Source organism: Limanda limanda, chromosome 16 (genome assembly GCF_963576545.1).
Source record: "Limanda limanda chromosome 16, fLimLim1.1, whole genome shotgun sequence".
NCBI classification, from domain to species: domain Eukaryota; kingdom Metazoa; phylum Chordata; class Actinopteri; order Pleuronectiformes; family Pleuronectidae; genus Limanda; species Limanda limanda.
This window is the reverse complement of record NC_083651.1, coordinates 13,362,956-13,433,853: the sequence shown is the minus strand read 5'-3', so window position 1 is coordinate 13,433,853 and position 70,898 is coordinate 13,362,956. Positions and strand designations below refer to the sequence as shown.

Genomic DNA, 70,898 nt, shown 5'->3' with positions numbered 1-70,898 from the left:
TTAACAGTGGTCTAGGCCAATACATTAATTAGTTCGAAGTCCTTTGTCATTTAATTCTCCATTGGCTGCAAAAAGAAAGAAAACATACCTGTTTAGATAGCTGTTCATAGCCTATAGATGTGATCTGACAGAGTGCTTTCATGCAATATAGGCTATAAACTATTGTGATGTCTATTTCCTACTTACTTGGTTTTTGGGGACATTAGGGGACAACAACTCCAACACTAACATACCTTTAGGCTCTGTTGGCTACAGTTGAAAACATCAACACTTTCATTCCTCTCTACTATCCATGTCCACAATACATTAGGTAGCCCAGAGCTTTGGCCTGTACCCCCAAACTATGGCACAACAACCAGATGATCACTTGATTAAAGTCATGTAATTTCAATTTAGTTAATCCCTGTCTCTCAGGGAACATTTGTATTGAATGGGTTTTCTGTAGAAAATAGTGATTTTCCAGTTCAACCTAGATGAATTTGAATTCGATGTAATGAAATCCATGGGAATATCTGTGATTATTGTTGATAAATACCCTTTGTACAGGAATTCTGACCAAAATATGTGAGACATTAGCGAGTATTTGTGGGTGAGAAATCTGTGAGACCTCTTCAGTGGAATTGTTTGTTTGGGGAGGGCTGGTGCTGGCCCTCCTGGATGATAGCTTGACGCACAGACTCACGAGGACAGCCCTGCCTGCCAAAGTCAACAAGCACAGACAGACCAGCGTTAATTACTGAGAAAGAATAGCTCTCCTGTCCTCCGCAACGCACAATGACACCGAATGATCAGACAAAGACGCTTTTCACAGACTGTCGGGCCATAAAACCAAGGAGTAAGATAAATGGTTAAATGGAGGGTGATCAGAAAGTGATCAGCCCAGGTCTGTCAGTGATGTGTATGTACATATGCTTTTAAATCATCAGAAGCTGCCTTATGTTTCACAAATATACATCTAAATTAAACTTGAATATAGATTTTCTTTCTATGTTTAATGAGAAAGTCTCATGCAAGTCACACAGGCAAAACAGGAAGCATCCATGACCTCACAGCAGACCTGAACTGAGAGCTGCTGTAGTTGCTAATGATGTGAGTATGCCTGTACTGTATCAGCTGATGGGTGTTGCTGTGGGGATTATGCTATAGATGGCATGGATGCAACAGATCCTCCAATCTCAACACCTATGGGTCGTTTGGCCGTCCCCTCTCATACAACCCATGTGGGTATTTCCTGAAATAGAATGCCAAAGGCAACAAGCATACCAGAACTTCTTCATCATGGTAACAATAATAAACACACTGTTAAGCTAGTGGAACGATCAAAGCTTGGTTGCGTGAAGGCACACCTTGGTTGACATTAGGAGTCAGTGATGAATATGGGTTTCAAACATGAAACAAAGAGCGGTTTTCTGGTTCAAGGGTGTATTTTGTTAACCCTTCCATCCCAAACCTTCTCCTAACATGGACAACATGTTCTACAGCGATGTCACCTCAGGTCATTGTTTTTGTTCCTCTCATAATTTCTCTGGTCATTAGAACTGGGCCAACAATAAAAAGCAAGTATCGGTTACAGCAAGTTGCTGTTACAGGTGACTTTTAGTTTTTACAGGACGGATGTATGGCAATCTTGGAGTATGAAATTCATCCAGACTCAAAATATCTCAGGAACAATTGAATGGGTGTCTATGAAATTTGGCAATGAGGTTGTTTCTTAATGATTTTGATGCTCCCCTGACTTGTTCTCTAGTGTCATTGTGAGGTTGATGTAAGCGATTGTGAGCTTCTCAATAACTACTAGATCACTTGATTTGACATTTGTTCCCCACAGGATTTGAATGAAATGGTTCGTTGGTGTACTTGTGTGTCACTAACCGACCGACCTGCCTGCACACATCCTGCCCGTGCTCGCACTGTACAAGAACAAAGTCTTTATAAGCCTGGGAGGCGGAGAGGCATACACCACTGAAGCAATGACAAAAGCCAAAAGTTAGTAAGTGACTCACGAAGAAGTCGGCGTCGAGCAGATGTCAGGCAGCGCTTGTTCATATGGGTGTAGCTTTGACGAGAGGGCAGATGAAAGATGGGGGGATGTGCATGATGTTATTCTGAAAGGGTAGCCTGCGTTTGTTAGCTTTTCCATTGTTACCAACCATGGCTTTAAGTTTTTTTCCAACTTCTCCTCTCACATCATCAGCAGGCCAAATTTGAACCTGTAAAATACTTTGGCTCGACTAACTACGTACGAATAAATCTAATAAATAGGGAGTTGCAAATATTAACCATGCGCTTCAAATGTAAATGAACATTATAAAATATGAGGGAGAGACAGCATGTGTGATCAGCCTGGATACAGTCACAGCTGATTCTTTATAGGACAAGTTGTACGGACGTTGAATTACACAGTATCACGCTTAGAGTCGGGCTGGTGACACAGTTGTCTCAACAGTGGTGAGAGGTCTCTGTGAGGACAGTCTTTGAAAAGCTTGTCCGGAAATTGAAGTCACACACAAGTAATGAACAGAAAAGCAGTGATTCCAAAGCTGAACAAACTGTGGATGGGAAAAACAACCTGTCAGCTATAGCTTCTATTACGCCAAATGAAGAATTATGTGTTGCCCCACTTAAAACATGGGATTTGTTCCTCTCCCACAGTGCCAGCTTTAATCTTGTTTGGTAGACACACATCTCACCATCAAAGGCTTTTCTGCCGTCTTGTGATCTTGAACTCCAAGTCCAGATTAACCCTGATATGTTTTGTCAGAAAAGTGCAGCCAGGGGACATTGGAATTCAATTAGATCTGGAAGATAGTCATAATTACATGACACCAGTTTACCAGACGTCGATGTTTGATCTCATCTCTGCTTCTCTTCAAACCCTGCATGCCTGCTGTTTATTGATATGTTCAGATATGTAGGAAGCGATTACTTCCAGTACTGGTGAAAGGTCCACAGGTAAAAAGTGTTACTCATATAATCCTGTAACACACTCATGTGTTTTTCCTAAAAGTATCTAGCTCCTTTAAAATTCAAATAAATGATACCAGGGACTGAAATACCCCTTGACTTGACCTTTGTGCGCCCACAGTAGACAACAAAGTACCAGAAACACTAAAAAGAGCAAACCCACGCATGGCTCTATCATTGTGGTAACAAACAGGCAGCGTGCAGGGAAATGTGTCAGATAAGTCACCTGTTTTCAGTCACAACTGATTATCTTTGATGACAAAACAATAGCTTGGTCAGTCACGTTGGTTTTTTTCATCGCAGAGAATCTACACATGATTAGTAGCGGCTGTATTTTATTTATTTTTTCAGGAAACTCTAACTGTGACTTGCATGCATGACTTCTGCAAACAATTAATATCACAAGTGTGTGTGTGTGTGCTATCAAGTCATTTCCAGTAAATAACAGTTGCTCCCGTGAAACTCGTTTTTGTCGAAAGAGGTTTGACTCAAATTCAACACATGTTTTTCAAGCATCCTGCTCACAAGACTGTTATTTATTTATTCAGGGGCAAAACAGATTATCTGCATGTGTTGTGATTTGGCATCACAAATTCCCTTCACAGCTTGACCCCACATGTGGGCCGTTAGCGGACGATGAATTCATTATTTCTTACTTTTTTAAAACCAGTAAGTTACATAGAAAAATAAGGGAAATTTCATTGCAAGTCTCTTAAAACAACTAATTGTCGTCACAGTATGTTTCGTAAAAGTTCTAAAGTTTAGTTTTTCAATCTCTAAATTGTTTGACAAACACAGACCCAGGTTGCTCGCAGATACGTGAGCTCATGCTGACATCTCATCACACAGTTTATATTACTGTGTCTGCCTTATCCACACGCAAGCAGTGCAACATATGCAGCGCGCATGTGAGGCTGATATCGAAACAGCATCTGGCCGAGACGTTCGGTTATGACAGCGAGATGAGGAGCAGAGTGGGCTGTGTGGTTTTGTTGTGAGTTTGCATCAAAATATTGCATGACCTTTCAACTGAAACATTTTGCATGTGGTTTGCATTTCTTTAACATTTCAGACTGAGGGAGCGGAGAGTCTGTCTCTGTGCTGAGGTGGATGTTTGGTGTCTGACTCTGAGCCTGTTATGAAATACTGCAGTTTGTCTGCCACCTGTTACGGGTTAAAGCCGTCATCTTTTATTTGGTTTTAACTTTGTCTCCGGTTGCAGACCAGACAGTGGCTTGGCAATTAGATGCAGCCTCATTTCTTGTTTCAAATACCAGTTCCATTGGATTTTTTTAATTCAGGATTACCCCCCATCTCGGAGCAGAAACACAGTGGTGGGTACAACCCTTGCTCTCTGATACTGCACCAGTGACCTATAGAGATTTGTCAAATTGGTCATAAAAATACCCTCAGCTGGTTCTCAATCTGAGAGAAGACATTGGAAGAGGGAAGCTCCACTGACAGTCAGCAGTAATTTAGATGTATCCTTACCAGCACAGCTGTGTGGACATCTGATAGTATAAACACGAAAAACCCAGATGCAGAACCTGATAATTACAATATGGAATTAACTTCTTAATGGTCACCTGCAGCACATTTATATATTAAAAAAACTCAACAAAGCATGGCATTGTGGTTTCACTTTGAGTTTTCTGCGTATTAGCATATGCCTTTATGTGTGTTTTTATGGCGGTTATGCACCTTGACATTGGTTGTCAACCACCAATAGACCACACTAAGAAGAAGAAGAAGAAGAAGAAGAAGAAGAAGAAGAAGAAGAAGAAGAAGAAGAAGAAGAAGAAGAAGAAGAAGAAGAAGAAGAAGAAGAAGAAGAAGAAGAAGAAGAAGAAGAAGAAGAAGAAGAATGTGCGTGTCTATTCTGTGTCATGTGTCATCTGGTTCCCATGCAACTCCTTTCCTGGTCCTTTGTAAACGCTCCCTCCCTCCCTCCCTCCCTGTCCTCCCTCCGTCCGTCTTTTCTGTCTCAAACTGCTTCGCTCTCTCTGTGTCATAGTGGATTCACCCTCTTCGTGTCTCACCTGCTTTGTGGCGAGAGCAGGGAGGGAGCTTTCTGTACTTTTCACAACATTCCTTTGACCTGATTTATTGCTGAGCCACTGAGTAAAGAGCAAATAAGCTTTACGGTGTTTAATGAACTCTACCAGCATCAGAATAGACACGAGTATCTGAAGAAAGCCTACAATTAAAGAGCCATTGTCTCCATAAACCTTTATTTATGGTCACATTTAGGTTCTTTTACATTTGGAGTTGTAGACACTATTTATAAATAGGTCCAGAAGTTATAGTTTGTATCATCAGTATTAATTATTGCTTAAAAGAAATGACCAGTATTTTAATTCAATATAATTTACTAGCACTAGTGTAACCCATCAACCAGACATGGTGTTTTATTACAAAGTAATATGAGAATATATTGTCAGTGCCTGACTAACATTTTTAATTGGATTATGGCCAAATATAAAGCACATTCAACCAAATACCTGTTCTTCTTCAAAGCATAAAACTAATCTATAAAGAATTAGTACATCATTTATTAGCCATTACTCAAGCCATGGGTTATTACCCATAAATCCGTCAGAAAGGGTGACCTATTAGAAATAGACTCCTATGATTTATTTTGACTATTAATTTTATGACTTTTACTTTAAAAGGCCCATACTTTGGCTATTGATCTATTCGAATAGATTAACATGCTTACATTTTCAACATAAACATTTTTTTTACTTCTCATTGCAGTGGTGAAGTATGAGAGCTTCACCCTTCGTCTGAAACACTCTGTGTTAGCTCTTGGTCCACCTTCGGAAAGGCGTCTGGTCAGCTGGCCCACTCCTGTGCGATTGCCCAAGGCTTCCTGATTAGCTGTTAATGCCACCAAAGCTTTTCGCAGAAAAAAAGTGTAAGAGGTAGAAGAAGTTATCTGATTTTGAAAAATGTTTGTAATGTTCCGATAATTGAGGTGCAATGATATATAAAGGTTTTAAAACTGATGTATAAAGTAAAAATGCATTAGTAACATACAGAACAGAGCATGCCTTTTGTTGATTTTTGTTAAAATAAAAAGAATACAGATTCATTAGTTAATGCTTTTCTGCACAAATTAATACTGTGTTTATTTTATTAAATAATAAATAATATTAGGGGGCAAAATACAGAAATTGTGGCATGTGCAAAAGTGTCGACACTTCTTTAACACCCTCTTGGCATACATCACATCCTGTCACCAGCAATGAGACTTTCAATTCATGCTTTAGGAATTTTCCTCCTCTCATCCTGCAGATCATCAGAGTTCAGAGATATTTTTAGGCCGTCCTCTCCACACAACATGTGTTGTCTACACATTACTTCATGGTGGATCTCTGTTTAGGATCATTGCCCGGGCCCTTCTTGAATGACTGCAGACATTTTCATCTAAATCTATTGACATTAAGCAGAATCCATTCTTCTCTCTGTCTGTGCAGAGTTTCCTGGGCCTCAGGCTGCCTCAAAATCCCAAAGCAGCTTATCAGCCTGTGCCCGAACTACAGTTAGCAAATGGGGGGTGGTCTAGTTCACATGAAGCACAAATCAACATTAACTTACTGTTTAATTATTCAATTTTTCAAGTTAATTAAAAGAGCAGAGCAGAGCACACAGACTAGAATAGATTAGAATAGGATAGACAGTGCGATGAGCTCAATAGAATAGAATAGGATATTGTATAAGACGTGGTGGGCAGAGCATAATAATAGAATAGAATAGAACAAAAAGTGTGATGAGCTTAGCATGAGTAGAATTCAATGTTATAAAGTAGATTAGAGTAGAATAGATCAAAAAGTAAGGTGATCTGAGCATGAGTATAGAATAGATTAGAATAGCATAGAATAGAGCAGAGTAGAATGGAATAGATCAGAGAGTGTGATGAGCATGATAGAATCGAATAGAATAGAATATGAGATGAGTAGAGTAGAATGTGTAGAGTAGAATCTGTAGAGTAGAATGTGTAGAGTAGAATCTGTAGAGTAGAAAGGTGAACTATCCAGTCACGGTGTCATATCATAAAGGTAGATCCAGTCTGACTGTGGATCACCAGTAGCTTGTGATGAGCTGAGCATGATAGAATCGAATAGAATAGAATATGAGATGAGTAGAGTAGAATCTGTAGAGTAGAAAGGTGAACTAACCACTCACAGTGTCATATCAGTAACCAGTGGATCCAGTCTGACTGTGGATCACCAGTAGCTTGTGATGAGCTGAGCATGATAGAATCGAATAGAATAGAATATGAGATGAGTAGAGTAGAATCTGTAGAGTAGAATCTGTAGAGTAGAACCTGTAGAGTAGAAAGGTGAACTAACCACTCACGGTGTCATATCAGTAACCAGTGGATCCAGTCTGACTGTGGATCACCAGTAGCTTGGCTCCTGTTAGAGTGCGCGTACCCGAGAGCCGCGGCCCCGGCAGAGGGAAACATCACGTGGTGACACATCTCCTCGACTGACGTCACCGTCCCCATCTCCAGAGCAACCCCACCATCAGCCCGCGCGTCACCGTGCGCCGAGCCGCGCGGTTGCCCGGCAACCCGTACCTTGCGCTCGGGCCCGGCCTTGCACCCAGCGCAGAGCTCTGACGCGGGCGTGACGTCAATAAGGTGGGTATCAATTTGTTCTGGTGGCGTGGGGGGGAGGGAGGAAGGGAGGGAGGGAGAGAGGGAGGGAGGAGGAGTTCCCCTTGTGACAGCAGAAGCCCTCAGCTCCACATTCCACCGGAGCGCACAGCTACACGCCGGCCGCAGCGCAGTCCCGGGCCCCGGACACAACAAGTCCAACCAGCCCGAGTGGAGACAAGGAGGAGGACAAGTTGTCTTCTGCTGTGGTTCCGCGCTCTGCTGGTGCCGGTGGACACTTGTCTCTGCTGTGGAATGGTAGCCGCTTCCTCTGAGATCCGTGTGAACTGCGAGAGAAGAAGCTCCATGTCCGCTGTTTGAGGTAAAACTGCACTTTTGAATTGTCACTTTTTACAGCTGGACTCGTTTCACTCAACTCAACTTCTTATCTATGGAACTTTGGGCTTTATTCTACCTCCTGCGCTTTTTTTATCAGCAGAAACTAACACATTAGGAAACATTTAACCATTTTTAGTTATTTGTTCACACTTAAAAACAAATCAAAAGAAATTAAAAATACACAACAATTGAAAAAAAAATCTAAAAAAAAATTCCTTTATTTTCACCAATACTGTTCAACTATAAAGAACATTTTAGCACCTTATTGACTCTACGCTTATTTTCCCCGCATGCACTGAACTCACCAATAATGCGAGAGAGTTCTCACACTTGTGCACCGCAGACGCACAAATACTGACTCTTATTTTTTTTGCAAACCCTGGATAAAAGCATTCGCCCAATAAATGTAAAACATTCATATCTGTTAATATTCAGAATCTACCAGATATACTTATTCTGCAACTCTGTCTCTGCAGGTTCGAGCCTAAATTCATTCCAACTGTGTACCGTCGGCCTGGCGCAGCATGGTGATCATGACGGAGAAGAGCCGGGGGACTCAGTCCAGCTCTGCCCAGGGAAGACCGCTGCAGGTCGGCTTCTACGAGATTATCCGCACGCTGGGAAAAGGCAACTTTGCAGTGGTGAAACTGGCCAGACACAAAGTCACCAAAACACAGGTCAGCGTCTCTTCTCCTTAGTGTCGGCCTGTGTGTATTTTAGATGTATAATCTTATATATTAAATGTTTCTGTGTTTTTCTTCTCAGGTGGCCATAAAGATTATTGATAAGACCAGGCTGAATCCCTCCAACCTGGAGAAGATTTACAGAGAAGTGCAGATCATGAAGCTGCTGAACCACCCCCATATCATCAAGCTTTACCAGGTGTGTATCAACTTTCACCTTCCTGCTGTGGGTCTGTTTCTCATGCATGTGTGTGTGTGTGCGCCCAACGCTGTGGGAGTTGAGCCGTGTGTTATTCAACTGGTATCACATAAGCAGTGTCTCCAAACCCCTGCAGCCTGGAAGGCTCTGTGTGCAAGGGAGTCAAGTGCAATGTGGCGGAGAGCTTCGAAAGTGGGAGACAAATGTGTTTTTCCCCCCAGTAACAATGTTGTGGTGCACAGCGTTGTGCCTCATTACTTTTGACATGTGGATGCAGCAGTGTCATTGTGTGTGGCACAAATAAGGGTCATTTGTTGTCCAGGTGGTTTGCACTGGCTTGTTTGGAGCTGCTGACTCTCAGAGCACATTGAATCATGAGGACAGCACAGCGGCATTAGTGCAATCCATTTGACCTCTCCCTGTGTGCATTGGTGTGCCTGACTCTGTGTGTTTGTGTCACAGTTAGAATTACCATGGGCACCAGGGAACAATGCATTTCTCAGATGTTTTCTTTTGTATAATGTCAGCGGTGACTGCAGAGATATGGGAAGCAGGGCGGTCAGAACAGACTGGTTAACGCTCTGACCACTGGTCTGAGCCTTAAGCCCACTTAGCATCTGTTCGAGCCAACTACAATGTGTCTGCTCTTCACGTGAAGTAGGACTCCCCACAGCGTCGCTTTACATTTAATTAAATTGAGGACTTAGTGGGAAGAATTCCCTTTTTCGCCCTGAGCCGACCTTGCGAGTGCAGTGCCACATGCCTGCTGGTAAACAAAAAACAAACTTAAGAAAATGAACATGCAAATCCTCTTTTTGTAATTCATTTTTGTTCTTCCTGCCCTTTGTTTAACTCTATAATTAATTCATATCTGAAGGTGAACAGTGCTCACTTATTTTTCATGCATAAAATAAGAGCTTCACAATATAAACCTTTATACGTAGTAGAAGCTGGGTGTAGATAATCCATTATCAGAACAATATAGAGCAGAAACAATTACTCATTAATGGTATTTTGATAATTCTTAATTACTAAATATTAAATATCATTGTGGTTTGTGTTTTTGATCAAACCAAACAAGAATTTTAAAGACATCTTTGGGCCTAAGGAAACCCCAAATCTGTTTTAATTATTTTCCAACATTTCATATATGAAATGATAAATTGACTTATCCCAAACAATATGAATGGATTAATCAATAATGAAACTGATAATTATATGTTAAAATGCCTCAACAGCATCATATTATTTACAGAAATAGTGCTTTCAAGAAATATGTCATGTAACGTATGGGTCAGTGATGTGACATTTCTTTTTTGTATATGTTGTTAAGAAGTCAGATAAGATAAAAAATATTAGATCAGTGAACCATAATATAATTGTAGGACCAGAAAATACATTAGTAAGATATATTACAAAGTGATGATACATTAAAATCTGTGTTTAATAATATACAATACAGCTCTCAGATGAGGGGACAAAGAGACGTTAACCAGCTGAGAGGTTTTAACTGCGTTTCCATTCAGGGATAATACAGTATAACAGCTGTTGGAATTCAGTGGCAGTGATGTTTAATGGCACAATGTGTGTGAAGCGTACAAAACTAATTTGTTGGAATTAAAAACCGAGTCAGAGGTCAAATGATCTTTGTTCGATAGAAGCCCATTTCCAAAAAACCAAACGCTATCAATGACCTATAGATCTCAACATGTGATCATATCAAGAGAATATGAACCGTTAGATTATATTTGTATACATTGGATCTATAAACCAACTTGGGTGAGCTCTGTCTGTCTGTGCCCTGTGTGTCCTGCGTCCCTGTGAATGTCTCCATGCCCTTGGGTGAGGTAATGTTAGTCAGATGCTTGGTACTTGGTGAGTAACAGGAACATCTTGTGATCCAAGCCTTGCTTCCTGTTTGCTGCAGTTTTTTGGGGAGCCGTCTGAGATCTCTGGTCCTGATGAATCAGCTGCTGTTTCCACTCTCCCACGTGGTCTCATGGGAACAAAATGGTTTTTTTCCCCTTTATTGTCAAGGATCATTGAAAAACTCCTTCCCTCTGTCTTTGTCTCATCCTCTATTTGACCTTGTATCAACGAGCAACCGCTCTGCTCTTTATCTTCTTTAATCCCCCGCTCCCACTCGGGGGTGGTCGGTAGAAATTTTGCTGAAATGCCATGGTTCACACATTTTTGCATACCTATAAAAAAATATTTTAAATTATAGTGGAGATCCCTGAGTTTACAAATGTAAAACATCTCCTTAAAGCTACTTAATGGCAAAGAAAATGGCAAAATCTGGATGATAAGGAGTTAATCCTGCTTCTGGAGGAAGTGGGTTGGGGGGTTGGGTGCTGATGGCCCTTGACGTGCTGTGCCTGTTCTTCAGAGCCATGACGTCACCCGCACCTCAAGGTGACAGCCCCAGAGAGCTGCCCTATCTCACAGATTAAGACTACTGGCCGCTCGGAGGCATCTGTGCGTTGAATCATTCTCTGCTCGGCTCTCTCAGGGGCCTGGTGGCTTGAAAAGAATCACGCTCCACCATTCAGTGGAATTTAGTGACATTTAATCTAGAGCTGGCTGGCAGCGTCGCCCAGACAGGGCTTTGTCATCTGCCGAAAAAATTGTTTTGTTGTGGAACCTTTTAAGCGGAACTGCTTGGATCCGGATGGCTCTCCCAGGAAATGGGAGGCTTCTATGAGCTCCTGAAAAGTATTGTTCACAGCGTGTCTTCCAGGCCCACGAAGTGCACTGCGCCATCGCACTGATGGTTTTTGTGATGCCTTCGACGGAACCCGTGTAAACAGCCTGTGTGCATTTATCTCTGTTTTCAAGATAATCATAATACAGGGGTAGCTTGAAATTCAGTTCCAAGCTTCTTACCAGTGTCAGGGAAACAGTTCTAACCATTTAATATATGTTTGTCTGAGTGTTACTGTTTGGGACTGAGTTTACGGGTATAAACAGGATTTTAACCAGACATTATAAAAAAGCACACAGAAAGCTGCTGGCGGCCTGCTTGTGCAACGGGACATATCATGGAAATCCAGGGTGATTTGTGTGAGTGGAACAACTCTATGGAGAAGTATGAGAAGGGGATTTCTCTGGGTATAAAATAAATGTCCCATTCAAAGAAATGCCTAGAGCAGGCTCAACGGAAAGGTCTTGGAACAAAACAAAAATTCTTCGTCACACCAGCTGCCCATGTCCCAGTTAAAATGAACCCTTTTCTTTTCATTTCCCCTTCTCTCAGGTCATGGAGACCAAAGACATGCTGTACATCGTGACGGAGTACGCAAGCAACGGAGAGATGTTCGGTGAGTTCAGCTCTCAAATTTGCAAATAAGAGAGTATTCTGGATCTGTTGATCCTGATACTTTGACAAATGGAGCACCCCAATATGCCTGACTCAGTTTTGGAACATTCTCTCCCCTGCAGACCACCTGACCTCAAATGGCCGCATGAGTGAAGATGAGGCACGAAATAAGTTTTGGCAGATTCTCACGGCGGTGGACTACTGCCATCGACACCACATCGTCCACCGCGACCTAAAAACCGAGAACCTGTTGCTGGACTCCAACATGAATATAAAACTGGCTGGTAGGTCTTTCATACACTGTTCACCTTTGCCATGGTAACAAGATGATTTATGATGGGAGTGTTGATTATTTTTTCTCCCCACAATATTTTTATTTACATTTTTAACATCATGACATAGAGCCTTTTAAATTGATATACTATATCACAGCATATACAGTTGTTCAATTATCAAAAAACAAAGAATAAAAGTGTCAACCAGACAAAACCAACTCAAACCAAAGATGCTTTTCCTCTGTTAATAACTGGTAATCTATACAAAATGTAATGCAAGTATGTTATTTGCAGCAGATGCAGTCTATAGAATATTTAGAGAAAAAAGCTTGTCCAAAGAGATTAGTCATTCACTTGATCATCTGGTAGAGTTGATTTTTATTAGAAAACCATTCCTTAATCTGATCTCACATCAGTATTCTGTTCAGTCCTCGCCCGGAGATAGTTTTATTCATGTGCTTTTAAACCATTGTCGTGCTACCTTTCTGCTAATTAAGTGCGAATAATTGACTCATTTAACCAAGACTAATGTTGAACAGTTGAAATGACTTTGAAGCACAAACAGACACTTTTGCATAAAGAAATATTCCTGCTCAACTCTCATTGCAGAGCCAGACAACTGATCTTTTGTGAGAAAGTATATGGGGATATGTTAAGATTAGCTTGATGTGGTCTAGGCTGTGAATACCTCATCATCAGAATGACAAATTACACAAAGACACTGTTGTGAAAGGAAGAAAACCCATATGTGTCCCAGTGCCCTAAGCAGCTGACACTGGAATGCAGAGAAAACAAACAAGTTTGAATAACACAACTGTGGTGTGTGTCCTCATGTGTCTTCTAGACTTTGGATTCGGAAACTTCTACAATGCAGGGGACCCTCTGTCTACATGGTGTGGCAGCCCACCTTACGCCGCCCCTGAGGTGTTTGAAGGAAAAGAGTATGAGGGGCCTCACCTTGACATTTGGGTAAGTTTGCATAAAGAGAATATAGACGTCATGAATCAATAAAAGATAACCATCAACATGTAAAACGCTAAACGTTTTCTTTTTCGCTATTTCTTAACAGAGCCTCGGTGTGGTACTTTACGTTCTTGTGTGCGGTTCTCTTCCGTTCGACGGACCCAGCCTTCCTGCGCTCAGACAGAGAGTCACAGAGGGACGATTCAGAATCCCCTTCTTCATGTCCCAAGGTAACCATCAGTCTGACATCTGACGAATACTGCCTATTACCAATTCTATCTAAATGCAAATTGCTCACAGCCATTTGTTTCTCCTGTCCCCCAGACTGTGAAAACCTCATCCGTAAGATGCTGGTGGTGGACCCGGCCAAGAGAATCAGCATTGCCCAGATCAAGCAGCACCGCTGGATGCTGGCGGACCCCACGGCCGCCCAAAAGACCCTCAGCCACTCGCTCACCGAGTACAACTCCAACCTGGGCGACTACAGTGAGCCCGTGCTGGGCATCATGAACACACTGGGCATCGACCGTCAGAGGACTATTGAGGTGACTGAACGAGAAATTAATTGCTGTTTTATTGTGAGAATTTTATAGTCGCATTACAAACAGAGAGTTCACAGTTTCAGGTGACTTCATGAAGTGAGGTCAGACTTGTGTGGCATCACATTAGGGGCCATCATATATCCCTGCATGCTTCATCACTCAGCTTTCTAGGACAGTTATCTTTCTATTTTCAATAGCAGAAACAACCTCTCATTTTGTTGTGACCAAACAGATTATTTTTACAGTCGTCCCAGACTTTCACCCAAAGACAAACACAGAGGTGGAGGGCAGAGGAAAGCTATTAAGAGACTAAGGGATGGATATAAACTCGGTTTAGGAGCGACAGAAAGTAAACAAAGTGGCCAAACCACTAATCTACTGTCTTCCATCCTTTTCCCCTCAGTCTCTGCAGAGCAGCAGCTACAATCACTTCTCGGCGATCTACTATCTGCTGCTGGAGAGAGTGAGAGAGCATCGCACCCAGCAGCTCAGCCGCCAGTGTGGAACCTGGAGCCAGAGACCCAGGAGCACCTCAGACTCCACTGGCCCAGAGGTGAGCACTCCAGCTGGGTGTACCGAGCTCAGACTAGTCCTGATCCAACCTGCAAAATGAACTCGAGATCTGAAACGCTGTGTGCTCTCTGTTTGCCCCCAGGTCATAATGGAGTCCACTGACAGCTTTAGGACCACAGCGTTTTCAATTCGGGCCAAAAGTACTCCCCCTCTGTACCCGGAGATGGAGTGTGATCAAGGGGGATTGTTCCAGGTAAACACATTCACTCAAACTTGACAGCATTGAGCAGCTCAGACGTCCCCCCCCCCTCAGTGGCTCACGGTCGTCCCGCCTCTGTTTCAGCGTGTGGTGTTTCCAGTGGAGGCCAGCTTTAACAGATTGCTCTGGAATCGCTCCATTTCACCCAACAGCCTGCTGGAGACGAGCATCAGCGAGGAGGTGCGACCCCGAGACCTGGAGGAGGAGGAGGCTTCGCAAGCTCTTGGGCCCCTGCTCCCTCCCACCACCACCTACCGCCGACACACTCTGGCTGAGGTGTCTTCCCGTTTCCACCAGTGCAGCCCTCCATGTGAGCATGACAGACATATATGACAAAGGCACATTTTAATCCTCGCTTTATCGGCACCACTTGATCTAATTCCTTCACTGTTCTTTTAAAATCTAGGTATCGTGGTCAGTCCCTCTGATGGTGCCTCCTCTGACAGCTGCCTGATGTCCTCATCCAGTCCCGCCCGTGCTTTACAGGCTGCTATGGGTGAGATGTCAACACATCCGGCCTCTGGGGCTGAAGGTGGAGCTCTGCTGCTAGCAGGAGCTCCTCTGAGCCTCTCCTCCCACCTCCTCCCCCCCGCCCAGGGCAGCCTGCCCGCCGCCAGCTTCCAGGAGGGTCGCCGAGCCTCGGACACCTCTCTCACACAAGGTACAGGATCGCGAACTTGAGCATCGACTGTTTAATCCGATTCAAGTTTTTTTCCTCACATCTACTGTGTCCCAGTGAAGGATCAGAGTAGTAGCATTGTGTAACCCTTTCCCACGCTCTTTCTGCAGGCCTCAAAGCTTTCCGCCAGCAGCTGAGGAAAAACACACGTACTAAAGGGCTTCTGGGATTAAATAAGATCAAGGGTCTGACGAGGCAGGTTGTCCCTCCCCTCTCCTTTAACCGCGGCAGCCGAGGTTCGATGGGTCCCGCCCTCTCTGAGCACCGCAGCATGCTGGAGGAGGTGCTGCACCAGCAAAGGTGAGCCATTGAAAAATTGGATCATGAAGCGCAGAAGGTGTCGAAAGTGTAAGGAAATCACCTGAGGAAAAAAATCATATTCTATATGCCCCAAAGCATTTTGGGAAGTACAGTTTCGAAACAGTCCTCCCCTATAATAGGTCCGATCTTCTGTCTCTGTTTTCCAGGATGCTGCAGATCCAACACCAGCCGCAGCCTCAGGTCCAAGCAGCTCAGACTGGACCTACCCAGAATCCCTTGCTTTTTCTGGCGCAGCACCAGTCGCCCTCTCCTCCGCCAACTACAGTGTTTGCTCCCTCCTCCATGTTTTACACCCCCACCACCTCCACCCTGCCTCCTCAACCACCTGCAGTGGGTGCACAGCAAAGCCCCTGGCAGCAAACCCTGGAGACTTCCTCCAGCGTCTGCTCCTCCTCCTCCTCGTCCTGCTACTCGTCCTCGCTGTCCCCCGTGGCCTCAGCTGCTTACCTTCTCGAGGCTCGCCTGCACATCAGCCAGCGACCCAGCCCTCCTCCCCACTCCAGCCTCCAGCAGCCGCCCCAGTCTGCAACGCAGGGCATCTCCCCCATCCTGTCCAGGCCGGTGGTGTGGAGCCCGGGTGGGGTCCCTGGCACAGATCCCGACCTGCAGGACCTGGGACTGGCCGGGCAGCAGCCGCTCAGTAGCTGTGTGATGGTGAAGTAGAACATCCGCCATGTTCGAGACCAACAACTGCTCTCTCTCTGTGGAGACTGCAAAAAAGACTTGATTTTGAGCACAGAAGAAGAAGAAGAGATAAAAGAACAAGAGGAAGGAAGGAAAGGAGAAAGAACAAATGCAACCGAAAAACGTACACTTTATTATCCATCACGGGCTACACATCTTGTACACATGGGTGTATGTTGTGTTTAAGCTTTTGATATCATATAAGCTAAAGACTAAGCAATAACCAAACTCTGGATGAGGTGTTCAATATGTATCGGGCAGCCAGAGAAGCAATAATAGACTGAAAGACTCTCATCCAGCCTCCTGACGGACTCACTTGAATGAAGTGAGAGCTGACTTTAGCCGATGTGTTATGTCTCACATATGTCGATGCTGTCTAAGTCTACTTTTTCATTTTCTGAAAAAAGAAAGGCTCCATCTTCCTCGTTCTTTTTTAAGTGTCATTTCCGGTTCTCGATGTTTTTTCACTTGACTGGACAGAAGACCAAAATTCTCTCTTTCCTTTTTGGTTTTTCATTTTTCCCACAATGTTCGCCTTTCTAAAGACACATCTCTCTGTAGCAGTGCAATGACCATGCATTATTGTGTCCTAAGCTTACATACATTCACTTATGGGGTCAATTTTGGTTTGTATTGAAACTGTGATTTCCTTTTATTTTCTGTGCAGGATTATTTTAGCTACGCAAATGCTGCTTTTACCTCAAGCTGCAAAAAGACTGCTGCATCCTCATCAGCCAAAACTAAAGGAAGAGAGAGTGTAGCTGATTGAGCAAAGCACAATAGGTACATCCGTCAGCTCGATAGCACCTTACGCACAGTATGTGGATTCTCCGATCCGTGTTCCCCTTATTCGAAAAGCACTTCTTGTTAGATGCTTGTACTACCACCTCAGGCAAGAATTTGGAAACAGAAAAATAACTTTAAACAACACGTTGATCCCAGAGTACCAGAGGAATGACATTTTTCATGTGGACAAGGCAAAGACTGTGGGAGCAGTGCAATATTTCAAATTGAAATACACAGGAAAGGCAAGACTCTACATAGGATGGTCAAAATGTAAATGCCTGAGGCTTGTTTGATTCTCAACTTGTCTGTTTGACCTCGCTGTGCTAGCTAGCTGACTACAAACGGTACGAGCTACGTTACTGATTAACTTGACACTGTAGAAAATTGAGAGGAAGAGACTAGAAGGCATTTCAAAAGGCTGATTCTGCACGCAGCATTCTTGGGTGTGTTTTTGTTTTTTTTTAACCAAAGTGTGAACCGCACAAGAGCTGGGTGATCTCTCACAGATACACTACTGACTTTTCACTTTGAATGCTGTCTGAACATGTAGCACGGTGGTTCGCTCGCATTTCCACATGTTCTCCTTAGCTTTTGCTGTGAGAAAGAAAACTCCCGTCGCCACCAAACCTTAACGCTACACATGTGAATATCTCCAGCTGTTACTGTCAGGACCGTGGTGGTATTCGTTTTTTGTACTTTTCTAGATATGCAGAGTGAAAACATAGCAATACCATGTTGTGCTGTAAGTGAAACTTTCTTCAGTTGTCCATTAAGTGGCTAGAAATTGGTACAAATGATGGATGTTTTTGTGCAGATGATGTGTTAGAAAGCTGCAGGAGACGTTTGATATCGGACGTTCAGCAAGTTCTCTCATATCTGTGAAACATCTTGTAGAGGAGTGAGAAGTGTTTTTTTCAAACCAAGCTCTTTGTTGGAAACATGCAGTATTGATATTTATACCCAACATTTTATTTGTGTTGAATGCACTCATAACCAACACATGTGCCTTTCTCTGAACAAACCCACAATCAGAGGTGTCCGTCTCTGATCACTACACTGAAGAAATTCAAATGATGCCTCCGTTATTGGCTGTTCACTCAGAAGTCCCCTTTTGACAGCTTCTTTGACCTTTGATCTCGCTGTGTAAACAGAAGCAAGAATTGCACTTTATTCATATTTCTTATTACCGATTTGTTTTTTCTCATGATGACGAAAACATTTAACAAAACTATTGAAACACTAAGACTCTTGATGCAAATCTGTAATATTACCCTTTTGATAAACTTTGGATAATAAGAAGTATTTCATGTTTTTTTTTTTCTTTGTTATTATTTTGTTATTTGTTACTTGACTGTGTGAGCATGTGCATGTCTGTGTGTGTCTGTGTGTGCATGTGTGGTTGTGTGGAGGGTGGGAAGAGAAACGAAAGGACAGAGAATGCTAGTTTGAGAAAGATTGTTTATTTATGTGGCTATTTATTTAAATAAACTTCACTTCCTAAACTTGCTGTGGTTTGAATGTTCTTTATAACATGGACATCTTCATGGATGGTTGCTGGTCTTTTATCAACTTTTCTAACTTTTCAAATGCACTATCAATCATGTTTAAATAAAAACATTATAAGAGAAGAGCTTTTTTGCTCAACTCTGACTTGTTTTCACCTTCAGGCTAATTAATTTTAATATTTATATTGCACATATTCTCTGCCTTTTAAATAGATTTTGTACTTCAGAATTTCATGATCCAAATACTAGAATATGTCAATTCACTAGTTTTAAAGGATATTTCACCCAAAAATGAAAATACACTCATTATCTACTCATCACTATGCTAATAGGGAGGGGTGGATGAAGTGTTTGAGTCCACAAATAACTTCAGGAGTCTCAGGGGTAAACAGTGTTGCAGCCAAACACAATTGACGTAACCGGTGACCATCATACCAAGCCTCCGTACTGCTCCTGTGGTGTCATCCATGCGTCCGTAAGCCCCGACCTTCACGACACTGCAGCTATTACGAGAACCTACGAGTATCGCAAGACGAGACCAGCTTGCGATAGCTAGCGTCACGTGCCCCTTGGCCGAGGGCATAGAGGCTAGAGTTTGTCAGGTGTGTGCGCGAGAACATGAACATGGCTCCAGGCTGAGAATAACAGCGGACATTTAGGCTAAAAACATGGTGTGAATAGGCTGCTGAGTCGAATTTGAATGTCGGGCTTACGGACGCTTGGATGACACCACAGCAGCAGTATGAAGTTATGTTGTATTTCTGTTCTTTTTTTACGGTTGAAGAATTTAAACCCCAGTTAATTCAACTATATTGGATTTTGCTGCAACTCTCTACCCCTGAGACTGTTTTGTGGACTCAAACACTTTCACCCACCCCATGTTCGGCATAGTTGTAATTAGAAAATGAGTGCATTTTCATTTTTGGGCAAACTATCCCTTTAAGAAAGTAATATATTTTGGTATAACTGGAAATTATCAGTAACTCATAAGGAAATAATGTTATTACTGTGTAACTCATGATAATGTGAATGTTGCTTAATTATGTTATTTTATCCATTTTATTTGATTAATATAAAACCAGCCAATCTTACTGTAAGTCAATAGAGGATCATAAAACACTGACCGTTAGTGACAGTATTTTACTGTAAAAAAAGTTTCTGTTGCTTCTACCAGTCACTGATGTTCAGGCACAGTGATGATGCACATCATCCTCTGCTATGATGCAGAGCGATGATGCATCAGACCCCCGCGACCCTCCTGCTGGTCGGCTATTCATGAAACTGAGAACGGACAGGTGTCTGACGTCTGAGCAGAATTTACCGGAGCCAACCATCCGAGAGCCAAGTGAACTCTGCTGCACTCGTCTTCTCTCCCTGCTCACTCATTATCTGCACTTATATTAGAGACTAAGACAGTGGTGAATCGCCTTTCTAATTTCTACTGGACCCAACAGGGTGCCGCCTGTTCCAAACTCAGCAATGCGTTGATTTGCTGTTCACTGCATGTACAGATTTACAGGGTGATGATCCACCACAAATCGTCAACTCAAAAATAGTCCCACACATTGTAACATATGGCTTGACATTTGGCATTTAACCTCAGGAATGTGCTCCTGGAGGCTCAGGATGAAAGGAGCACTGTGCATTAGATGTCCAGCCACCACAAGCATAACTGTCATCAGCTGCTGCCGAAGACTTGACCCTGTAGTAACCGACAAGCTCTTTGTAACAAGCTCTCAACAACACTGTCTGATTTATAGAAGTTTGCCATACATATACTGAGAGTTGTTGTTGAGGCATATTTAATGAATGGAATTCCGCTCAAACTGTTTATATTAAGTAGAAAACAAACAACTTAAAACAATTGAAAAGGCCGTACATATTTTGTAAGGAGGGAAACTTAATTTCCTTAATTTTAATGATTAAAACAATGCAAAAATGACAGAGAAAAGTTAAAAAGAAAATGTCAGAAGAGAAAGGGCAAATATAGGTTTTTGCCTAAAAACCATCACATGCTCAAACATTTTTTTAAATGGCCAATATGTTATATTTAGATATTTTAATACAAATACTGATATTGAAATTAGACTCAAAAATCATGTATGTGACTATCAGTCTATTGATTTGACATCAGGGCCAGTTGGCAAGTGCGTTTTCCACTTTTTACTTCTGCTCACAGAAAAAGGGGAAGTTGTTGTTCCACACACAAATAAATTCCGCCTTAGTGGTTTTATACATGTATTATCTAAAAGCTGAAGTTAGGATCAGTTCTATTTTTATTTCTTGCACACAGGAGGAAAAGTAGATCTGAGTCCAACACAGTAAAACACAATTCCCCCCAAGTGTTGGAGATACAGTCAATTAAAATGACTACAATTTTAAACTAGATATAAACTACATGCCATTTATTGAAAATCAATACTAAGCTTATGGATTCTAACATTAAAACTGTACCATAGAAAAAGTAGTAGACCTAGATTTTAGCCCTGTGGAACTCCACACGGAACATTTACTCCTACGAAGAACTCTGGACATAGAAATTGAACTGACAGGCTGAGGGATTCAGAGCTGTGACTGATTCACATTTTCAAATATTGGTTATGTGTTGAAACTTTCAGAGGCTGCTGTTAAGTCCAAACACTTACTGACACCTGATGTGTTGACATGATCACAGTTGGAACAAGTCGACATTCGGCTGCTTATGTAATCTTGCAAACACCATACTTGCTCTTGGGCCAAGGCCCAGCTGAATTGTTCTTGTCAGAGTCTGTGTGCTGAGTATTCAGTATCTGCCTCTGTGACAGATAAATGGAGGTGATCTGTTTTTAACTCTCTAAGGTTGGTTGTGTACATGTGCATGTAAACTGAGCTCCAGGGTCGGGACAGTTCAGTGGGGGTCAGCCAGAGTGAAGAAACCCGGGACTCAGTGTGACTTGTACAGTTTGTCCCTGAGCTCCCAGTGCTATATGACTTGGAGCCAAACAGGAGGAGGTGCAGAGAGAAGAGGACTTGGAGATGAGCGCTGACGGAGGAAGTAGATTCTGATTCTTCAGATTCTTTAATTACTTGAAAGTATCAACACTGCAAAAACAATATCAACCAAATTCATTTTAAAGTGTTGAAACTGAAATTTAAACATCATGCATAAAAAAGGCCTGGTGGTGTAGTGTATTTTGTTATGATATTTTTTTTCACAATGAATTGCTGTGTATATAGCATTTCAACCAACTCATACAATAAACCATTGCAGGTGATTATTTACTTTAATCCTCCCCATTTTACAAACTATAATGTTGTATAATGTTTTAGTGGTACTTAACGTACATATTCTCTCATGAAGACGTTTGCTGTTGTATCTGTTTATTGAACAGCCTCCAGTTCTTGAGGACCTCAGGAGGAGTTATAGCTGTTGACAGTCACGTTGATATCCACTTACAACCACATTTCACAGAGTAATAAACCACATGTCACGTGTTTATATATTTAACGCTCGATGAGGGTTATAAGGTTATAGGGTGAAGTGTTTTCAGGAACAGGAGTTTGGTTCCAGAGCTGATATATTTAGCTGTGTTAAATCTGAAACTGTAGAGTTACGACTATATATTGTCAGCTGTGGATGAATACATTTAGTGTGATTGGGAGTATTGGAGTGAAAATAAACTTCTATGTGTATGTATGAAAAAATGTCCCTTAACACATTGGTTTGGCTCATTGACATGTTTTTAATTTGTCAGTTGAACAATAATAGAGGAATAATCAGTGTCATGATCCCTGTTTTATTGTTGTTGTTTTGTGAACTTTGTATGAAATCTGTGAGAAAGTTTTTTGAACAGCGCTAGCCTTGAACTTGAAGTACAATACTTGGATGTTTGTACTTACAACAAAGTGGAAGAGAAAAGTTCTCGGCTGAGAGTAAAAAGGGACTTTCAAGGCATTTGGGGATTTGGCCTGGACTGTTACGCACTTGAGAGTGAGGCGTACTCAGATGGACCTCTCTCACTTCCTACTCTGTTCCATATACAAACACCCACACAAAATAATCCACGGTTCAACACACAGACAGCTCTACATTAAACATTCAGACGTTTTGAATAAGTAATTCACTTATCAAAAGTGAAAGGTCTATTGAGCAAAGAGGTTTCCCAGAATCATTTATGTGGGCAAAAGCAGAAGAGACAGAAGTTTAGGGGAAAAAGCAAACGCTGGAGAGAAGAAGTGCAACTGTGGAATGTAAAAACAAAAAAATCCAAGTGAACCTTTGATGACAAAAGGGAAATTCAGAGTCAAAATGCCAGTGATACTGTAACAGTCACAAGGACTGTTGCATAAGAAACTATGAAGTGCACCACTGGTCTGAATGTGCTGTGAAGCAGATTCAAAAAAACAATGGGGAAAATGTTCTCTACCAAGCCAATTTGGCGGCTTTTGAAGCTCTCCCCTCGCGGTGAGATTAGCACCCCGCTAATTGTGTGTACGTGAGCGACGAACTGTACACATGCGTCACTGCCAATAACCGAGCCCTCTGGCAGGATGAGTACGAATACCAGAGGATTTGTGGAACTCGTGGACGTTCACAGCAGAGTAAACAAACATGTTTCGGATGTGTACAGCGAAACCGTGCATTACAAAGTTAGCTCCACTCAGTTCACACACACGAAGAGGAAAACAGCCACAAAAAGCTTTGAGATTTTTGCTGTTAAAATGAGCAATGACCTTTGTTTTTTTGTACAAACTGTGCAGGACACATTAGCAGTAATGGACACAGCTGACAAAGAGACTACTCCAAACCGGCATAAAGGATTATTTCAGCCTTTGTTTTGTGAAATTCTGCTATGGAAATTCGAAAGTCACGATTTTTCTGTCTGCCCCTCCAGACTTATTTTCAAAGAAATCAAAGTTTTAGAGCTTTTGAAATGGTAAAAAAAGGGGAAATGTGCTGAATTGACCATTTGTGTAATTCTGTGTGGCTGAACATTTAAAAAGAGGGGGCGATGCCATTTCTCACAAGTATTCGGACATGTCAGAAATTCGTCCAACAGCCGGTGAGGAACACTGTCCACTCTGCGGCAAATGACGCAAACCAAAGCCGAAATTCGGTCCGACCGTAAAATGAGTGAAAGTCTGAGAAAATATATCGAACAGCATATATCCAATTTAATATGGTGCTACATTATCAGGGTCATGTCTATTTGTCGCACCCTAGGTTTTCTTCCTTTTGAGTCTGATCATTGATTTTAAAGTGGCTTTAATCAATAATAATGTTAAAACAATGTGAAAAGGTCATTTGTAAAGATTAATCTGCCTGCCTCAGAGCATTGTTTTGTCCAATAGAAAAAAACCGGAGAGCTAATTACTGATGAAGTGGATCATTAAGCAGCTAAAGAGCCTGATATTTCTCTCAGGAGTTGGTGGAGACCAGAATTAAAAAATAATTGTGTGAATAGACCTGGGAGACCATGTGAACATGTCATATTTAACTAATTATCTGGCAAAAATATCCCGCGATAATAGAACGTTGTTGACATTGTAATGCTGTCTGAGTACAATCAGTGATTCTGAGCATAAAAACTGAGCTGATAGGAAATCTGGTTGAAGTAAATAACAAAGGCCGGAAAACAATGACTGTTTAAACAACCTGGGCAGGTTGTTTTGCATTGCTCTACAGATCTTTTTTTAGCTTTGTCTGACACGTTAAGGTCACTAACAAGTGATACTGTACAGCAGGTACTGCGTCACCTGTTAATGAGAGCTATGTGCGTACACAGGTACTCGGTACGTGGTTTATATGAAGTTTAAGTTTCATGACCTTTAAACACACCCAGCAGCGGAATTAGCATTATCTCCTGTAGCTGGGTCACATTATGTTATTAGAGCTGGAACAAATAATTAGCAATGACTACAGGGAGTTTCCTTTCAGCAGAACCACGCCTCAAGAAGAATTTTCACTGGCAGCCGACCAAACTGTACCAATTTTCATGGTATTTAAAAAAAAGTTTAACTGAGTTTTCACATTTCATTCATCATTTGTTTCACTGCTCTGTTATGTTTCCTGAAAATGTTATCCTTCTACATTTCGGACAATTGCCGGCAACCTATCCTATGTGTACCCCACCTCTCGCCCAGTGTTTCCACTCTTTACATTGTAGAGATGTTGGTAGATGTACAGCTGTGTTTGGAATGGTTGAATGAGTTATGAAACTGTCACGGGTTTCTGTATCAGACGAAAGTAGAGAAAAAACGCTTTTGTCTCACAGAAATTGATTTGAAACACCTACTTCCTTTTCTGAAACGAAACAAACATGTTGTCCAGGAACATTTTGCTAATACATTCATGAGCATCATATTTACGACTCTTAAGATAACGAAAAAACAAATCTTTGCTCAAACTGTTAAAAGAAAATGTATCTGATCACGTTGACATTTTCTTAACATCATACTTTTTCATGCATATTAGTTTTATATAAATGTGATTTCCAGGAGACAGAATTCCAGCTTCATATGGATATTTATACACCTTATTTTAATGCCGGTACGATGTTTATGTATGGTGCAAAACTTTTATTTTGACACATTATCCCCTAAATACCTGACAACTTTAATGCTGACAGACAATGATGGGATGTCTCCCTATTTTTCACATGAAAAACAAAACAAATCCCCATCAGACGTAAACCAACATGAACTGAACGTTATATGAATGTATCTCCAGGAGATAGGATTCCAGATTCACACGGATGCTACACCACTGCTCAAAATGTCTAAACCAATGACTTGACTCTTGCTCTTCATCCTATAATAATATAGTATACTGTGGATTGACTGTAATTGTTATCATGATCATCATTATCCCGTCAAATTAAAACCAGCAGAAAGTTTTTATGTCTTCAAAACACCCTATAACTAATTGTCTCCACCCTCTGGTGCTGCAGTCAGAGCTGTAATCTTTGACGTAGCACTCGCCCTTAATATGAGGTGAATGTGCAGCGCTGCCATTGTTCCCGTCTCTATGGCGACACCACCCAGGGACTTGGATTTTGAGGCTCATACTTCACCACCACAAGACCGGTGTGGCACTACAGTAGAGAGAAAGATTAAAGGGACACACACACTTACACAAACCCACACACACACACACACACACACACATACATATACACACACAGTCAGCTGTGAGAGCTATGACGCACTTTGGACTCTGTTAATATTGTACAGCAGGCTTTGGCGACTGTGTGAGCATTCCATTACAGGCATCACATTCCATCACTGTCTCATACTGAGTTCATCAAGCAGCTGTGTGCTGAATTGGTCTCCCTCTAAACAGTCACACACACAAACGCACAAACCACAAACAAACCGTCGGTGTTGAGCCCCTCCACCTCCACCTCCACCTCCACTCTCACCTACCCACCAAGGTTCTATCAATTCTGGTGTTTTTAAAAATGTTATTTGCTGTTTTATGCCCGTTAAGAATGGACGATGTGGCTAGAAATAATATCAAGATTTTAAAACAGTTCATATGAGTCAATAATTTAGTAATAGGTTTAAAGACTAATATTTTCTCCTGGGTGAAGGCTGTGAAATACACGTGTCTTTAAAAAGAGCTATTGATCAAATTGATATTGTCGAAATTATGATAGTGTTTTTATTTCTGTTTACAAAGAAATATGTATCTTTCCATCTCACAAAGGAGTATTCTGTGTTTGAAATCACATGTCATCTCAGGAAGTTCTCTTTTAAATAAATAGGGGGGGGGGGGGGGCAATTCCTCGAAATGCATTCACCAGGTTTCTCAGAAATACACCCCCCGCCATGTTTATGGGTTGTTGTTGTTATCGAGAAACTCAAAAAAACAGACAGACAATCACACAGAGATTTCTGGTTTTCTCAGAAGGATTCAGAGACATGGAACTAGAACAGATCAACTCCACTCTGTCTTTTGGCCTTGTGTCATCTCTCACTTCAGCGCGTGGCAGAGATGATGGAGCCAAGGAGGAACGGCGATCACAGACGCAGTCGGAGCCCCTCGTCGCACCACTTGCTCGCACCATGACACAGGAGTGTCAGAAGTTGTGTCTCTGTGGAAACTTGGGAGGAGTTATCAGGTGACGGCTGCGTCACAAGGGCCTGACTCGTCGGCCTCCAGCTCCTGTTTCACTCGTGAACCCGGAGAGAACGCTGCTACTTTGTCGCTACATGACCACATGCTGCGGGAAGGTATCATGGGTATTAGTGCTGCCCAGACTCCTTCCTGCACCACAAAGAGACATGAGTTGTTTATCTCATCAATTATTGGAATGGAACATAAAGTGCAGACTTTCATGGTTCCCAGATGATGTATCTTAATGATTTATATGACCCTTCAATTGGTACCACACAAATGAATTAAGTTCTTCTAAATTAAAGTTAGAAATTGTATATGTGTGACTTGATACAATTAAGTTGAACACAATTATTTGGTGTTTTCCCCATTGAAGTCATGTGAAGCGAAGACTCTCAGCTATAGAGATTCCCTGATAGTTTGTTTTTTTGCCCAAAATTACTTTTTGAAACTTGAGACATCTATTGGTCCCTGCATATGTTTTTCAAGACACACTGTGTGGTTTCATCAATATTCCTGGATAGATCTTCCGAGAATCCAACCCACTGGGGCGCACATGTGCAGTCATCCTCATCCCCCTCATGACTGTGCAGTGACTATGCAGGAAGGAGGGCTGCAGCTGACTTGTGATGTAATGTTGCTTTCGAGCAACCCCGACCTACCCCATGGCCGTATGAACTGAACATTAATAAGAAGAAATTCATTTTTGTGTTTGAGATCCAATATAATCAGACACACACACATAAATTGCTGCTGGTTTTGGGGGGTTATCGGTCAGAGTGGCCTCCTCACACTCTCTCCTCTCAATGACTGGCTCTTTGTCTCAGCTCGGACTGGATGCAGCTTGTTTGTTTACCTCTGTCAACACTCGCCGCTGCAGTGGACACATGAGGCCATCGGCCAGAACTGGCCTCACAATGCAGCCGACAAGTCTGAGGAAAGCTAACAAGTCTGCCTTTCATTTCTCTGAGCTGTTTCTCAGAGCTGATTGTAGAGATATGTCTCTTTCTGTGTATGTGTGTATGTGTGTGTGTGTGTGTGTGTGTGTGCGTGCGTGTGTGTGTGTGTGTGTGTGTGTGTGTGTGTGTGTGTGTGTGTGTGTGTGTGTGTGTGTGTGTGTGTGTGTGTGTAAGCTTCTCTAAGTGGGTCATGAGCGTTTGTGCAGCCAGACGGAGGGCAGAGAAATGGGTCCAGTCAGGGGGCAAGGGTTGGCATTAGCAGAGCTGATTATTTGAGACAAGGAGCTATAGTTTGTTCCAGCCTGGCAGTCATAAGGCTCTGCAGAATTTTGTCGAGGTAATTAACAGTCTCGTCTGACAGATTTGCGCCTCCTGCTCCTCTTTTTGTCCCCTCATCCCCTTTGTCCGTTGCTTTATGTTCTGTCTGGTATACTCAAATCCTTCCGGGCGGTTCGTCTGTCACTCTGCGAGTCCTCCGCTCGGCCGTGTCTCTGTTCATTTACAAGGCTGGAGTCACTCTCTCCCCAGCTGCCCTGTCGAGTTACTTCCTCTCCGTCTTTTTGTTGCACAAAGTTACTGCACAACCACATGACTGCAAGTCAGATGACAGGAACGAGTGCCTCTGCTCAGAAGGAAGTGAGCGCACATCCTGTTGACGTCAGGATCTTATGTGGGTCTTGCCATTTCACTGAGGGGAAACAATTACAAATGAGTTTATTATTGCACTGCACAAAAAGCTGTTTGGAAAATGCCAGGGTGCGTAAACAAAAGAGATGAGGAAGTTGAGGGACCAGTGAGGAAGTTTATTCACTTTTTCCACTGAAGTATTCTCTCCAGCTTAAACGGAAAACTCATTGGCCCGTAAGACATACAGTGATGAAGCGAGCCTGGCAGCAGCTCTCAGGAGGCATCGAGCGGGAAAACCCTTTCACTCAGTGACGGTCTGGAGGCATTGACGTAGAAGATGTAAAAACAGATGGGGAGGACGGGGGCTCCCAAAACGGAAAACCTCCTCAGTCAGAACAACATCTCATCTGGCACAAATAAACACATGCGTCCACAAACACCTCCGCACGTGCACTGGAATATACACATCAGCGTTTAAACACACATGCTGTTTGTCTTCAACTCCTCTTACTGATATTTAAAAATGTGCTAAACTGAATCAAACGCACCCATCCCAAAATGTCCCACCTAGCTGCTGGAAACCTGTGTTGAATAGCAGGTGTGTGAGAGGTCGCTACGCAGCACACACACACACACACACACACACACACACACACACACACACACACACACACAAACAGCACACGGTGCGTTCAGACTTCTGTGTCGGAGCTCATGTTGCACGTCTGTGGAAACGGAGACTGCTGAGGTTACATAAGCCTGTGGTATGCAAGGTCACCGGCAGCGGAGACACTGAAGTTCATCAGGTGACACAGAAGTGACACATTTTAAGCGCCGCTGGAGCCATTAACAACGCGGCTGATACTTAAAATGTCAGTAGGCAGTTAATGGATTAAAGTCTAATGCAGTCAACAGCGAGCGTGATAAAAGGAAACGTCACACCTCCTAAAACTGTGCGTGGCAAACAAGGGACATTTTGTTATGTTCAAAAACTGCTAACTACCAGTTATTAGGACATTATCTTTTAATGGTAATAATAATGCCTTAATTTAAACTAATCAAACTAATAATAATAATATTTCACACACTCATAAATATCAGTTCCATAAATACACCTGATCGATTTCATCAGGGTCCATGAATTATTCTCACTCTATCTCAGAATGTTAAAGAAAGTGATGAATAATTCCTGGATCCGCCCCCAGGTCTGGGTCCACATCAAAATTGAATGGGGTCTTATATCGCATCCTTCTACCAAGTTTTGTGATAATTCGTCCAGTAGTTTCTATCGCAATCTTGCAAACAAACAAACAAACAAACCAACAATCAAATAGATAGTGATGAAAACATAACCACCTCTCTGGTGATAAAAACCAAATTCATTAACATATTTTAAATATATACATACGCATATTTCAAAGACAAAATTAATCCTAAAAATCTAACTTCTTTTTTCTTTTTTCTTCTCACAAAGACATCAGGAGCGATTCCTTTTGAGTTTATCTTTTTTATTTTCCCACAGAGAGAGATTCCAGTAATTCAGTCCACTTAACCCTGAAATTACAAATCTATGACAAACGCTCTCTTGAGTCTGTCACAACACAGTTTCTCCGCTGAGGTCACAACTGCTGCTTTCGGTTTCAGTCCAGGACACCTTGGGTTAACAGATAACTGTGAAGATTGATCTCTGATACTTTCTGAATGAATTAAACCAAACTTTGACAAAACTGTCATTATCACAGGATTCTCCATTAAACAACAACCGCCCAACCAGCTTTTTACTCAGGGTCAATGGCTGCAGCTTTGACCCCAGTTCAAACAAAGTTTTAAAAAGTTAGATTTCTCTTATTTATTGTGGCCTTAAAGTCAACATTTAACATTTGAGCAGGGATATGACCCCAGTTTCATTTTATTTCATATTGTGCAGACAGCTCAGAAAGGCTGTTTAAAAATGTAGGGAATTGTTGGAGAAACTGTGACTTTAAAAGTTCTTGCAGAACACTTTGAGAGCAAACAACAGCACAGAGCGTACGGCTCCTGTAGGACTTTGATCACTGTAACTGACCAAGTAAATGCATTTGACTACGAGCCGAAACAAAGATTAAAACGCTCTTTGTGGAAACATCCTGTCGTAAAAGCCCACATAAAATATCAAAGTGCTGGAGATAATCTGTTAATGGACGTGTGATTTTTAAAAACATTTTGCACTGGAGCCCTGTGACCCCCCAGCGCTGCCAACCAGGCTATGCAGGCAGCCCTTGCATGTCATGAAGAATTGAAGAGGTGCAGCAGCTCCTGGCCTGAGCTCTGGGTTTCGTAACAGAAAAGCCTCTCTGTCCCCCGAGAGACACCCACACAGAGCCTGGAGAGAGCAGTGTCTGTCTGGACGAGCTGACACGGCAGCACAATCTGACTCACAGCGGCTCCACACTCCAACTAATGCACCACCTCTGCCTTTCACTGCACATCAGCATCAAACTCTTCTCAGAGGCTCCACTGGGTCTGTGTGCTCGTGCACGTGGGGGTTCTCTGCCCCAGTTAGTTGTTCTTCACATGCACTCCTCACACTGTTGCATGGTCAGCAACAATTAAATGCTTTACATGCTTTCCACCCATCATTTTCATATTTCTAAATTCCTATCTGCTGAGCTGCTGCAGTGGGTGTGTGTTCAAAGTCGAAGAATGTGAAAGTACAGGTTGGTCTGTGCACTGTTGGGTTCTCCTCGCTACCGCCCAAATTTGAAATTTTAATTAAATGTAGCTACAAAACCACTGCACATATCCTCAGTATTTGAATTTGTATACGTACTGGGTCAGAGGTGTCATAAGTATCAATTGTTTAAAGTATATTTCAGGTCATTTCAGTCATGCAGAGGAAATAGTTTATAATTAGGGCCCCAGCACTGACAGGCACTGACAGGTGAGGCCCTATTGAAATTGTAAGGATTATTATTATTATTATTTATTATTATTATTATTATTATTATTATTATTATTATTATTATTATTATTATTATTATTATTATTATTACTATTAGTAGTAGTAGTAGTAGTATTATTATTAGTATTATTCAGGCAAATGAATTGGCTTTTTGAGGGCTTTACCATGCTCAAATTCTTATTATTAATGGGCGTCGCAAAATGGCTCAACGGTGCCCCCCGAGACCCCCGGAACAGGTTCACATTGACCGATCTTCACAAAAATCGATACACAGGTGTATCTTGTTCTGCTTGAGTTTATCCGATTTGTACAAATTTGTGGAGAAAATATGTGGAGCAAGTGGGACATGCAACAAACATACATTTATAATATATGATGTTATAAATACACACAATCTGTGCTAATATTCAATACCCATGGATTGTATATAAAGAAGTGCAACATGAGAGCTCCCCTAAAGGGAAGCAAAAGCATCTTGATCGCCCCCTGGTGGCCGGCTGCGGTATGTAACTCACAAATCCAACCTTGTCCATGTTGGTGGATTGGACTTGGACCAAACTAAAAAGTCAAAGTAAACTTTGAAATTTTTTTCTGAAATATATTTTTTTTGTCATTTTAGGTACTTCTTATCACACTGATGTTTGTTCAAGTGTTAATTTACCTGATAAGTTTGTTTTCAATTAGTTATTTTAAGCCATAAAAACCTTATGATAGACAGCTGAGTCTGACTCAAGTGCGTGTATCAGAAGGTTTTCTACTGCAGACCCCGGCTCCAAATGAGCAAGATGCCAGAGTTCGTATGCAGAATATTTTTGCTTTGTTTCTGGATAGTGGGAGGAAGTGGGGAGACATCATTCATCTTTATACAGCAGTCTGTTTTCGAGATCTTGCATGTTAGACCTCTGTAGTCAATATGTGGATCACGTTTCTGTTCCTCTATTGACTTTCAGTGATTCCCATCCATATAAAACAATTTATCCTGCTTCCATCTCTTCACTTTTCCTGCCCTCCTCCATGGCGAGAGGTCTGTGACACTGTGGTCGTAGAAATGTTGGATTTTAGCCTCTGTTGCGTTTGTGGTGCTCAATCTATGAACACAGATGATGAGAGGATTTTGTTATTTATCTCTTTCTGTCAGAATAAATGGAGGTCGCCACCAAAGACATCCATCGTCTGAGCACACAGTTCTAGACTCCACTAGATGAACTGTATAAAGGGTTTAAAAGTTGTAATAAATGGCTTCATTACTGGTTGATGGATCATTTATAAAAGATTTATATCCTAGGAACTTAGAGAGCTCTTCGTCGAGCCTAAAATCCATTTATAAACGGCTCATTTACGACAGCAGAATCCGTGCGTTGCTGAAGATATTTGTATTAACAATTAACAGTAATAAGAAATCAGAAAGTCTTAAAATTGTGTTCATGACTTCAATAACTTAGATTTAATTCCATGTGAATCTATAGCAAACTGTCGGGCTGGAAGAGGATTATCCACAACCTGCTAATCCAAGAGTTGTCATTACTAATGGCTTATAACTGACGAGCAGAACAATGGATTAACTGGCCAATCACAGCTTAAAAATGGATCCTTATTAGTAAAATGTCAGTAATCATAAGTTTACAGTAGCATGACTTTGTGGAGAATCAGCTTGACTTTTAAAAGAGGGAACGTTAACAAGACACGTCTTATTGACAGTTCTCCTTCAGGCTGAAACAACTCAGTGCGTCCTTGGCACAGGACGAGTTTAACACTTGGCTGACATCAGAGCAGCAGCACAGACGTGACCATTCGACATTCGCTTGCTCAGAAGGGACGCTCTAAGAAAATATGGGAAACAATAAACACATTTTGGCAACCAACGCCACTGTAAGCTGTGTCCTCGTGGCCCTGCCAATAAAGTTCAGGGGTTAGTTTCAAACTGCTGTGCTGCTCCTGAGGGGCCGGAGTGTGACGCACGAGAGAAATCAGAGCAAACAGCTGCTCTGCTCTGCGTCCATTTGACTTCTCTCCTCAGTATAAGTCGATCACCATCCGTCCGTCTGTCGGTGTGTATTCAAGCCATAACCCCCCGCTGTTAGAATCCCACGTCTTTCGTCTGTTTTGTTGTGTAAGTGCAGAGGAGCCGTATGGTAGAAAAAACCTGAGAGGACGTATAGCAGAGAGGGGATGAGACATGGCAGGGGGTTCTTTCATTTCATTGGATGACACACTTGTGATTTATACGTTTTGACGAGGGGATGACGCAAAATGAGAAAACTAAAACCAGGACGTGTTCACATCCTCAGCACTGTCCCCTACTCTCCTGTTCCCTACTCTCCTGTTCACAGCCTTAAATAAAAACCCTGTGATTCTTCACAATGTTCTCCATTGTGCTGTGTTCCTGTTGGCTTTAGAGGCATTTCCTATCAGGAATCAACCCCTAGATACCCAGGACTCCGCCTCCCAGAATAAACTGTGGGTTCTCCAGTGGAAAGTCATCTTGAGTGAGAATCAGGGTTGATCTGAGATAGCTCTGACTTCAACAGGGGAAATTACGCAGATAGAGTTATTCTCTGCATTTAAATGGTAAATATTCAAGTGCAATAAGTACAGGATTGTTACAGTGCTCTGTAAAAAATTGCTGTAAAAAATACAGGAAATGCTGTACAGTGCTGTACTCTGTTTCTTATTTACATCTGAATACTAGAAATGTTGATGCCTTCGATGAGGGAGATATTTACAGCAAGCTACTGTCCACAATTACAGTATAATAAAGTATTTATTTTTTAACCAATAATAATGGATTTGGACAACTGAGGCTGAATAATTCCCATTACTTCATTTAGCACAGTTGACGCATAGGAACAAAATGGGCATTCAATGATATAAGAGGAGGGATAGAAGAGGATGATTGCCACGATGACTGACAGCAAAGAATTGGTTACTAGGCCTGCTCCTTGGTTACTTAAGAGATGAAGTCCAAGTCCTGTGGATGGCACCTGACCCTCACGTTTACTTCAGTGCAGAAGTTTCAGGTTTATCTATTTTCATAGTTAAAGAAGACAATATCATGCAGATTGAGAGCCTGTTCAGCATGAGGGACGATGTTTTTTATGCATTAAATCGTTATTGAATATGTTTGATGCTTTGTCTTCAATAAAAACCTAAAGATTTAAGGCCATTTCTTGACTGAACCATTTTTATGCTTGCAGTTTCAAAGGTAATCATTGTGAATGGTAAAACTTTTAAACCATTAGCTTCTACCAATGTTATACTGTATAATCAGATTTCATAGTATTTTAATACATTATATGGCAATAAACCATAAATGAACAGTAGGAACAGTGAAAAACTGTATGATGGCAACAAAACATTATAGTATTATACTGTAAAAAATCTAAATACGCAGTATAGTACTGTACATTTTTTTTAGTGGTTATAAACTGATGTTTGTATGTATACTGTAGAGCAAGGGTCTTCAACGTTTTCAAGCCAAGGACCCCCAAACTGGTGGAGAGATGGAGCAGGGACCCCATACTATATATAGAGTATAAAATTGTGTTTTATATTGAATTGGGCCTAGTGTCATGTATAAACATAGCTACCCTGTTATTGTGCATTAAATACTAAACTATTCAAATATTACACAGTTTCATATATTCATGTTTTTAATTTAAACATGTGCAAGGTACAAGGTTGCCATGCCACTGCCTTTTATAAACATACATCTTGCATACAACACTGAGCTATTACAATAATTCTCAGATTCATGTTTTTTATTAACATATGTAGAAGAGACAGTGAATCCTCAAGCTATCTGTGGATGGCACAAATACTCCCACATTTTTGAGATGTCTGACCTTGATGGGTAGCACACGACGGATGGCAGTTGTTAGGCAGAGGGTCAAATCAGCCTCACAATATGTTGGATGCATGTTAATGTGTATTTTAAGACATTTAAATTTGTGGGGAAAAAATTGGCTGGAAAATAAATACAAATTTTTTACAAAAAATTGAAAATTGTCTCAACCAAAAATTTCGCGACCCCTATGGGGTATTTGTATTTATTTTATTTTCCAATAAATTAAATTAATAAATTATTTTCCATTGAAGACCTCTGCTGTAGAGTAAAAAAGTATCTTGCTGGTGACTATAGCTGCCAGTAGTTTTACCGGGTAGATTTCTTACAGTGTGTAATCAAGACTGAAAATGTGTAAATTCTGAATAAGAGGGAATTTCAGCAAGTTCATAAAGCTGAATGAGGAATGTTAAAACAGGACTCAGAGTTTACAGATATCTTATTATGTCTCTAGCAGCTTTCAGACATGCAACAAACTCTAGAGAGTTTCTCCAGAGTTTCTCTAAAGGACATGTATGTGTAAAGGCAAATGTAAGATCCTCCAGGCCTTTCTCCATCTGGCTCCCCCCTAGTAAGAAGAAGGTCGTAGAGAGTGAGAACACAGCAGGAGATCCTCTGCTGAATTCACTGCGAGTAAGTGGGGGGTTGATGACATTTCTAAAACACGACAGACGCAAAAATGAAAAGACGAAAAAAATGAAAACAAATCTCTCCAGTTGGTTTTGTTGTTGTCAGCTGAGCAGGAGTTCCCCCGATGGTCATGTCAGAAAACAGCTTTCCTTTTCCTTAACCATGTTCAAGACAAATAAATGATTTAAGACCACTCTTATATTTCTACAATATGAACCAGACAGTCATGTTGGTGTGTGGGGGGGCAACGGCAGTGTTCCCTGTAATAACAAACATGCGGTTAAGGTTACAAGTTGGTCACGGTTCGGCGAGGTTGTTAGAATAATCACTTAGTTAAAGATCTTTTAACCACGACTTTTGTGGTTACCATGATTAACATGATATGAATTCATTGGTGTGTCATTGAGTTCAATAAATGCAGCCTCTTGTAAACCTCTGTGTGGGTTCGGCCACATCATTTTTGTACTTTACGATGCCTCATGGCAGCTGCTTAAAGCGGAGAGTATTTATGGTTATGGTTTTTGAATCAGACCATTCTTCAGAATGAAAGGTGGGTATATATATATATATATATATATATATATATATATATATATATATATATAAAAGTTTCCCAGAAGTCTTTCATAAAACACAATTAAAGGATTCTATTCAAACACTTATCATTACATCTACATGTCCACAGGGTGCAACTCACAACCAGAGCTGCTTTTAGAAGAGCCGGTAACCAGCACGGGAGGCCCATGTCTTCTTTTCTTTAAGATTGTCATTTCACACAATTTGTTTACACAGTTGAGTTCTTGTTGAGGTTGTTTATGTGTAATGGAGCACAAACAAACCGGAGGGGATCTCAGCACAGACGTTTCTGGTTTAGCATGCAGGGGCCACAGCCGCTGTGGAGGGAGCATTCCTCATCGTTAAACACTGAACCAAGCTATTCTCATCCCTATTGATTTCCAACAGGCGAACGCTAATGGATCGACGCCCAACCATTTGGAGCACTGACGCAAGTGGGACTTTTCTAGGCGAGGGGTCGTGACTGACTGCGGCTGCCTTGACCCAGTGACTTCACTCCGGCTGGTTAGATAAGTGAGGCCTAGGGGGCGCGATGCTGGGCCGCGCCAGCAGGGCTGTTACTGACACTGGAGTCTGACTGGGTGACACAACCGCAGGCAGCAGCCCAGTGACAAGCGTCCTCCGTCATCGACTCAGAATCTGACGGCCTTCCATTTGTGCCACTCGGAGAGGGACATGTCATTCCCACCTCGCTGTGAGCCGCGTGCCTCGGGTGCATGTCGACAGGCACCAAGTGCGTACCAAGGACACTAACTGTTTTCTAGCAATTGCACCAACTTACATTACTTACATGTTTCATTTGTCCTAATATAAGTTTTTGTGCTGTCTAGAAAAAGGGACTTATTTTTTCTCTTTTCTTTTCAGAAACTATCCCAGAACATGCGTGTTTACATTCTGTGGTATACACCTCGTTCCAAAACGTGTGTCAAACCCGCGTGCAGTCTGTTTGAGCAGTGGCCACGTGTGCTTGTGAAGTGGCTGGCCTGAACTGAGGGTTGAAGAGAAAAGGTAGAAAAAGGAGAAAAGCGGAAAAAGAACTGTGATGGAATATAGAGAGCTCAAGATGCTGCTGTGCTGTGAAAGCTGTTGGGATGTTTCCTAAGATATGTTGGAGCTCGTGTAAAGGTCTGGTTCTGACATTTAAAAAAGACAAGATTGTGTTATTTTGTTCCTCAGAGAATACCCACTTTATCTGCACAGAGTGGCAACACATGATTGCATAGCTAAGAACCCACAGGAGCTGATGCACGCTTGGTTCTGTGTATCCATGTCCATGCCTGTTTTGTTTTGACACTCTGACTAATCATTCATAGATCGTTAAAAAATAAAGAATCAAATCACTCTTTTTTTTTTTTAACTTAACGATTTACCACATTAATACCGATCAATAGCCCCTTCTGAAATTGTTTTATTTGAAGTACAGCTGCTCTGTATTTCCTGATGAACAGAATCATTGAGTTGCCTGACCCCTTCAGAGAATCTCAGATTGACACCCACTGTAATAAAAAAAAACATTTCTTCATCACAAACTTGGAGCCGTGTTCAGACCTGGGCTCTGATTAAATGTCCAGAAAACTGGGTCTGCACAGTCTCCGCACTTTGGTTTTCACAGCAGGAGATGGTTGGGGTCAAAACAACAGGAACATTGGTGCAGAATTCAAGTGATGAGTGGTGGCGAGAGCAGCAAGAATCAGGACACGATGTGTAGATGACACTGACGTCAGCGTCGGCCCATGTGACCCAAAACACTCAGTTCTCATTGTCTTTCTAAGCTGAACATTTTGGTCGGCGCCCTCTATGTGTATTTCTCCTCTTTTTCATCCCGAGACATTTATATTCTATTTTTCTTCTGCCCATTGCTTGTTGGAAACATTTCACCTGGGGGACAGCTTTTCTGTAGAGGGTGGATCCCACAAAAATAAAGTGTCTGATCATCATATTAACTCAGGTTCAGCCTACAAGGTCATTTGAGGGTCTCTCTGTCTGCAATGTGAAATTAAACACTGGATGATTTAGAAACTCACGGCTCCCCCTTCCTGAAGCCCCAGAGAGGCAAATAATTAAACTCTAATTTTGTAATTACTCTCATCAGGCAAAAGGAAGCTTTGAGAGGCTGAACCGCACCTGTGTCATCGCATCATGTCGAAACACACCCGCTGTTTGTGGGGATCTCAAGTGACCTGTTGATTGTGAAAACAGTCTAACTTTCTAATTACGTCATGAAGCAGCCGAAGCTGAGCAGCTCTCCTTCCAAACTAAACTGACCCGATCACAGGCCACATTCACTCCCTCAGGAAAAGACACATTAACGTATTTACAAGGAGCAGAAACTCACTGGGACTTTGCAGATTAGAAGGATAGAAGGAAAACAGCACATTCATTTACAGCAGAGACGTTCAGACACTGTGAGCTGTTTAATATCATGAAGGCAGAACAAGAGAGGTCTAATCCCCGGTGAGGTCAAACTAATCAGTTTAAAACCTGAAGATGTGATAATCCAATTCACAGATTATCACTCTGCAGATTTATCTCTTGGGATCTGTACGTCTGAATATCTGATTCATATTAATTTTATTTTTTTTATTTTTTTTTATTTTTACCACACAAAATTATGATAAAGTGTTAAGGCAACATAAAGGGGGGGAAACATTCTCAGATTTTGAGAATATACGTAATATTACAAGAAAAATGTTGGAATTTTAGGCTAAAAAAAAGGGATTCTCAAAAAATACTAAAGATTTTGGACATAGACTGTTGAGTCTGAAGCCACCTTTTTACAAGACTGGTTTTTCATGTTGTTTTTAAGATGAATTGTTTTGAATATTTGCTCTGGTTCTTAGCCTCAGGATTCAACCCTGCAGACTGTGTTTGTTGTTCAAAATAAATAAACCAACATGAAACCCAGGGTGGTGCCTATTAGAGAAAAGCGAGTAATCTTAAAGATGAGAATAGAGGGAAGATTTTACAGAGGAATTGCTCAACAGCCATGATTGGAAATGAACAATTGTGATTGTATTGAAAAAGAAGGAAACTACAGTTGCACTGAGCCCCAGGTCAGAGCGGAAACAGGTCAACAGCAGTTGGTAACAGACGTGTTGTGAAGAGAGGGCCAAACACAGCAGACAGTGACATGTAGCAGAAAACATCACGTGGAGGCTTCACCACAGGACGCAGAACACTCGTCAGCAGGAAGAGATATCAGGCCAGAGAGGAATTTAGAAGTAAAAAGTAGAGAAATTAGCAGAAAGCGTGTAGAAACAAATGGTCTGCTGAGCATAGGAGTTCTGTGAAGCAGGGTGGAGGTGGTGTCAAGGCTGCTGCTGGAACAAGCTCAGACAGCTTTACTCATGAGGGCAGCAGCCGGATTCACTCAGAAACACTTTCACAGCCAATTTACAGTCACATGTTTCCCAACTGCTCAGGAGGAACTTCATCGTGCAGCGGGACAATGAAGCCAGAACACCCCCCCGCCCACACATCGCAGCAGTTTGTCGTCATCACTGGGTCACGTTCCTTCTTCTCCTCGCCACACTTTCCTCTTTCCATTGTTTTGACAGAGACTGATTTTTGTGTCATCAGACTATAGGACCTGGTGCCAGGTCTCTGCAGGTTCTCTTTCTGTTTTTATGAACTGAAACCCTTTGTGTATTTCAGGTTTACCAGGGGTTTGCATCTCGGGTTGACGCCTCTGAGGCTATGACGTCATGAAGTCTAACCTTGAATGTTCACCTCCATCCATCCATATATACTGATTATATATACTGGGGGGGTGGGGGGTTCACCCTTGAAAGGTCGGCAGCGTATCGGAGGGGCCAACACATGGAGACAAACCGCCATTCAACCTGGAGATCGTTTTAATCTCCCTTGCATCAACCTGCAACTGATTTTCTGGTCATCAATTAGACAATTTCTGTAGTTTAGCTTTTTTTAAATGCCTCAACTGTTTCCTTCTCATATCCTGACAAATAACTCATTCTTTCAATTCATACTATTGTCTTAATCCAGGTTAATATCAGAATATTGGTGTCAGCGTTTCTTCTGGCCGTTGGCGATAGATCAGATGACCTCACACACACACACACACATACACACACACACACACACACACACACACACACACACACACACACACACACACACACACATGCAGAACGTCCTTCAGTCAAGGACACAGTGATTGTCTGTGGTTTTCCATCTGCTGTTATATTTGTTGAGCTATGACTGGTTTGCCCCCCCTCACAGTGGGCCTGTTTAATAATGGAGTTGATGGTTACAGTTTCCAGTTGAGCAGTGAGTGTCACTTCCATGCGAAGTCAATATTCAGTGACATCGGAGCTGACAGGTCATTTGAAACGTTTTCCCTCCGCCCCTCCCCTTGTCAGGAATGACGGAGCAGTGAGAAACACATTCTTTCACAGAAGAGCCACAGGGCGTTTCTGATTGGCTGAAACAGACGAGGATGACGACATCAAACTGAACTGATGGAGAATCTCGCTTCTTCACTTTCAATGTGGCTTGTTGCATGTTTTAATGAATTAGGAGACTATGGAACAGTCCAAATAAATGGACCAGATGGAAGCGATAATAACAATCAATGACAATATTATTTCAGGTATTTCGTACACATTAAATATCATTCTGATTTGTTAGTTTCACAGCGGAAAGGTCTTAAATTCTCCAACTTAAGCTGGTTACTGGTTTATGTAAGCAGCTGGTTAGGTCAGCGGCTGAAGCAGAGACTTAGTGAAGTGTCCATTTAGTAAGTTATGCATTTAAATTTGTATAAAGATCAGGTTATTCTTTTCTTTTTCATAAAATCTCACTTTAAAATCTCAGACATGCCTGATTTCTCAGTGTCATGCCAATCCACAAAAATTCTGAAAGATGTAAACAGCTCAATGTAGAAGTAATTCATTAAAATCGAATAGGTAGAGACGTCTGTGGAGTAAAGGAGACTAAGGAGCTGATGTTCATGAAAACTCCGTTTTCAGTCTTTTCAGCCTTTTCAGACGAATTAGATGAAATTGGTGACGTGTCCTTTCGTGTCGAGGCTTCGATGCGTGTGTCGAGACTTGTGTTGATGACGTATGTGGTGACGATCAAAGTCTCGCGAGCCGGCCGCAATGGACCCCCCCCCCCCTCCCTCCCCCCTCACATTTTGTGGACTGGGAACTTTATTGCGCGTTGCAAAAAAAAGAAACTGCCTGAAACCCAGCAGTAAAAGCTATTTTTCTAAAAAAATTTTAAATTGAATAAAATGTTGTCCCCATTTTACGTGTTAGTGTTACATGTTGTCCCTACTCACAAGCACATTCACATCACAACCCTCTGCCCAATTTGTTTCCACTTTCCCTTTGACTCCGCCATTGTATCATACAGACAGACACCATATTGATAAATTCACAATTTATGTATTGGCGTCACAAACATCAATTTTTTAATTCAATTCAAAGCGTCACACACCAAAGCCATGGTGTAATTATCACTCTGCCTCATTGACGGTACATATAGAGCTCTGCCTGCCATTTGTCCACTTGATGGCGCAGTGGAGCAAATGAAGCTTCGGCCCATTAGTGAACCTATTGGATGGAAGGCTTCAATTAATTAAATTGTGAAGTGAAATGTGTTTCACTTTCACAATTTAAATATCACTTTATATCAGTATCATATATTTTATATTTATATCAGTTTTTTTTCCCCATGGCAGTGGGGCTCACAAACAAGCCCCCTGCATCTGACTTGTCTTAGATGATACATGTTTATGCTGTATTGTGACAGTGCAGCCTTATGCCGTTTTTCCATCACGTATTTGCACTCTTACACTAACGTAAAATGATTTTCCATAAAAAGAAATAATTAAAGTGACATATTTTACATTTAGGGAACAAACATTTGGAAATGTAGACTTAATTGTTTTTGCCCCTTTAATCAGTTTTCACATTACAATCTTCATAATTATATACTAAAAGGTTCTGTATAAATATTAGTATATGCTAAGATGTATAGTATTAAAGTAAGTGAATGTATAATAAATGTACTAAGTGACTGAGGGCAGCGTGGGATAACATCCTGTGACCAACTGAATATAAAACTGCGTTTCAGTATGTGTGTGTCACCTCTGCCTCCCTGTGGTCAACTGAGATATAAAAAAAAAAACCAGAGGACATTGGAGAAAGAACATTTGATGAGGTTCTTCTTCAGAAAATGAATTTCTGAGTAATGAGTAAATTACACTTTAGAGTTTAAGTCCAGGAAAAGGAGATAGCTATCTGATCATTTGTTTTGAACAGTGAGCTCTGAGCCGTGATATTAGTTAATAAACAGCGAATTAGGTTTAAAATATTTTTTGATAATTCAGTTCTTATTGCATTTCAATAAAGCTCATGCATGAGAAAAGCAACGACATGCTTCTGAGAGTAAAGTGATGTGATAACAAGAAATAATCATACGAGCCATAATAAGTAAAAATGTTCAATTTATTCAGGTGAAATCAAGAAAAAAACAAGGGTGTCAATGCTGTCACAGCTTCATGAGCGGGTACCTGTCTGTTAGTCCTAGAATACACCTTGGAGGGTACAAACTTAAAAAAAAGACTGATACGGAGAGGGAAGGACAAGTAGTCACGGCCGGAGGTTCAGAATCGCCCTGAACGCTCTCTGTCTCTGGAGCGGCGCCTATCGTGGTCACGGCCACCTCCTCCTCCTCCTCCACCACCTCCACCACCACCTCCTCCTCCTCCTCCTCCTCCACGACCACCACTTTCTGCTCCACCTCCCCGACCTCTGTCTCTCGAGCGAGATCGTCTCTCTCTTGATCGGGAACGAGACCGATGACGGCTGTAGAAGAGCAGAAGTGTAGATTATAAATACAATGACATTAGTTGAACAGAGTTTCCTCAGTGTCTCGGTGTAAAGGTAGTGAGTAAGTTTCTACCCCTTCCTCCGGCGTCCGTAGAGCTCTCGCCTCAGTTCACGTGAGATGGGCTTCAGGTGCATGAAGTTACAGAAGCCACCACGAGTACATTCCCTGGAGAGAGGAAAAATTCAAAAAGGACGACATGACATAAGATTCACGTTTTAGGTATAATAACGTCAACAGCAACCAAGTTATATACAGCAGCTCCAAGAGAAAACAAGCTTGTATATCCTGACATAGAGAAATTAAAAAGTAATCAACAATAGCTTATTGGCGAAAGATTAAACATGACTATGGGGGCTTTTCTACAGTCACTGCTCCCTTGAGCAGGACAAATTAAACAATACTGTACAAGCTATTAAACAATATTACACAATTACAAGACCTAATATTAGTCCCATTTCAATCACACAAAAGGAAACAGGGTGGGAGCAGTTGAAGTTTACTTCAACTGCGTTCGCTTAATAGCAAACCCGAGAGATCTACTGCAGTTCCCATGTAGTGATTGTAGTTTCATTACTGAGATACCCAAAATGAACAGAATCTAATCATTGTGTAAGAGTATCATATTTTCTCTTAACTAGTTTCCCACTCATGGTAATAACTACAAACTGTTATTAAGTCACTACTGGCAACAAAAATGTATGTGAAAGTTATCCCATCTTTAAATAAAAAATGCTCAGACTTCTCTTTGGATGTAGCACTGTAGGCTAAACGGTTCCTTGTTAAACAAACTTCTAAAACAGTCAATGACCTCGCCCTCAGCTCGGAGCACTCACCCCATTTCATACTGGCGACAGCAAGCTTCTCTGAAGTCTGTGACAGGAGAGAGCTCAGCATGGATGGGCTGACCGTTAAACCACCGGTTATTCAGGTCAATCACGGCCTTCTCCGCGTCCTCCTCATAACGGAACTAGAAATATAAATATACCAGTAAGACACATCAGTCTCTGCATACAAGATAAATACAGTAATGGTGACTTCATTTGCTTTTAGGCCCGATACTCACCTTTACGTACACATTTCCGACTAGGTGGTCCCCGAGGTTGTCACATACGTTCATCTCCTCCACTTCTCCATATTTTTCTTCCATCTCTGCGAAGACCTCCTGAAAAGGTGGAAGAGAGAAATTAAATAAAATGTTATGTGTTTCACTGCAATGAAGAGTTGGTCCATAAAAGGACCGGTTTGAAATTTTAGGAAATAATTCACAACTCTAATTTTGTTTATATTGCTGAAAGATTCTGCTTCTCTAAATCTTTTTAGGACTCAGTTAAAACAAAAATACACATGTTCACATTTGCAAAATGGCACTATTGTCCTTATATCTATGATTTTTTCGTAAAAACGTTTAAAGTGATGTGTTTATGGTTTGAGAAAGAGCGACACTACATGAAAACCTCCAGAATGATGTGAATTACCTCAAAAAACTCGTCATAGTGCTCCTGCATCTCCATGTCACTGATGGCACCTGGTGGTTACAGGAGAGAAAAATAAATAAACAGACATCATTTATATTTCTGCAACATATTAAATTCCAACGAAGGCTAGAAGTTAAGGTAGCGGTTTTGAGTGAGAAAACATAGGTTTATGATTAGAGAAAATTATATTTCTGTCACAAAGCTCCGTCATGGGTTGAAGCACTTACAGGTGAGTCCATCTGCAGACTGGGCACTGTTTTGGGGGTTCCGGTAAATGTTCAGGAGGGCAATTGTCTGTAACACAAAAATACACATTTTTTAGACTTAGATGCCTCGGACATAGGAAACTGTCAAAATACAATATTTAAATGAGACTTAGTAAAGAATTTAGTTGTAAGCGTAAATGCAAGCACGGAACAAGACATGATCGATGAATTTATGTCCAGGAGCATCATCATAGCCAACTGTGTTTATTAATGTATAAAGACAAAGCAATCTAAATTACATCACCACTGATATTACTTGTCCATTTCCATACTTCTTGTTCAAAAGGCTTACGGCTACAGAATCAATGTATCATCATTCAGTGTACAGCTTGGTAACCAAACCCTCTGTGTTTGTAAACGGAGCAAACATCCCCCAAGGAATAAGGGTTTTAGAGGGAAATCACCAGTTACTGAACACTTGGTCGGAATTTTACAGTTTTTTCCTTGTATGTACATTAACGTTGTTTACAATTATTATTATGAATATTGTTTTGCAAACAGTAACTGATAATAGTAAAAAACAAAGTCACAGTGATTATTTCTGTAAACATAGAAAGAAAGGATTCAAATTAACTGAGTGTTTTTAAAAACCCTTGCACTAAAAACTAAGTGGTAGATACACTGTCAGCCCTAAATTAAGCCATAAGTTCAATTAGATAGTAGAAAAATAAAGCTTAATTGATACCAAGTTGTTACTATTATATAGCAATGAAAACGTAGGGTTAAAGACAGAAGGACAATGTTACCTGGCTGAAAGTTGGCTTATTGTGCAATCTGGAGCAGCGGTCTCCATGTCGACAGGCACCAATTTTAAAATAAAAAGAGCAGTTGACCCTGGGGAAAGAGAAAATATGATGACAACAAGAAGGTAAACAAAACTGTTTTCATGGGACTTAAATCTACATCTTATGCCAGTGTTTACATGCAACTTCAATTTCCCCCCGACTAAACCTACAAGTGAAACAAACTGTGGAAAGTTAACTTTACACTATGGTCTCAACTGCAATGAGTTTTGGGAACTTGAATCCTTGGTCCTCCTCCAAACTCTGGCAGGTTAACAGACATTGTTCTATATTATAAACACCCATGTATATGAGCAAACTATATTTTCCTTATTATCAAGCTGTACACTTTCCTGGAATGCAGTGTGTATGCAGTCAAATTTTAGTCAAATTAAAATACATTCTAATGTAACCTGGTTAATTTCCACTCTTTGCTTTACATTAAAACTGATTTATTTAATGGTACAACCCGTGAGGTTCATCCCATCAGATTAGCATTCACCTAGTCTCATTCATACTGTTTCCACTGTGTACATGAAAACAAGTGTATTTAATGAAACGCTCATGGAATATAATGTGTAAACAAAAACCTTCATTAATCCAACAGTACAACGATAATATTTGAGTTTTATTTGTGAAAACCAGCCTGTGTCAATAATCCTCAAGGAATGATTAAAATCAGCCATAATTTTCAAATCAATTGTTTTCTGTGATCAACTAACAATGAATAAAAATGAAAACTGCATGAATAAGTAGTTATTGCTCCGAATTTTATCTTATTTAGCCTTCAAACATTTTGAATTACACTGAATGGATGAATGAATATATGGGGAAGACATGTTGGGAGGAGGAGACACTGAAATACTATAAGTTTAGTAGTAGTACTACGGCGTTGCAGGAAATTCCAAGCATTGGATTAACACCTGGTCTCACTTGTTACTTTAGGTTTAGTAAACTTAATGCAGCAGTTGTGATCAGGAACTAGTTTAATCTGAATAACGTGACGAAGTCGCCTGGTCCGTGTGTTTCCCAGTGGAACAAAGACGGGGATAGGGTTCAAAAAGTACCTAGCTTTAGCTTAGCCGGACTCAAAGGTCGATAGAAGTCACTGGGTCGCATTTAATTGAAGTTAACTGAGTACGTGAGACTATTCATTCAAAAAAAGCTAACTCGTCGCTAACAGCCCCCCAGATGTTACCGGAGCTAACGACGGCGGCGCGGTATTTTCCTGGGGTTAGCATGCTAGCACTGTTAGCTATAGCCAGCGTGTCGCTTCCAGCAATCGAAACGAAACACCAGACACAAATTAATGAAAGTCACAGTAGCCTTAATAAGAGAAACACATAAATATGTGAAGGAATCAATTAAAATCAGCGTTAATCACTTACTTATCTTTCTCTGTCCCAAAAATGGACGCCAGGTACTCTGCCATCTTGGCCGCCTGCGTTCACTCAGCGGCAGTAGCGACCCGACTTCCGGTTCAGCACCTTCAGAATAAACGCACGATCTTTACTTGCATGTTCAAATAAACTTTGCATTCTTGCACAAAACCTGCAACAATAATATTATCACTTAACAATTTGCTGTGTGATCAAATAACGACATGTGCATTGAATAATATGAACCTAAGGTTCAAACATTATTTGAGTTACTTAACATGTACAGGTACAATGTGTAGTACGTGCTGGTAACAGTTGTACTGGTCTATAGTATGCATGTGCTGCCTTGCAATATTACATAAATATTAATTGTTGAGCGTTATGTCTGCAGGTCACTTCATCCTTGTTTTAAGTAAAGTGATCCAAAAGATATTGTGCATCAGAAAAGTGAGGTATTTCTCCCCAAATGTTTAAATTATATCTGAAGTAAAAATTAATGTATTAATGCAACTTTTCTCCACTGGTTATTACACAATATACCCAATAATCCATCCATTAGCCTGTGTTGTCTTCATTTTAACTTACATTTTCTAAGAAAAGTGTTATTGTTTGAAACTTGTTTGCCAGATGACTTAAAGTTATAATTAAATCATTATGGTTTAAGAGAGAACGTGCTATTTGGACCATTCTCGATCTTGTATTAGCTGAAAATAAAGTACTTTTGTAAAACGTACTGATCTTTACTTTAACATTACTCTTAAAGCCGTAAAAAAAAATATTCTGAAGGTGAACCGGAAGTATTCTGAAATAACGTTTACTTCCGCTTCTAGTGAGACTTTCAAAACAAAAGCCGAACCCATGCTGTACATTTTGAAATGCCGTTTAGAATAATCTGTCCGTTTGGCGTCCTGAAATACCCAGAAAAAGAACACCTGGTTTAAGCATTCAGTAAATGCAGTTATTAATACATAATAGTTAAAATATTGTCGATTTTAACATGGATATTTAAACTTGTTCATGGTAAATTATAAGCTGCTACGATTCATATTCAATCATGTGTTATAGAGTATAGCTTTTTCTGGGCCCCTTTTATGGTCAAATACAAATCCTTGGGACCCCCAGGTGCAATATTTTGACCATGAAAATAAAAAAACAAATATTTTGTTCTAATCATAAATTTGCCACATAGTAGACCACTTTTTTTATTTTTTAGAAAAGATGTTTATTTCATAAACTTGATTCTTTCAAAATCATATATCAAAAGACAAATATAATAACAAAACAACAGCATTACATGAATAGCTACTGGAATTTTCATTTGATAACATTGGCTAGTAGAATAACAAATGTAACAGCAGATGATTCAGTGCATAAAAAAAACAACAGGAAACTGCATTTTTAGGTAGACAAGGAACTTGTTGGTTTAGTCTACGAGATGTAAAGTGACCAACCAGAATTGTGCTTTAATGTCCTTGATGGTGTTACCATCAAACAAATTTAACAAAAGTATTAGAAACCATGGGTGTTTTTCTTTTCCGTTTGTATACTAGCTTTTGGAGGGAAGGGGGCTATCTCCCTTTCCTTTGCATGTATTGTACTACAATCATACACATGTGTATATGGCTCTATATATATATATATATATACACACACATACACGCTTGTAGCTGCTGTTATTATCATGTCTAAATGTCACTATTTTTTATGTTGGTTTGGGGAAAAAAGAAACAATTTGAGAGACTTCTGTTTAAAATGTCTGTTAACATCAATAAAAAAAAAGTTTTGGGAAGAAAAGGAACCAGGGTTGGGTTGAAAACCAGATATCAGGCATTGCCAAGGGCCCTCAGCAGCCCCAGCTCCACTGGCCTGTGTGAGAGTTAGGGAGGCGGGGACCCTTGCCATTTTACCACATAATTTTGTAAAGGCCTGTGTGAAAATCCAGTTTTAATAAGTTGTAGGATGAGAAATCTCCCTCATACTGTTGTGAATATTTCAAACTGCTTGTATTTGACATGGAGGTTTATTATGGATTTAACATATAGTATTCTAAAGATAAAAAAAATCACTTAACGAAGTGCAGTTAACACAGCATGCCGGTAACCTGGTGGAATAGAATGGCATGTTTGTGTTTAGCTTAATGATAACTGAATTGTGGGTAATCAGTTTAAAATGGGGGACACAGAAGTGAAACCATGTTGAGCTACTTTATTAAAAACACAAAAAGTTGATCTACTGGACGCATGTTTGTACAAAGAAAGGGGGGAAATGTGTAAAAAACATTCAAAGTGCGAGTTGAAATAAAGATACAGTTCCCCAGAAAGATTGAGTGTTTTTTGTTTTAGTTTTAACTTGAGTGATGCCAGTTAGTCTCCGCCCTCCTCACTGTGTCTGTACTTCACCAAATAACTTGCATGATACGACTCGACTGTGAAATTTGGCTGCTTATCCACCACAGTTGAACTCTCTACATCTCGGAGGGCCTGGTTTTTAACAGGTATGAACACTTCCACAGACATGCGTGTTTGTTTGGAGAGAAACTACTGAATCGTGCTCATGTACGTGGTCGTGTTTGTCGTGCTCGGACTCTTCCCGCTGTTTTGTAGCTCGCATGCTACCTAGCTAGCTAGATGTTGTTGGTTCCTATTTAGCTTAGTGGGCTGAGGCCGCCTTTATACGAACCAGGAACAAAGCTAGGCTAACGCGGGCGCCTCTCGCAACACCTATGATACACTTCCCGTTATCTGAGAAGGGGAAGTTCCTTAAAAAAGTTAGTTACGGTACTTCGGCGCTAGCCAAACATGCTAACAGGAAGCTCCCGGGGCGCACACCGTCCAGCCACAAACAGCGCAGTTCACATCCGCAGACGATAAACTCCGCTTTGGATTCGAGTACATACTTCTGTTCAGTCCCTGGTGTTCGGCTGGAGGTCGGTCCGGTGAGTTAGAAACATCTCACTCGGGCTGCGGTGCTAGTTTCCCCCGCGTAAGTTGCCTGTTTGCCTCGGACGCGGCTGCTCTCGGAAGTCTTGCGGCGCTGTAAACCTTAGCCAGGATTTCCGGCTCCTTTCCATTTGCCCTATGCTGTTTTGTTTCCGTTTATTCTATTTCCGTTTCAAAACTTTTCTTCGCACAGAGTTAAATTGAGTCACATCGGACATTTGTTTGGATATGATTTCGCGGCGCGGTTATGGGAAATTTTTACCGGTGTTTAGCACGTCGGGAGCGGGGCTTGTGTAACACGGCTGCCTCGCCCCGGTGGAGCATTTGCTCGCTAAATATAAGCTAACTTGGTTCATCGCGGATCGGCTACACCGCGGTGACACGTGTCGCCCGGTGTGTCGATATCAGCTGGATGTGTTTCCTCAACATGTGCGTGTGATGTACATTCATGTGTGGGGATTGTTGTTGCTCACTAATGGCCTAGCGTCTGGCCTTTAGACGCTAGAGCCTCGCCCTCGAGTTGGCTAGCGTTAGCAGCCGCAGCAGCCAGTGAACTGTGCCTCACAGCCAATGAGGAGTCGAGGCTCATAGGCCTTATTATTACTACTATCACTACTAGTACCAACACTGCAGTGATTACACCGCTGTGTTGAGTTTTCACAACATAAACACTTCACTAGCTGTCACAAACTTCAATGCACAAGCCCCAATCTGTGTTTATTATTATATATTAAATTATCCGTTTAACTGGATTAAAGAAACTTTGTTGGTGTTTATCAGTTTTTTTTGCTGCTTAGACTTCCAAATAGACAGATAGATGTACGTTATGATCCAAAATTGGGAAATCAGTGTGACAGCAGCATGTCAAGGGCATTGTGCATAGAGCGAAGTAGGAATAATAGGATACGACGAATTAAAATAGTTAAAAATATAATGTTATAAACATAAAATGTACTAGACATTGTAAATACTCCCTAACCAAATGATACACAATAAAATACTAGAATACACAGTAAAGTACTAAATAGTACCATGAGTGTTGTTTTTATTTTAGTTACTCTAAATATAAAAACATATTTATGTATGGTGTTGTAACTGGCTACTGGAGGGAGGTTCAACAGATGTGCAATTCAGTTATGCTCTGTTTTAGGGTGAGGTAGAGTACAGAAATATATATATTATAATGTTATTCTCTAAGAGAATGATGACACTAATATCTGTATGGCATATATATTTTATTTTAATATTTCCCAATAGCAATACAACTGAAATTCAATATATATAATGCTTATGCATTCTGTAAACACAGTGATGAGGAATAACACATAATTGATCAACCTCTGATTTGTAAAACTACAATCTAAACACTCAAATTTAGAGCTATACAATTACTTGATTGATCAATTAGTATTAGATTGATTTACTCAGTGTGATTACTAACGTTTTCTGATTCTGTCACATATGAAGAATATTTTCTTTTCCTCATTTGAAGACTGTTGTTTTTAAGCCAATGTTTATGGTGTGACTGTTTTTTGTTAAGTGTTTTACAAAAATATCAAAACACAACTGTGTAATTCTTTGTGTTTGTCCTGACAAGTGGCAGTTAACCATCTATTTTAATACTTTCCAACAGCTTGGCTCTCTGCATAATTCAGAATGTCGAAAAGTGAAACAGAAGAGATGATAGAGATCGAGATCGATGAGCGGGAGAAACAGGCGTGTCTGGAGGAGGGGTAAGCATAATGATTTTTTGAGTTGCAGATTCTTGCACATACAGTAACTGCAAATTAACAGTTCGCTTTTATTCTGTAGTGTCGAGGAGCAAACGATCACTGCATCAGATTTGATTCAGCAAGACATTGACATCAATGAGCCCATCGGAAATTTGAAAAAGCTCCTGGAGCCACGCATCCAAATGTCACTGGATGCATATGAGATCTGCCTGCAGGATATTCAGGTAATGTGATGTGTGCTGCTTCGTCCATAATGTACATTTCAGAGACAATCAAGATCCCTTCATGATCTGATACATTTGTATCTGTTGACTGAAATGTATAATGCAGGTTGATAGTTGTCGCTTTCACTGCAGAGTATGCAGAGTCGTCTCTCTCTTGACTTCTTTTGTGTACTCTTTTTTTAGCTTCACCCGGATCACAGCCTCTTTGATCAGGGGGTAAAGACGGATGGAACCGTGCAGCTCAGTCTGCAGATTATAACCAAAGCAGGTACTCATCTCAACCACACTGACACAATTATAATGGAGCATTTCAGATATCAGCAAATATACAGGACCGTCTTGCTGCTTGTGTCCAAATGTTAATTCTTTGTGGTTTGTCTTTTCTCAGGTGAGGAGAAGCTGAACATCTTGGAAATTGTGAAGCCAGTAGAAACAGTAGAAGTGGTGATCGATCCAGATGCGGCAGGGGAGGAGAATTCTCTGGTCGAGGAGGGTCAGCTGATTGCTGTGGACAGGTCCGGCCTCTCTGATGAGACCTCAGAACAGGTGACACGCTGGGCGGCAGCACTTGAAGGCTACCGCAAAGAGCAGGTCCGCCTCGGCATACCATATGGTGAGGAAAGTCTTTCTTAAAACCTTTACTGTGATGAGAAACAGTTCTTAATGTAGTGAGTAATAGAGGTGGATGTTTCTAAATGAGGTGTCTCTGTCTCCCCACAGACCCCATGCTCTGGTCAGCTGACCAGGTGATCCACTGGGCTGTTTGGGTGATGAAGGAATTCAACATTGACGAGATGGAAATCGGCAGTATTCACATCCCAGGCAGAGACCTCTGCGGCTTCAGCCAAGAGGAGTTCCTTCAGAAAGTGCCTAATGGAGAGATACTGTGGAGTCACCTGGAGCTCCTACGCAAATGTAAGTCACATAGTGTGGTTGTCCTACTCTTGGACAGTGTGTTTAGAATTGAACAGAGATAATGCAAAGTACAAATATGATCTCATCTGTGCAGGAAAAGTCAAATTTAATTTGTACCTTGCTTATATTTCAGATGTGTTGGCGAGTCAGGATCAGTCTGGAGGAGACGCCACAGTCACAATTGATCAACGTAAGTGTACCTGTGAAAAATCTGCTGAAATGTATGAGTTTTACATTTGATATTGTCCTTTTAGACAGTCTCCTCTATGATCTGGAGATATCTTGGCTGATGAAAATCAGACTAAGTCTCTTTTTCTTGCCCACAGGGAAGCAAGGTGTTTCAAAAACTATAATATTTGAAGGAGGGACATATTTCCATTTTTTTCATTACCAATGCAAAACCAGACCTGATCAGTTAATCGAAAGAAAATAAACCAGCAACTATTTTGATAAAATCATTTAGTTATCTTTCAAGCTGTTATGCCAAATACTCTAGTCTCAGCTTCCCACATTATTTTAAAACAGATATGATGAGGAATTGCATAGTTATGTTTTTTGCATTATAGGCCAGACGAAATTATTCCCTGAAAATAGTGATGAGCATTTATGAAATGAAAATGTTGGGAGACTGAATTGGTAATGAAAATAGTATTTAGTTGCAGCTCTTATGAAAATGGATTAACTTTCCATTTCTAACTTTTGCCTTTGTCTCTCCAGCTGTGCAGATTATCCCGGCTCAGGTGAGCACACCCACGGCCATAAAGGTAATGAAGCAGGGTCGTGGTCCCAGAACTCCACGTATCTCAGGTGGAGAGGAACGCAGCTCACCTGGCAACCGTACAGGTAGTACACACAAATGACAAAATACTTAGTTAATTAGTTTTTCGAAATATTAGTTTGCTGCAACCAAATGCCACACTCTCCAGTTCAGTGTTTATTGATGGCAAATGCCTCTATAATTGTATGTGTATTTCAGTTTATCTTGAATTCTGCATTTGTCTGCTGCCAGGTAACAACGGTCAGATCCAGCTGTGGCAGTTCTTGCTGGAGCTGTTGACAGACAAAGATGCGAGAGATTGCATCTCCTGGGTGGGAGAGGAGGGGGAATTCAAACTCAACCAGCCTGAACTTGTGGCTCAGAAATGGGGCCAACGCAAGAACAAGCCAACGATGAACTACGAGAAACTCAGCCGAGCTCTCAGGTTTGTCTCTTCTTTTTATCTTTTATAGGGGTACTCGGTCTTCCATACAGTCAGTGGACTCAAATTCACAGCAGCAGAGGCTGAGAAATCTGGACCTTTAGTCACTAACACAGGTCAAGCTCCAAAAACAATGACTGCTACAATTAGTTTCAAACTACCTGTTTGTACACACAGCTGCACCTGGAGTTTGTAAACTCTGTAAAAATCTTTAGGACAGATATTTAAGATGATGCCAAAACACCTCACATGGAGAAGATACGATACAGCTGTTTCTGAGGAGTTATGTTAGACCTCTCACATAAGCAAATTAAAGGGAAACTCAAATACAAAACCCACAGCGCAACTGCAAAAGTCCCACAATGGAAAGGCAACCATAATGGAAATGAGCAACAACGGATGTTGACAATGAAACAAGCACACTTAAATACCGCAGTCAAGTCCATTTGAGGTGTTACGATATAGATGCAGTCTTCTTTTTTGGGCACTTCAAGCACCTGTACCGTAAAACCTGAAGTAGACAAGCATCAAATTCAAAGCGACATGTTGCTTGTCCAGGTTTTAACAAACTTCTATTGCATTATCACTTTGTTTGGGTTGTGGGGCTTTTGTTGTTGTGTTGTCACTTAAAAGTTTGTGTTGTGGAGTTGCATTTTGGTTTCTCATTGAGATTGTGTGAGACATTGTGGCAACGGTAGTTAACTGATATTCATGTCTGCTGGACTGTCCTTTAACTTTCTGTATGTGTGTGTAAATGGCTTGTTGAAAAAAGTCTTGAAAACATGACCTGGCTTGTTTAACTTGATGATGCCGTTATTGTGTGATTTTTTTATTCAGGTATTACTATGACGGGGACATGATCAGCAAAGTGCAGGGCAAGCGCTTCGTCTACAAGTTTGTGTGCGACCTGAGGACTCTGATTGGCTACAGCGCTTCTGAGCTCAACAGCCTGGTGACAGAGTGTGAACAAAAGAAACTGGCACGCATGCAGATGCACGGCATGGGGCAGCCCATCACTACAGTGACCTTGGCAACCACGACACTAGACAAGGACAGTTGAGGGAGGCCGCGTTACAGCGCCCTCTAGCTCCTCTGCTGATGGGAAATCAAATCCATTTTTTTTGACAGAGCTGTGTTCACTGAGCACAGAAATGCAAAGCTGATCCCTGTTCAGTGTGGATTAACAACTTTGATAATGTCTCTGCAGTTTAAGTCCAATTAGACTGGGGCAGGTAAAATGTTTTTTTGCTTTAATTCTAACCAAGAGATGCGTGTGCAGGTCAGGATGAAGTGCAGGATATGTGTGATTATTGAATGATGCTGTTGTGCATGTGACTGAATGTTTGAACATGTGACTGAAGAACCAGCTTTGTGTAATGTGTTCCTCGTCTATAGCTAAGAATTGCTCCAACTGTATATACTGGTACTTAATGTTTTTTGATAGCCCGAAGGGCAAGTGTATTTTCATATTTTCCATTTATAGAGGACCCGTTTTGTATTTTATTTAGTGGTTGTTCCCTAAACTGTTGGACCCTTTTTTGTCCACTAGGGGGAATAAAGCAGCAAGCATTTTTTCTTAACGACTTGGATTCAATCATTTCAGCACTCAACTTCATCAGTTCAAAATCATTGAGTCACGACATTGCACCTGGAAGTTTTATGTACATTCAAAACTTTATTCATGGTATAGTGAGTGTAGAAAGCCTCTTCTTACTCTAAGCAAACGGTTCATTTAACTACACACAGAGAAAGGTCACCGAATCAATTAGAAACAAAAGCATCTTATTTTTCATCACCATCCTTCAAAGACACCAAGAGTGAGCTTCAATACAAATTTCAAACATTCACCTGATTAAGACCATCAGTTAGTGTTTCTGTACATATGTGGAAATAGTGTGCAGAGGTGATATGTGTTGTATTTCTGTGGATTAAATGCACAATATGCAGGCCACATTCATGATGACTGCAGGTGGAGGCGTAAATAACTTAATTTAGGGGAGCGGGAAAGGTGCTGATGTGAGATGTGGTCATCCTCCCGTTGTTAATGGTATGTCTTCCACTCTGTGACGATTATTTAGAGACTTTACAACAGATGTGCAGATGACACTGTACATGTATACACAGGAAATGTAGAAAAATAGAATGTGCATGTGTGATTCGGTGAGGAACTGGAGAGGAGATTGGACCATCAAGAAAATTGCTCTGATCTTTGTAGAACTATCTAGTCCCATCCGTTCCCATCATCATATACTTGCGCAGACTTCAAAATGCAGCACTGTACAATATTGCTGACACAGCCATAAAGACAGGCTAAATATGAGAAATGTGGGAATAAGGGGAAAAGACCAAGCTTGATATTGAAACTGCATTAACGCGAACTGGATCTCCATCTTCCAAATACATACAATCAAGAGAGAAATTGGAATGAAAAAACAATCTGGAATGACACACTATCAGAGAAACCTTCTTCCTGGAGTTTAAACCATGATCCTCATTCTAATAAAAACCCAATGTGCAGCAACAGTGCGAACTGGCATCAGGGACTTAACAGCAATAATATTTGGTAATAATAATCAGACTTCCAAAATGACAGAGTGCATAGAACGCAAACAGTAACACGATCGTCTTCCTTTCGGATACTATTACACTTCATATATTACATATAGTATAGAGCGTTTTGCCCATGCAGCTAACACAACAGTGAAGCATGGAGGTGAGCATAAAGAGAAACGATTGAGTTAAAGCAAGTCTGTGTAAGCACGAAGCAGACCAGATTCTGAATACTCTTTTTCTTCTCCATATCACAAGATCACAAAGAAGACACTACAAATGTACATCCTGCTGAAATATCTATGAAGAGGACCTCAATATACAGTTAACTGTATCGGTCATCAATATTGCCATGCACTACATATACTTACAGCTAATCTCTGTCTTAATATAATACACATACAAAAAAAAATCTGAAAACAAACATTCAATGTTTTTTTTAGGTTTTACACATTTTGATAATGTATATTTTTTCAGACATTTTTTTAATCGTTTTTTTGAAAAAGAAACCTGACACACTTGGGCTTTAGTCGTGCGGAAAGGAGCTCTGAGAGCCCCGCCTCCCGGTGTTATGTCATCAAACAGCACAGCTGTCATCTGAGAGCAGGGGAACAGGGTCGTGTGGGACAGTTTGAGGAAACAAGGGAAGAAGAAAAAACAGCTGGACTAACGAAGGAGAGACATGGAATTAATTGGGGTTAACATATTTCTGCTCTCTGGTACTGCCCTGGCTATGTAAATAGTTAACAGGGTGGTGGCTGTTCAATACAAACACGTTTTTGTTCTCATTGGCTGAATCGGGTAGTTGAGACAGGGTACCCTTGTCTGAACAAATGCAGGTAAATGTAAGCTGTGTGTTCCTCTGTACAACCAAGGGATCAGGAATTTAGAAGATTTGTTCCATGTCAGTTTCCTTTAGCCCAAACCCCCCACTGAGATATAAACTGTATCCTTCACTAACTTTAAAACAAGATAAAAACCAGCCTGTGTCTTGTCTTCACATCTTCCCTCCCCCCCTCAACAAGGTGAGAAATGGAAGTTTGTCAGAGCTGAGGGCAAAAGACCTGAGTGGAACAGACCCTTCGAGTGGTGAGTGTGTGGTTGGGATATGCCTGAAGAATATGTTGAGCAGCTCTTTAATTCTGAATCTGCTCAAAGAACTTGTAGGTGGGGTTTTCGTAGCCGTTCTGCTGCATCTTAGCCAGATGACGCTCCTCCGGTGTCACTGCTGCATCCACCTGCAAACACAGAGAAAACAAAAAGACCAGTAAAACAAAAGAAGAGACTGCGAAATAGTCATTTCTGTGCTGCATGTTCATCCAGCTCTTTTCCTTACCTCGATTACGCCGTGGTGAATAGACGTATACTGTTTCTTCCTCAGCATCACCAAGGTAATGACAATGACAGTTGCTATGACAACCCCTCCAACCATAAGTCCAATAATGGCACCTTTATTGGACCCCACATCTTCAGCGAAAAACACCTACATTAGAAGGAAAAAAGAAAGAGTTATTAGAGTTAGTGCACAAAGCACAGGCCACTGCAGGACCAGAACAATGAGTCTGTTATGTCGAAATCAAGTGGTTTTCATCACCAGTTTCTGATGGTACACTTCATAACCAGCATTTTGCCTCTCTTCAGTCTCCATCCGCACTTTTGGCATCTCCTCTGGTTTCAGGGCAGACACTGACAGGACCAGAGCAAGCACAGACAAAGTGGGTTAAAAGAACAATCATGCACAAAGTCAAGTAGGTGTGCATCAGCGTTTCTTTGTCCTAAATACAAGATTATATTAGTTTTTGTGTTGTGTCCAATAACTAACGTGAACAAACACAAGGGAAAATAGGAAATTAAGATAAGGGCAAACTCAAGAATGCAGGAACTATTACAGACATGATGTAATTTTCAATTGGTCAATATGGGTTTTAGTTGTTCACATTTTACATGGATGCACATCATGTGAAATAAAGTTCTCTATACGATTTATTTTGATTTAGCTGGAAGAAGTTTTGGGACAAATATAAGTTTCTTACCCTCCAAAGTCCTTCTCCTCCCTACAGAACAACTTTGGCCTCTTTTTAAAGAAGTCAGTTCCTTCCTCTCTTGCAAAGACTACAAGGCCATACATGCATTTATATCATCATGTCTTAACGACTGTAAATCGCTGTATTCAAGGTCAAGTCACAGAACAACCCGACGCCTTCAGCTGGCCACCTTTACAGGGCACCAGTAAGTTTAAGATTTGATTAAGATTTAAATCACTTCATGGGTTAGGTCCCAGTTCTATTTCTGATTTACTGCTCCTCAATGAGCCTCACCCTCAAATCTTCAGATGCCATGTGTCTGTGGCTGGAACATGCAGAGACGTGAAGCTATGTAGCAAGAGAGGTGGTGACGAAGAGTATGAGTATCACTCACCAGGTCGTGTGGGTAGTCCTCTGTCTGGAATTGGACGAGCATCAACGGGCTCAACTGAAGAAAAAGTGAAAATGAAAAGAGAATAAAATGTGAAATCATCTAATCAATGACTCATTTTGTCAAATGGTATCTCATTTCTCTCACGATTTTGTGTTGTATTTAAACTCAGGTTAATTTATATGGAGAATATCTCATTTTGCAACTCATAAATGGATCTCTGTGTATTTCCATTTCAATGGTGTGTGTGTGTGTGTGTGTGTGTTACCGTGGTTCTCTGTGTTGGCCTGATTGAAACTCTCAGGGTGGATGAAGCCGAGTCCGTCCAGGCCAGGGTCCATGGGAGCTGAGCTGTAGGCCTGATCCGGCATCAGAGCGTCGTTACCGTAGCTCACCCTGCCGTCCACCTGCAAACACAACAGAGCATTGATATCAGGGAGGGTTTCTTTGAAAATGTAATCCAATCCTGATGATTATCCGCTCAAAACGGACATCTCTCATGCTTGCTGATGTATTGTGGCTAATACACTTGCAGCTTTAATCTGGTTTGCCCATCTGCTTAAATGTTTCTACTTCTATTCAATCGCTGTGCCAGATAACACTCACAACTATTTGTGATCAGGTGAAACAAACTCTGGGAAAACACCCTTTGTCTCTGCCCCCCTGGTGTTTCGTTGCTTTCTGCAGCTAGCTTCTCTGAGCATGACTGTGTTGACTTTGTCTTTTATCATTCGTAGAGGGTAGAGATGATTCTATTTATATATATACATGAGATGGAGGGTTTATACAGAACGGGCTCCATGCATATGAGAGTGGGTGCAGCTCGACTCACCCGCCCGTCGCTCTGCAGAGAAGAGAGTTGCTGAGACAGCTCCGACTGAACTCTCTGCATTATCACCGCTAAGAAGGAAAAACAGAAAGGGAGTGAGTGAGAGAGACTGTGATGATAGCTGGGGGAGAGAAAAAAGTGAGAGTGAGAGGGATTTAAAAAATGCATGCCATACAGCATCCTGATTATTAAAGACAGCCTGTAAAGATGCTGCGCTTTCAGCATGCCATTCATCACTGGACCCAGGGCACGCTGTAAAACTGGTTTTCATCCTCTCTCAGCACTACAGGAGGCTGCAGGATTACTTCATTAGTGCAGTATCGATTCTCCCAAAGCACATTTAAGGTGGCTTAATTGGAGCCCTTCCTTGGTAATGAGCGGATTGAGATTGATTTATAACATCTGCACGAGATTACAACAGTTTCATGAAAGGTCTCTGAAAGCACATTTTCAAAGCCGGCAGTAGTGAACTTAAATGAACAGATTGTTACTTTAGAAAATATGCTGATCTGTTGTCTTGCCCAGTGTTGAATATGCAGTTAACTTGGCTGGGGTCTGGGGTCTATGGGAAGTGTGCACAAGTTGCCATGGACCCCTTCGTAGAACAACATTTGTGGTTTTTGACCAGATAAAACAAACAGGATGTAAAGTAGTGATTGGTGCTGGTAGGTGAATTTTTAGATTGACTGCTTTTTGTCTTTATGATAAGCTAAGCTAACCACCTGCTGGATGTTAAAAGAACGGCATTGATCTTCATGGCTGAGAAGATGAAATATCAAAATGTCACCGTCTTCGGTAAGTTTTTTCAAGAAACCGAAAACAATCTGTCTGTCATCTTATTGTGCATAAAATATATATCATCCCATAAATCACTAAATGAAAGGATGAAGAACAACAATATAACCTTTTATCGAATGAGCACTCCTCCCGTACATGTAGATGTGTTGACACTGCTACATTAAAGAGAATTTAGATCCAAAGAAGTGAATCCTGCACGAGTCCATTAGGGATAAAGAATGAAGATGACACTTACCAACTTGGTTCTGGATCTCATTAGCCACAGCGGGCACTTTGTAGAGGACACTCAATGACTGATTCATCCTCTCATCTATCACACGGAGATGAGTCAAAACCTAAAGGTCGAAAGAAACTGAATTAGTTCCAGTACAAACACTAAAAATTGTTAAAAAATTGGTGATCTGCAAATTAATTAGACATAACCCTGTATGTGAAAATGTACTAAAGTGTATATCACTAATTTGCAGCCCTCTTTTCAAACATTTAAAATCTTTATGTCCTGTTCAAGTTTTACCGCAGTGACGCAAGTACCTGAGGTCGGATCTGCGCAGCCCTCTTGGGATCGACTGTGCGGACATGCTCGTAGTGTTTGAGCGTGTGCTGCCTGTCCTTCTGTTCAGCACGGACGTACTTCTTCAGCAGACTCAGCACCTGACGAGCCTGGTGGTGGAAGTGGTTTATGGTGTTAGTGTATAAATGAATTCCTAGGAACACACCCGTGGCCGCAGGTCATAAATACTGTCTTGATTGAGAAAGTGCTACGGTGTGTTTGTGGCCATGTGTAAACCTGCACCTTTACCCGTGGAGGGCTGGCCTGCAGGGCACTCAGGTAGTTTTCCAGAGCCTGGCGTCGGCGGCTGTTGAGCAGAGCTTCCACTCGGGCCATGTGGGTTTCAACCAGCTGCTGCCTCTCTCCTGCTGCCTCCTGCTCCAAAGCCTCCACCTTCTCCTGGAAGTGCTGCGGAGCAAAGATGGGGTTGAAAATGTATTTTTTTTCCTTTTCAAATTTTAATCTGGCATCTCGATAATAACCTTACTCGGAATATGATACATATTCCAAGTTCTAATCTTGTGTCCATGTGTCTAATACACGTCAAAAAATTAAATATTAAAACATTTCAATGACTCATATTAGAACCTCAGGGCATTATATATCTTAATGTGGTGAATACGACACTTGATCATTATGTTGTCATCAGTAGTATTTAATCAAGGAATAAGTTGACAAAAACAGCTGATGTATAGCTTGAGGGTCATGTTTCACATCAACTTTCATTCATAACATCTGCACGAGATTACAACACTTTCATGAAAGGTCTCTGAAAGCACATTTTCAAAGTCGGCAGACATTAACTTAAATGAACAGATTGATACTTTGGAAAATATGCTGATCATCTGTTTTGCCAAGTGTTATATAAGAAGATGAACCAGTCATACCAGCCCATTGAATATGCAGTTAACTTGGCTTGGGTGTGGGGTCCATGGGAAGTGCGCACGACTTCCCATGGACCCCTTCGTAGAACCACATCTCGACAATTGTGGTTTTTGAACAGATAACACAAACAAGATGTAAAGTAGTGATTGGTGAGGTTTAAAGGTGCTGGTAGGTGCATTTTTATTTTGACTGCTTCTAGCTTTTATGACAAGCTGAGCTAACCACCTGTTTGATGTTAAAAGAATGGCATTGATCCTCATGGCTGAGACGGTCAAACATCAAAATGTCACCGTCTTCCCTAAGTTTTTTCAAAAATCGGAACACAAATCTATGTAAACGATACATATTCCAAGTTCTATTCTTGTGTCCATGTGTCCAATACATGTCAAAACATGAAATATAAAAAAATGTCAATGACTCGTATTAGAACCTCAGGGCATATTATATGAAAACGACACTTGATCATTATGTTGTCATCGGTAGTAATTCATAAAGGAATAAACTAATTTGAAGCTTGAGGTCATGTTTAACATTGACTTTCATTTAACGCCAAGATTATGCAGCTCAAATGTTTTCATTCAAAATAGTAATTGACATTTATAAATGATGTTATAAAACAAACACAATAACAGTAGAGGTTGGCGTGTGTGTGCGTGTGTGTGTCCTACCTGGATAACAGCTTTCTTATCGGCACGCGGAAGGTTCTTCGCCTGTCTCTCTGCCTCTTCCCACTCCCTCATCACCTGGACAATGAGAGTCACGTCAGGCACAAAAACAACCTTTTCATGGCCTTGTCACATGACAGTGGTAAAAGTCATGTTGAGGATGTAAATGTCAACACACACACACACACACACACACCTGGGACATCTTTTCACGGTGTTTGGCCTCCAGGCTTTCCTTGGCTTTCTGGAAGTCAGAGTGTTCACTGTCGTCGCCAGGGGTTTCAAGGTACTGATCCACAGCGTCTGGAGGACTGGGGGCCATGGTGGGCACTGAGGGAGAACCAACAAGGCAGTGTCAAGTGCAGGGCAGTGGAGGAAACAGTCTGATGTAAGGCAGAGCGACTGGAACAGTAAGAACACGAGTAAAGAGGATGCAAGAACAGTAAATGCAGGAATAACACAGACCTCAGTCTAAAACACAGCATTCTATAAAAGGCAACATTAGTTTCAGTTCAAGACACATATACAAGACTTATGGCAGAATTTAAAAGGCAGTGAAATCTGCAATAAGTTTAAATGCATGTTAATAACATACAATATGTTAGATACACACAGAAAAATGCTAGTTTAAGAGAGATGCAGATTGTACGGGGAGTGAAGGTGATAGGTTTTCCGGTGTAAGTGTGTTTATATGTCCGCCTGTGCCTTTGTTTGACGTGGGAGCCTGGAGATAAGATGAAAAGTGTTGAGTCAGGATCAGGGCAGTCGCTGCACCACTGAGGAGTGTGGTGCTTCTCTGGGTGGCAACAGCAAATCTGCCCATTAATCTTTAACAACACTCTGTCCTATTCACAAGCACAGACACACTTAGCTGGTTAACACGTGTTGAGGACACTGTTACAGGCCGACAACTCACATGTTAGACTCCTGTACAACAGCAGCAGCAAACAAAAGACCTTGCAGCTGGAATGCATGCAAGCATACGTGTACATAGATGCATGTACACACACGATGACATATACGGATGAGTATTTATGCACCATGTCCACATGCTGTAAGAAGTATCCGTTAGTGTGACTGGTTAGAACATGATGAAAAAAATCATTAAATTATATGGAAGTGGATGACTGGCTTCATGTGTGAGTAACAGGTTGAGCATCTTGGCTGCTTTCCAACAGGAACACTCACTCTTTCCAATTGCCACTTTTAGTCCTTTCATTTCACCGCAGAGTACAAACAAACTTAATACCCTAGTATTGTCTGATTAAGTATTCAGCTTAGTCCACTGAACTGTTTCTACATTATGATCACAAGGGCACTGTAGTTAATATTTAAGTCAATCCCTCATACACCAATCTGCCACAAATACTAGAGAACAAAACTGTGTATTAATCAACGGCTGAAAGTAGTCCCCAACAGATTCTCTATTTACAACTCTTTTGGCAATGTTTGCTAAAACCTTAAGATTTAATAAGATAATAATATAGCCCCTTTAAAAATGTAAAGACTGGCTCAACATTGTGGGAGTTTGCTAAATATGAAACTACCGCTAGCAGCCAGTTAGCTTAGCTTAGAACAACGACAAATTTCTTGAGATTTTTTGAGAAATAGGAAACTATCCTGCAATGCTCAACACAGAACTAGAGGATGAGCAGCCGGATCCACGTGTTAGTGCTCTGTGTGGTTAAGAGCCATCAGACACTCGTGATAGAGAGAAACAGAGACAGCGAATGAGACACAGAGACGATCTGGAGAAGCCTGAGGACAGGAATCAGGCTCGTGGTGCAGACACTTCAGGGTTTAGAAGACTCCGGTCCTTGGACTTACACGAGCTGCTGCAGACAGCAAGGCAGTACTCCTCCGACTCAAAGTTATTCCTGTTGCCCCCACAGCCCCCAAACAAGAAGGGAGCACAGCGGCCCTTCGCCGGCACGAAGCACCAGCGCTCCAGCATGGCATGACAAGGGCCTGACTCAGCACGAGCCCAACAGACAGCTGAGGTATGTGCACACAGGCAAACGCAAATTAAAAATAAATGAAAAATTGTGGGCTTCTGAGTTTCACGGAAAACATAACAATGTGGCATGTTACGTGCCCAACAAACATTTTCCATAAAAAAACATCCACAGACTGAGCTCATGTAAACAACGGGTGTGTGATCGCTTGAGTTTTTACCTCGAACGACTTCTTCAACTGATTCCGTGGTTGTCGTGGTAGTGGTGGTCATGTCGATGTTGGCATTGCGCTCGTCGCTATCCCGTTCGTCGATCACATCGTCTTCGTCATCCTCGTCATCATCGTCTCCGTCCCTTTCATAGGTTTCCGCCTGTTCATCCTCGTCTTCGTCATCTTCTGTAGTGGCGGTCTCTGTGTCTGCTGGACGTGCCATGCTGGGAAGAGAGTGGCTGGTTCAGCATTTGTATCAACATGTGTGTGTATATGTGTGTGCACATGTGTTGCTGGTGATGATGATACCTGTTGTCAGAGTATTCGGCCTCGGCTCCGCCCCACCAGACGTCAGACTCCTCCCCGTCTACCTCAGTGCTTTCCGTCTCTCGTTCTGCCTCCGCCGGACAGCAGACAAACTCCACCCCTCGGAAACGGTCAATGCCACATGGCAACAGCATCCCGTAGTCATGGAGATTCATCGTGCGGTCTCCACAGGACTAATCGTAATAACAGACATTAATCAGGTTTTCTCAGCCTCAATTTCTCACATATGAACAACATCCAAAGAGAAACGCTGAAAACATTCAGTTACTTCAGTCCTCATACTGTAATTGGTTTTTCTGGGGGTGACTGCACATTGAAGTACCATCAGAAATAATAATAAAGAATAATAAATAAAGAATGAATGGAACACCATCAGAACAAAGTGGCAATGTGGTTTTACAGCAGATACGAGTGGTGGGAGGATGAAATTAAGGAGTGCTGAGTCACAGTGTGAGCCTACAGAGGACTAGAAGAAAAGGGACAAGTGGAATAAAAAAAGCCACCAGTTCATATAATGATACTGGGAGCATAAAAAACGACACAAAGTGCATGTGTTACGATGAAATGCTATCTTGTTTCTTCTCACCTCTTTGGCTACTGTGTGCCAGTGCAGGTGGCTCTCGCACTGGTCCATCCGCTCCTGGTGCAGGAACTTACACTTGTCCGGGACGAGTAGGGCATCGCTCACAAACTCCCCAACTGCAACGGGAACATGGATTTGTCGGTCACACGTAGTCAGTGCCCTCATTCACACATGCAATCCTGCACACAAACACGCCAAGTAACAGACACCTTTATAAGTAAAGCTGCTTACCCAGGCAGCGGTATGGCACCACAATGTGCGTGTGACTGCGGTACTGCTTGCGGCCTTTCTTGCTCCAGTTCTGGATGCTGACGGGCTGATTGGCCTCCACAACATTAGTGATCTGCAACTCTGGGTACACCTGGGGTCCAGGGAGAGATTGTTATCGTTATGACTGATTCTGTGCGTGTGTCCCTATCTCTATCCGTCTCTGCTTAAATACCTCTTGGCAGTACTGAAGGATTCCCTCCTTGGTACCAATGCAGCTCTTGGTGCCGGAAGGGTCAGACTCCCATTTGCCCGTCTGTACATCGATGTGCATGTTGAGCTTTCCACAGAACATGGCTACCTGGGGCTCAGTTAGCAAACCCAGGGAGTCATCCACGGGCACCTGGTCATACAAAGGGAAAGAAAAGACAACAATCAAGACCAATTGCACCAAACTGGCTTAAGTATCACTTCACCACAAACATCTCCTGAAGCAGCTTATGTATATTTAGATCCCCTCAGTTTATTCTACGTCCTTTCTCATACAGTCCTGGACATACATCTGTCTCTCTACATAGAACAAGAACAATCCTTATCAGAAGGATAAAGGCCTCCTTGAATCATTTCATAATACCACTGTACATCTAAGTTATTATATGATGAAACAAATAAAATCATTACTGGTTCAAGCCTAAGCAAGTCTAGGTACTAAGTTTTATCCCATTGAGCCCATAAGCCCGAGAGCTAAGTATTAAAGCTGCTGTGCAGCACATGTCCCCTTTGTTAGCTTGTCTTAAGAGGCTTAATCCATTCCCTATATGAAAGTGCAATGAGAGTGAAGTTAAGACAATACAGCAAAGGGTAGAAAACATATTCAACCACAACTATCAAACCCAGCTGTTGGCAACTTCTCTCATCTGTTCCACCTGTTCAACAGGACGTCTCTCTCTGCACTCACTCTTCTTCTTCATTCGGGTTTGGGAGAAATAGAAGTTACACTGTGTTTTACCTTTCAAATCCGTTTTTTTGCAAGCTAACAAAAGCCACCAAGCCCTCTTCTGTCAGTCTGTGAATTACTAATTCCAATTTGAGGCAATGTCTGCCAGTGAAGTCCTGCATAATATTAGCTTCCTGTGACTGGAATTGATTATAATTATGCATCTCTGTCAAAATGGATTTCTAAACCTTTATTGCATAATATTAACCATTTATTTATATAAATGTACGACTCCATTTTCTATTTGAACATCTTGGCATGTCCAATTCGCTCATGCTGTTTAAATAAATATGGAAAAACTGCAGCCGTAAGCAGTGAGAGCACGAACCAATGCTTGGTTGAGCACAAGGAGTGCTTTGTCAACATGTTACAGGCTACAGGAAATAAAACAAAATGAGGTTTAAGAACTCTGTGGTCCCAACTCAGAATGCTAGGGTTAACCTCCCAGAACCCAATCTTTTGTTCGGAATGCGTTGTAATTTCTCCGAGGTATTTGGGATAAGTAGGACTTTATAAGTATTAAAAACTAGTTTTGTCTCATATTTGAAACCCAAGTTAGTAAGTCACCAGTGTGTTACAAAACAACCTGGTTATTCCAATGCCTACTGTGCAAAAACAAAATGGCAAATAACACCACATTTATGCAACACCTATACATTTACCATTAGCTTTAAACCCCATAAATCTACATTTAAGTCCATTAGAGGATATTGAGCTAAACAGCCTTAACAGTTTTTAAGGAAAGTCTGATGTGTCCTGCATAATTGGTTCTGTGAACATTTTCCACTGCAGCACCCAGGGGTTCGGCTGAGGACTCTGCAGCTGCTGTGTCTGCTCTTCAGATAGAAACTCTCCCTCAATGACTTGCATCCACGAACGCAGCATGCATGTGGAAAATAAAACACACCGTGTGTCTAATAATTCGCCATGTCTGCCTCGGTCATCCCCTTTTCCAGCTGATCCTGAGCTGCATGTTTGTCCACGGTCCAGCAACATTAAGCTGCGGGCGCCATCTTGCTTGTGTCAAACTAAAAAAAGGCTGCAATCCTTTATTTTTCCATTTTCCTCAGATGTCTCACCACAGCTGCTCGACCCGCAGCAGAACCCACATCCAGCTCCACATCAGCACAACTGGAAAATATACAACCTCGCTGTGGGAGGGTGCTGGTTATGAATATGAAAGCTGAGGTTCTTAAATTGTATTCGACGTGGTTGTAGCTGCTGTATTTTCTACTTTCTCTAAACCCGAAAACATATTTCTACATGACTGACATGTTGGCAGAGAGCGGTTGCCATGCCAATCCGTGCCATTTTCCAGACAAAGCTAGCCGATGTTAGCTTCCTAGATCCTATTCCCAGCCCTGGCTATGGGATGGAACCCAGCTATTTGACCAGCTGCATAGGATACCAGTGGCTCGGTATCATAACAAAAGTGAGATTTAAAAAAATAAATATCATCCTGAGATAAACAAAAAACATGTCTGACAGGAGCCGGGCTGTCACTCACTGACATCTTACTAACAGGGCCTGGTAGCATCGCTTTGCTAATTCTGCGAAGCAAATACCTGAACCCGGAGAAACCCGGTGAAACCCGGGGAGTCAAGGCGTTAAACCCCGGTCAGCGGACCACCATGTACCGGGTCCAGGAGGTGCCTGGGGGTCGTGTCAGCGGGACGACGTGTTACACAACATTCCTGACGTGTTAGCACATCGCACTACAGAACAATAACTCCCGTTTTAACCGTTATTTCGAGTACACCATCGCCGGTGCGTCCACCTGGAGGCCGGGGCCGTGGCGTCACGCAGGCCCCGGCCTCCGAGGGGAGCTGGCGGGGGGACAGCTCAGCGACCCTTCCGCCCCCCGCCCCCCCCTCACGGTCCTCCGTCTGTACTCACCTCGGCTGAAAGCGTCAAGGTCGCCACCAGTAACAGCAAGAACGCCGTGTGCTCTCCCATGGCTTCCTCCTGCTGACCCCCGCTGTGTTCACGATGGCTGCGCTGGTGGACAGGTGTGGATCAATGCACAGACACGTAGAAGCGGACGGTCCTGTGTGTGTCTGTGTGTGTGTGTGTGTGTTTGTCGACGCGGCGGAAGTCCGAGTGTTCCGATCCCGATCCCGATGCTTCCTCCCGGTTGAGCTGCTGAGCTCCTGACGGTAGCGTGACGCTGCGTCCAGGGGGCGTGGGCGAGCTGGTTGGAGGGACACACATATCTGATCGATGAGGTAGATCTGTATGGAAGAGCATAACTGCCTAAAAACTAAATCAAAATTATGTGATGGGGAAAAAAACGAAATTATTAGATTAAAAATCAAACAAATTAAAAAATAATGCGTAGTGGAACGATACAATAGTAAGAGGAAATCAGGAATCAGTCATATTTATGAGCTTGTGAGTCGCCTTATTGTAAGATAGTAGGTTAGTAAAGTAAGTAAATCCTGACTATGAGATCCAATTAATTATAAAATAGCTTATTTAAATTATTTGTTAGTTTTTATTGTTAATGTTAGTCTTTTATTTGAGTTAGTAAGTCGTTATTTTGAGATAATAAGTCATTATTGACTTAGTAGGACAAGAATAATGTTAATATTTTTGATTTAGTGAGACATTGTTTTGGGATACTGCAGTTTATTTTGACTTAGTGGAACATTGTTTTGAAATACCAAGTAATTATGAGTTAGTCATTGTTTTCAGACACCTAGTCATTATTCTGAGACCATAATTTATTATTTTGAGTTACTTATTCATTATCATGAGGCTGAGAGTCATTACTTTTGTGATATTAAGTAATTATTTGAAGTTAGAAAGTCATAATTTCTTGAACAAAGTGGCAGAAATGATCCTGTTATAATCTACCTGTGTTGCATGATTTTGGTTCCTGCGATGCTCAAATTAACTTAGTTTAAAATATTTGTAAATCAGAAGAAGGCCTTTAATCCAAACTCTCAGCAGTTTGCCCTCACCAAACTTTATGGGTTCTGAGCGGAAACTCAAGACTCGCTTCTGTCGCAATAACGACTATCAATGGTTTCACTTTCTCCCACACCGCTCACAGAAGACGTGTGTGAACGGCTCGCTCCTGTTCCCTGAAGGCTGGAATGTTTGACCACTTACACAACTTTTTGACAGATCGTGACATTTAATCCAAGGAATCAAACAACACAGCACAGATTGAACTTGTTTCTACAGCCTCATCAGTGAACATGAGGAGCCTACTGGGAGTGTTAATGGTGTTAGCTGTGTCAGGTAAGTGTTCATGGTTCAAACTGCTCAGTAGAGTTGGACACTATCTTCCGCTGTGGAATGATTATATGCCTGGCTTGTAAATTATTATATGTCTTTAATGCATGTAATGAAATGAGTCTAAAAATGGAAAGAGAGTTAGGGTTGCGAAATGTCTGGTGGGAGGGAGATCCAGAGGCGGGGGCAGAGTGGCTGAAGGCTCTAGATCCCCTGGTGGACAATCGGGCAGGTGGTACAGTGAGGGGAATGGAAGAAGAAGATCTTAGGGAGCGGAAGGGTTGTGGCGACGCGCACGAGTTCAGAAAGGTGTAGTGGAGTGATGTTGCAAGCTGTAGAAGTTACTTGGGCATTAACCACGTGAAACCAGTTTCTCTTCATTTAAGATATCAAGGGGGAAGCACCACAAAACTAGTTAAAATGTTTTAAGTATCAAACGTTTTAACTTTTACGCACAGGTGAATGTTGCTGATGTATAAAATGATGAAATTAATATACCTTGACAAAATAAGAGTAAAATAATAATACATCTATGATGTCATAGTGA

At 41.5% G+C, this 70,898-nt stretch overlaps 4 protein-coding genes across 10 annotated transcripts; 2 read left to right on the top strand and 2 right to left on the bottom strand.

Annotated features, from left to right (window-relative positions):
• Window positions 1–7,671: 7,671 nt before the first annotated feature.
• On the top strand, window positions 7,672–18,691 carry sik1 (salt-inducible kinase 1). The gene is made up of 14 exons (XM_061087970.1): window positions 7,672–7,949; window positions 8,443–8,643; window positions 8,732–8,848; window positions 12,105–12,168; window positions 12,290–12,451; window positions 13,287–13,411; window positions 13,512–13,635; window positions 13,730–13,950; window positions 14,351–14,500; window positions 14,603–14,713; window positions 14,804–15,029; window positions 15,126–15,380; window positions 15,509–15,698; window positions 15,866–18,691. Exons 2-14 carry the CDS (start codon window positions 8,491–8,493, stop codon window positions 16,380–16,382), a joined length of 2,415 nt encoding a protein of 804 aa, XP_060943953.1. The 5' UTR covers window positions 7,672–7,949; window positions 8,443–8,490; the 3' UTR covers window positions 16,383–18,691.
• A 24,133-nt stretch (window positions 18,692–42,824) lies between these two features.
• u2af1 (U2 small nuclear RNA auxiliary factor 1) lies at window positions 42,825–50,151 on the bottom strand. Its single transcript, XM_061088595.1, has 9 exons — window positions 50,026–50,151; window positions 47,139–47,237; window positions 45,715–45,802; window positions 44,930–44,996; window positions 44,703–44,752; window positions 44,291–44,389; window positions 44,061–44,194; window positions 43,300–43,392; window positions 42,825–43,202 (listed from the first exon to the last, which is right to left on the bottom strand). The coding sequence occupies exons 2-9, from the start codon at window positions 47,180–47,182 to the stop codon at window positions 43,001–43,003; spliced, it is 777 nt and encodes a 258-aa protein (XP_060944578.1). The 5' UTR covers window positions 47,183–47,237; window positions 50,026–50,151; the 3' UTR covers window positions 42,825–43,000.
• gabpa (GA binding protein transcription factor subunit alpha) lies at window positions 49,518–55,719 on the top strand. 4 transcript variants are annotated; one of them, XM_061088591.1, is made up of 10 exons: window positions 49,518–49,623; window positions 51,702–51,801; window positions 51,881–52,025; window positions 52,209–52,293; window positions 52,414–52,638; window positions 52,746–52,940; window positions 53,074–53,130; window positions 53,658–53,783; window positions 53,950–54,142; window positions 54,977–55,719. In XM_061088591.1, exons 2-10 carry the CDS (start codon window positions 51,725–51,727, stop codon window positions 55,197–55,199), a joined length of 1,326 nt encoding a protein of 441 aa, XP_060944574.1. In that variant the 5' UTR covers window positions 49,518–49,623; window positions 51,702–51,724; the 3' UTR covers window positions 55,200–55,719. The 4 variants fall into 4 exon arrangements, with proteins under 4 accessions (XP_060944574.1, XP_060944575.1, XP_060944576.1 ...); XM_061088592.1 differs by lacking the exon at window positions 49,518–49,623 and adding an exon at window positions 49,927–50,064; XM_061088593.1 differs by lacking the exon at window positions 49,518–49,623 and adding an exon at window positions 50,089–50,111.
• Window positions 55,720–55,794: 75 nt separating this feature from the next.
• On the bottom strand, window positions 55,795–69,271 carry appb (amyloid beta (A4) precursor protein b). 4 transcript variants are annotated; one of them, XM_061087993.1, is made up of 18 exons: window positions 69,008–69,271; window positions 66,350–66,517; window positions 66,139–66,268; window positions 65,911–66,023; window positions 65,307–65,497; window positions 65,007–65,221; window positions 64,659–64,826; window positions 63,028–63,161; window positions 62,835–62,909; window positions 61,525–61,689; window positions 61,263–61,391; window positions 60,967–61,066; window positions 59,937–60,004; window positions 59,373–59,511; window positions 59,108–59,161; window positions 58,284–58,375; window positions 58,026–58,172; window positions 55,795–57,927 (listed from the first exon to the last, which is right to left on the bottom strand). In XM_061087993.1, exons 1-18 carry the CDS (start codon window positions 69,065–69,067, stop codon window positions 57,826–57,828), a joined length of 2,250 nt encoding a protein of 749 aa, XP_060943976.1. In that variant the 5' UTR covers window positions 69,068–69,271; the 3' UTR covers window positions 55,795–57,825. The 4 variants fall into 4 exon arrangements, with proteins under 4 accessions (XP_060943976.1, XP_060943977.1, XP_060943978.1 ...); XM_061087994.1 differs by having other exon boundaries at window positions 61,531–61,689; XM_061087995.1 differs by lacking the exon at window positions 64,659–64,826.
• Between the last annotated feature and the right edge of the window lie 1,627 nt (window positions 69,272–70,898).

Bases quoted from the DNA above. Each gene is read 5' to 3' on its own strand.
- sik1 (XM_061087970.1), top strand. From the start codon at position 8,491: ATGGTGATCATGACGGAGAAGAGCCGGGGGACTCAGTCCAGCTCTGCC. The intron at 8,849-12,104 runs GTGTGTATCAAC...CCCTTCTCTCAG, and splicing joins ATATCATCAAGCTTTACCAG to GTCATGGAGACCAAAGACAT. The intron at 14,714-14,803 runs GTAAACACATTC...CCTCTGTTTCAG, and splicing joins ATCAAGGGGGATTGTTCCAG to CGTGTGGTGTTTCCAGTGGA.
- u2af1 (XM_061088595.1), bottom strand. From the start codon at position 47,182: ATGGCAGAGTACCTGGCGTCCATTTTTGGGACAGAGAAAGATAA. The intron at 44,753-44,929 runs GTAAGTGCTTCA...TGTAACCACCAG, and splicing joins GTCTGCAGATGGACTCACCT to GTGCCATCAGTGACATGGAG. The intron at 43,393-44,060 runs GTGAGTGCTCCG...TCCTCTCTCCAG, and splicing joins TGTCGCCAGTATGAAATGGG to GGAATGTACTCGTGGTGGCT.
- gabpa (XM_061088591.1), top strand. From the start codon at position 51,725: ATGTCGAAAAGTGAAACAGAAGAGATGATAGAGATCGAGATCGATGAG. The intron at 52,026-52,208 runs GTAATGTGATGT...CTCTTTTTTTAG, and splicing joins TCTGCCTGCAGGATATTCAG to CTTCACCCGGATCACAGCCT. The intron at 52,941-53,073 runs GTAAGTCACATA...CTTATATTTCAG, and splicing joins CCTGGAGCTCCTACGCAAAT to ATGTGTTGGCGAGTCAGGAT.
- appb (XM_061087993.1), bottom strand. From the start codon at position 69,067: ATGGGAGAGCACACGGCGTTCTTGCTGTTACTGGTGGCGACCTTGACG. The intron at 61,690-62,834 runs GTAGGACACACA...TTTGCTCCGCAG, and splicing joins ATAAGAAAGCTGTTATCCAG to CACTTCCAGGAGAAGGTGGA. The intron at 61,392-61,524 runs GTGCAGGTTTAC...TTCCACCACCAG, and splicing joins CCAGCCCTCCACGGGTAAAG to GCTCGTCAGGTGCTGAGTCT.